Source organism: Juglans microcarpa x Juglans regia, chromosome 2D (genome assembly GCF_004785595.1).
Source record: "Juglans microcarpa x Juglans regia isolate MS1-56 chromosome 2D, Jm3101_v1.0, whole genome shotgun sequence".
Lineage (NCBI taxonomy): Eukaryota > Viridiplantae > Streptophyta > Magnoliopsida > Fagales > Juglandaceae > Juglans > Juglans microcarpa x Juglans regia.
Genome location: NC_054596.1, coordinates 32,834,198 through 32,906,286, shown reverse-complemented (window position 1 = coordinate 32,906,286; position 72,089 = coordinate 32,834,198). Strand labels below are relative to the sequence as shown.

The following is a 72,089-nucleotide window of genomic DNA, read 5'->3' as shown; positions in this document are numbered from 1 at the left end:
TTGGATACCGGAAGTAGTTAAGGCTTTTAAGTTAGTCAAGAAGCGAATGACGAAAGCTCCTGTCATGCGACTTCTCAACTTTTCCAAAGTTTTTGAGGTTGAGTGTGATGTCTCAAGGGTAGGAATAGGTGGAGTCCTTAGCTAGGAATGCCACCCTATTGCTTATTTCAGTGAGAAGTTAAATGTTGTCAAACAATGGTACTCTACTTATGATAAGAAATTGTACGAAATTGTGAAGACTTTGCGCTATTGGCGCCATTATTTGTTGCCCCATGAATTTGTTCTTTATTCGGACCATGCTACCCTGACTCCCAGAAAAAGGTTGAATTCTAGGTATGACTGTTGGATTGAATATTTGCAGGCTTATTCTTTTGTTTTAAAACATAGGAAGGGTGTTGAGGACCAAGCAGTTGATGCTTCAAGCCACCACATCTCCCTTTTGTTTATCATGAATGTCAAGATCATAGGTTTTGAAAGACTTAAGGAAGAGTGTGAGTCTTGTCCTGATTAAAGAAATATTTTTCTTGCTTTGCAAGGTGGGCAGTCTGATACCACTGATGGTTTTTGTCTTGAGGCTGGTTATCTTTTTAGATCCAATAAGTTGTGCATCCCTCAGACTTCAGTTCGGGACTTTATAGTTTGGGAAATTCATGCCGGAGGCTTGACTGGATATTTTGGACATGATAAGACCATAGAAGAGATTGAATGTCAATTCTATTAGCCTAGCTTGAAAAAGATGTGGCTAAAATAGTTACCATCTGTAACACCTATCAGTTGGCCAAACAAAGCTGACAAAACACTGGTCTTTACACACCCCTTCCCGTCCCTAGTTGTCCTTGGCCAGACATCAATATGGATTTTGTGTTAGGACTTCCACGCACTCCAAAGAAGCATGACTCTATTTTTGTGTAGTGGATCGTTTCTCGAAAATGACTCACTTTATCCCCTGTAGCAAGACTTCAGATGCGTCTAAGGTCGTTAGGTTGTACTTTAATGAGATTGTCAAGTAGTATGGTCTTCCTAAGACTATTGTTTCAAATAGGGATGTTCGTTTTACTAGTCATTTTTTGAGAACCTTATGGCATATGGTTGGCATTAAATTGGAATTCTCCACCGCTTAGCACCCTCAGATGGATGGTCAAACTAAAGTTGTTAACCGCAGTCTTGACAATTTATTAAGATGTCTAGTCCAGGAAAATCTTTGAAATTGAGATTTGATCCTTCCTACAGCTTAAATTGCATATAACAGTTTTGTGAATCGGTCTTTAGGTATGAGTCCCTTTGAAGTTGCCCATGGTTATAAGTCTAGGAAGCCTTTAGACTTTATTCCTAAGTCCCCACATGCTAGTGTGTCTGTGTCAGCTGAGGCATTTGTACAACATCTTCATGACTTGCATATTGAGATCAATAAACAACTTGTAGCCAGTAATGCATCATATAAAATCTGAGCTGATTTGTATAAACGACATGTTGAATTTAATATTGAGGATTATGTTATGATCCGAATTAGACCGGAACGACGTCCACCTGGATCTGCTTCCAAATTGCAGGCTCGTAGTGTTGGTCCTTTTAAAATTTTAAAGCGCATTGGTCTAAATGCATATATCATTGATCTTCCATCACATTTTTGTTGCCACTCTACTTTCAATATTGAGGACATAGTTGCTTACAAATGCCATTTCAATCCCTCCAATGATCCTCTTCTACCTCCATCTGTGGACCTTGACCCTGAACCGTTTGTCACTCCTACTCCAATACCATCTATCATAGAACTCAAAGATAAAATCGATGCTATTTTAGATGAACAAATTGTGTTGACAAATGATGGAGAGGTTTAGCGTTTCCTTGTTCGTTGGGTAGATCGACCTGATTCCGACTGTACATGGATTCTCAGAGAGACACTCCAGCAGCTTGATCTAGATTTATTTGAGCTTTATCGAAGTTAGCAGGATCTTCCTTTGCCCAAGTTACCGTCCACCCGTTCCGAGGGAGTTGGTGGGGGCACCAGATTCAAACCTCCACTCACACGTGTTTATAGGCGTCGGAAGAAGCTTGCTCAACCACTTAGCTTATGGTTGGGTGATTGATTGCAACCCTATTGTGATTTGTCAACTCGACAGAGTCGAGTTTTTCCCACCTCGGGAGAGTTGATGAGGACATATCCTATTATTGTTATTTTGGTTATTTTACTTATGTTTTACTTATTTTTTTTGGGTTTGTGTTAATGGGTTTGGGCTTTAGCCCATAGACTTTATAGGGTTTATTTAGGGTTTGTATTATTTTACTATTTAAATGCTTATAATGAAACATTGGAGGGGAGTTTTTGGAGATTAAACGATTGAGCACTTGTTACAGCCGTCATTCTTCCAACCAATTTTTTCTTTGTCTTCTTCTTCTCTTATATTTTCTAGCTTACTGTCTTCTCTGTTTTACTATTATTCTGTTTCTTTCTTGTTCCACTATTATCCTATAGCCCTCCCATGCCTCTCTCACTTCTTCGTCTTCCACTACATCGCATTCCCAAACGAAGATCTCGACCCCCACACTCATCCAGATGGCAACTCGATCCCCCGACGAAGCTCGACCCAGACTGTGGCACGAACGGAGCTTGATTCCCAGAGAAAACTGTGAGATCTCCACCCCTAAACCAAACTAATTTTCACTATTTTCTACTTTACCAGTATTTTTTTGGCTTTTTATTTTGTAATACAGTTTATTTGTTGTGAGATCTCGACCCAAAGCCACCGTCTTTTTTTTTTTTGGGTGTGAGATCTCAACCCCTAAACCGAAGATTAGTTTGAGTTTTTAAGAATAAATCTATTAAATCTGCTTCTGCAATCAGTTGTGGGTCTTTCTCATCTCTCTCATCAACCCCTGTTCTCTAGTCTTTCAAATTTATGCGTGCAAGCTATAATTTTTGGTTTAGGGGTATGCTTCAACAAGTTAGGCTCCTGTAATTTCTCAAGATATGAGCACAAATTAAATGCATTTAGGGAAAAATGTGAAACATAATGAACTCTTACAACAGGTATAGGATTCTGATATAGCTTGGAGAAATATTGAATATTCGTTAATCATGTATTATATTGTAAAGAAAAAAAAAATATTTACTGCAACATGTGGATCATGTGGATATGTTCTACAAAAAGTAGAAGACAACAAGAATTATGGAAGTTTCTTTTAGAATTATTCAACACAAAGAAGATGCATGACATTTAATCAAACACATATAGGAGTAATATATTAGAATCTTGGGTTGAGTACTAGGAATGGTAAAAATTACCTGAGCAACACCAAGGTCACATTTCTTAGCCATGAAAAACCGTTAGTAGCCGACTAGGGTGGTGCGATGGTGGTGCAAAATCTGTGTGGCTGACGGTGGTGCGAAATACATGTGAGTGAGATGGTGCTCAATCCGTGTGGGTTAGGTGGTCTAAAAAACCAAGCTAGGCAACAGATGATCGGCATCAAACTAAGATGGTGGCGGTGGAAGAGAGGGGCGACAAGGAAGAGGAAGAGATGAAAACACGAAGTGCTCTTGGGCAAAATCAGTGAGGGTTGTTTTTGCTTAGAAGTGTTTCTGTGTAGTGGAGTCTATTTCTCTTATGGTGTATTTCCTTACATGGCAAGCAATGAATGGAGGGCTGCTCTTCTCAGTTTATTACCCTAACTGTTGCAAAGCAGCTTTGTTTTCAAAATAAGGCATGCATACATGAGAAGCCCCTTAGAAACTAGACAAGTCGTGCCAGTGATCTATGAGAAGCCCCGTAGCAAAGAACGGTACTAGCACAAATAATTCTCCCATCCTAGAGATGTCAAACTATTCATCAATATTCCTCCTTGATTTGCAACACAGAAACATCAAAACATTAAAAAAAAAAAAATGCACATATCAGACACTATTTTATGGCTATAGTATATGCATTGAAGAGACCAAGAATAGATACCGCATCAATTAATTAGACCGAAGTATATAAAGCACATGACAGCTAATTTCCCATAATAGATGATCAATCCTCATTAGGGCTGTAATCAAGCCGAGCCGAGCCGATCTTTAGCTTGTCGAGCTCAGCTCGACTCAAAATAATCAAGCTCGAGATTTTTTTTATTCTTTGTTTGAGCTCGACTCGATAAGCTAGACTCTTAACTCGAACTTGAGCTCATCCTACAAACGAGTTTGAGTCGAGCCGAGCAGCTCGAACTGTTTATTTTTTTATTTTTTGAATGAGATTTAATAATTAATAAATTAAATAAATAAAAAAATCTAATATTAAATTTATACAACTAACAAGTAGAACTTCTATTGAATTATAAAATTTAAACAAATTTATAAATAATTAATATTTAACTAGTTGATATTTATCCAAAATAACAATATATTATATGTCTACATATATTATTAATGCATACACTTCATATGATAATATATATCCATTTCATATATGGTTCCCACATACTAGTATATGAAATCATTAAATTTTATCGACTAATTATTATACAAATTATAAAATATACTTATAAAGTTTATTCACTATATAGACATAAGTAATTAGATTACATATTATATATTTAATTATAAAAGTGGTATGCTTATATTATTAGTTACTACATATATATATATATATATATGTGTGTGTGTATATAAATAGATGTATGTATATATTTATCAATATATGAATGAGTTTTAATCAAGTCGAGCTAACAAGTCAACTCAAGCATAAACGAGCGATCATTAACGAGCCTTAACCGAGTCGAGTCGAGTTTTGTCGGGTATGTGTCATTTAAAATTTGAGCAGGTATCTGCTTTCACGAACGAGCTTTTTTTTTCACGAATCAAATTCGATTCGAATTTAACCGAGCAAGTACCAAGCGGACTATCGAACAGATTGGTTTATTTATAGCCCTAATCCTCATATTAGGACTACCAAAAGCAAGGAAGCATTATTATCCCTTGTAGCAATAGCTAGCTTAAACATCCTAGACCCAAATTTCTGTAAATCCAAAACATTTGCTATACACGATTATACCTTTAAAATCCATAACATTTAACCAAAACACACTTTTTGCAGTAATGTAAGTATTGTTACCTAAAGTGGTGCAATAACAACCTGATAACCCATTAATTACATTGTCCATAATAAATTGCCTTCACATTTTCACTGGCATTGACAAACAAAGAATTAAACTTATTCAGAAATTAAAAGCATTTGAATTGGCCAAAATACCAATTTAATGATGTCAAGCATCGAAGGATACCTATAAATAAAGAAGGACACGAATATCTATCTTGTTCTTCTTTCCAAAAACTTCAAAAACAACTCCGATGTCATCAAATTAATATTGTCGCATTGCTCTTCCCACAAAGTGTGTTCTTTGGCGCCATTCGAATCGTATATCCATGTAAGGATGGGCGCGAGAGTTCGGACTAAACCTCTGCATGGCTCTGAACTGGAATGGGAAGGAATGGAAGATGCGCACAGATGCTATTCGGCTTTGCTACTACATAAGAACGTTACCAGGGGCCAGATTTTGTAGTATTTATATAAATAAAAAATCACTTTTCAACCTATTATCTAATGCGATATCATGAGATCATAAAAAGACGATGAGGTAAAAAAATATGATAATTAGATTTTTTTTTCAATAAAAAAAATGACACCTTTTGTAGTTGTGAGGGTCGGTGAAACACTGGAAGTGAATATTTGAAAGGAAATTATTATTGAGAAATGATTTCTAGTTATTCCAAATAAACAATTTATGTGAAACTTTTGTTAAAAAAGTGAACCATACTTTAAAAAAATATAAAAAAATATATTTTTTATTAGTAGGATTTACTCTTTTATAAAAAGTTTAAACAAAACTTGTCTATTAAAATTTAAAAGATACAAACTGTATAAAATTCAACTCCATTTAACTCAATTCGTATAAGCTTGCTCTTTTGAATTCAAATAAATTCAAATTTATTATTCTTTTAATTATAGTATTATCTTCTGTAAACTAAGCAATATTGGGGTCTACTATCTCATTATACAATTAATAAATATAGATCAGTAGTGTAAATCCACGCCATCCACTTTCAACATTGTTATTTTTAAAGAAACATTAAATTATGTTATTAGAAAAATTTATTAAATAAAAAATAATATATCCAGTTAAATTACTACTTTTTATTCAAAATTAACTGTCTTTTAGTTCTCTTAATGGGTGCATTTTATGTTTTCTAAACTTAGGCATTTTCCAAATAGAAAAGAAAAAACAAAAAACAAACAAACTCGTTTTTAGTTTCATAATCATCATATCTATAAATGTTATTGAATTTCAAAAAAAGTTAAAAGGACCCTATTCACCATGATTCTTGATTACCAGTACTGTTGTTTTGGCCCAAAATATAAATCGGTGTCATTCTCTTCACTCAAGTAAATTATTTGGTGAGGTTCTCCATTATTAGAATACAAATAAATGAGAATAAGAAGATAGAAAATTAAGTTGATCAAGCAAAATTGTTGAAATCAAATGCTAATACTTTTAGGTTGAGTATTTTTCATTTAGCAAATTTAATGGTTTAGATGCAAAGAGATATTTGGTCTACAAAAAAGTTTCCGAAAATAAACTTATAAACTAATGTAATTTAATGTGATATATTGTAATACTTATTTTATTATAAAGTAGATGTGACGTCTCTCAACAAATTTATAGGTATATTAGCATGAGTATTATTCATTTAGCAAATTTAGCTATTTCTATGCATTAAATAGTTTACAAGAAGTTTAAAAGAAGGGAAAAATTTTAGATACAAAGGGATTATGTAAAAGTAAATTTACAAATTAATATGGCTTGATATAATACATTAGATTATAAAGTTACTTTTATTGTAAAATAAATCTGACTGATCTCATGAAACCACATCAATTTGTAAGTTTATTTTAAATAATCTCTTTGTGTATGCAGCAGTTATCTTAAAAGAAATAAAAAGAAAAAAAACAAATATTGTTTGAAGGGCGAACTTCATTCAATAATGCATTAACAACTAGAGAACAGATTCATGAGGGAAAGAAAATTCAAGGCCGGAATGGGGTGCCGGCGGGAAAATGAGATGGCATCAGTGGTGGCAGCAATGAAGAGGACTTATTACGTTTTGGTACGAACTTTCGAGCCCAAACATGCTTACCATTAATGGTAAACTTTACCTTTCCGATGCCGCCGAGTATCATTTCCATGGTTGAAGCCTTGTGAAAAACAATACGAGCAAACAAGGCTTGCTCATGTGGCTGCACTTCTTGCATGTGCAATGACTCTATACAATCTCCATATGATCTTGTTATGAACTCTCTCACTTCCCATTCTTGTACGGGATAGCCTTTGGAGAATGTAACAAACATGGTCCTGTCATCTGCTGGGATCTCAGGATTTCCTGGGGTTTGCTGCTGAATCAGATCGCCTCCAGCAGCTCCCAAAAGATGGAGTCCTGAGTGAACAGCTAAGGATTGCTGAATCGAAGATGACATTGCCATCTGGCTTTCTGCTAAGCTTTGAGCAGCATTTCTTTCAATGGCTTTCTGCATTATGTCTGAGAATGCTCTGACGCATACATCGTTCACAATTTTCGCGACTCCTGCAATGCCATTTAGCCGATTATCGAGGAAAAATGGCAGAGATATCTCTTTCTCCACCAGCACTTGAAGGAGAGGAATATCATAGTTCTCGGATGAGGAAGATGTTAGGTTCCTGTGAATGCAGTTGAGGCATATTATAGCCTCGTCTGCAAGTTCATTGATCAAAATGTAAGGCAAGGATGTCATCTTCTTCACAACATTATCAAATCCCAGTTTCTCCAACCAAAGCCACAAGGCCATAACTTGAATAGACTCCACTGGATCTCGCCAGAGGTTGATCACAAGAATAGTGTAGAGCTCTCGGTCAATGGAATGGAATATGTGGAACTCCTCTTGAGAGACAAAAGAAGATGATGAAGAAGCCATCCTATTCTGGACTCCAGCAATAGGCAGTAAGATCCTGCTAAATCAATGAAATCTTCAATATTGTTCATCATGTTGTTGTTATCACGACCATCAAAATCATACATGAAATTTCAAGTTAGAACAAAATAGGAACCAAAGAAGAAAAGAAGTTTTTGGTCCCATGGAGTACCAAAAGACTTAAGAGAAAGGGGGAGTTTCACTGCATAGCAACATGCTAGAGAAGTCAACTTGGCCAGGATTAATGCGTTCTGAAAAAGTTTATATTGAACTTTGTGGCTGCAAAAAAATTAGTTTGAGCATCCAAGGAGCACAAGAACAATGAAGCCTGATGCAAAAAATTTCACTAATTTTTTAAGCAATATAACATATAATACTCATCTCTATGGAGACTGTTCCATCTGATGACTCATAGAAACGTCTTTTAGTGCAATAAACTGATTTAAGAAGCATAGAGAAACCTGAAGGCAATCCTTCTCAAGTAGGGACTTGTTTCCAATATGCAGCTGATCTTTCGCAACCGAGTAGTGTAGCCAGGGGTCAAGAGGCTCCTCAAATTCACACAAATACGACTTGTCAATCCCAGAAAATTTATAGGGACCATCTGACCAGAGGTGCAAATTAAAATCAGGAAGTTCCATAATGTCGTCGTTATCAATGTGCTCTCTGGACAATAATGACTTTGTTGGCATCAACATCATTTTTTAAGTAAGAACTTGTTTATGACAAGGCACAATTAATGTTACCAATCTTTGTATGGAAATTTCAGTTAGACTGATTAATACACTTTCCTTGTTTGGAAATCAAATTTTCATAACAGTCCGAGGGACAAAGGCCGCATGGCACTGTCTATTTCACCAAAGGATTTTTTGACTCTGCATTGAATAAGTTGATACATTGGCGGTTCATTAGGCGGATCAACATATATTTATATATATATATATATATATAAACAGTTGGGGATTCAGCCATTTGCATGCAAAATCAGTGACAAGTTTCAAACTACAGTCACTAAAAGAAGGCATAAACTGGCTTATCTGTTTGGAAGAAGGCTTACATCAACCACCACTTTGTTTACTACATCAGTTTGATTTAAAAAGGAAAGGAATTATCTAACAATATTCACAATTATTATCTTCTGTTTTTTTCCCGAACCAGATGGATAGTTTCTTAAATCTATGTTAGATAATTTACTTTTGCATCTTGTTTAGCTTAGAAAACTCGGAACCAATCCAAGACCACTTCTGGAAATTTAGTAGAAAGAAACAGATTGCCTATGAAAAATAGAAAGATCAAATATATGAATGGATGTACAAATAGGCTATTGATGATGGTCATTTGGGGCAACTTTCTTCTCGAGAGTCATGTGTTAAAGGAAGCTTGTGACACCCTAATGGAAGGCTTAAGTCACATGGGTTATACTTCAAAATGACTAGTCAATTATACAATTGGAGTCCCATTGCAACATTATAAAGAGCAATAACCTCTTCTTCCAAAGCAATACGAGATCATATTCATCACCTACTCTTATCACCTATCAAAATGAAGTATCACGAGGCCATTCGGACCAGTTAATTTGGTTCAAACCGATTTTCATAATTTGAAAGCCAGTACCATTTGGACCAATTACGAACCAGACCAGGCCCATCGATTACAAACCAGAATAGACCTGCTGGTTACAAACCAGATCGAACTCTTCGGTTCGGTCGATTTAACCGATTTTCCCTTCTTCTTTTTTTTTTTTTTTTTTTGTTTTTTACATCACTAATTTTTGGTAAAAAAAGTTTAATAAACACAAATTCGTCCAATAAGAGGTTTTCTATCAAGTTGGTGGAGTTTTCTTAGTGAATTGAGATTACCGGAAGTTGTCTAGGCAAATTGATTGTTAATTTGTTGCACCGCTTATGTTGTCAGGACAGAGTTTTCGTTCAATCCGTCTTTTAATTTTGAGTTATTATATTCTGAAGGCACTATGTAGAATACATCATCTATATTGATTAGTGATAAGATATAATTTGTAAGATTCAAACTTTAGAATTTATCTTCTAAATTAAATAATATCATATAATTTTTGTTTAATTTTAAGAAATATTTTTCTCCATCCTCTTATCGTTTTTTTTTTAACAATTTGTGATTCAATTATTCTGAATAAACTAATTATGGACTCGCGCAATCGGCTGCAATGATTAAATGATAATATTTAAGAGTAAAATGGGTCCACAGTTAAATTAAATGAATATTTAATAATTTGTTGTGCCAAAACTTGAAGTTTGGAGCAATCATTGCAAAACAGGTTTTAGTTCACAAGCTAAATTATCCTATTTGATTTATGCTGCTTAAAATACGAGTAATGTTAGAGAGAAGTTATTATAGCAGTACATACTTTATATTTATTATATGATTACTTCTAGTTAATTGTTTTTAATATTCATTTAGAGAGATGTGTAGTCTAGATGATACCATATCATGTATACAAAATAATATTCTCAATAGTAACTTTTATCTATATTTATTTTTAAAATATATATATATTATAATAAGAAATCTCGGAGACCATGTAAATGCAATACCATTTACTCGATTAAACCCTCGATCCATGTAACGCGTCACCATCACATGAATAAGTAAATCCTCGGCTATTTCACTAACGGGATATAGTTCGAACTTTAGACTGAAAAAGAGCATTACCATTAAGACCAAAGATCTTATCCTTTGAGCAAACCATTAGCTGTTAAAAACTCTTGCCATTTTAGAGCATTCACCATCTCATTTCCTAAAAAATTTCTTAAATTTTAACTCATATACACAATTCTATAAATTTTATCCTAAATTTTACTAATCTTTTAAAAAGCTCATACATCTCATTCCTTATAGATTTTCTATTCTATTAAAATACTATCTCTATTCTTTCTTTATTTTTTTTCTCTCCCTTCCATTTACAATCTTAACTACTACCTCTTTTGTCTTTTTTCTAGATAAATCAATATTAGCTTCTACATAAATTTAATTACTAAACACGAAGTTGATTTTTTATCCCGTTACGAGAATAGTGACAAAATTATTATGATTTTAAAAATAATTAATATTCACATTTTCAAAGGGTATTTTATTTGTAACCGATAAATAAATGACAAGAATTGTAATGGTATAAATAATAATAACGGTATTGTAATCGTAACAAATAAATATCAATATACAAGTACTATTATTGTTCATTCACACTAGCCCCAAAACACAAATTGCATATGACGTGAATGAAACAATGTTATAATTACATACACTGAAAATGCTCATACACCAAACTCAAGAGTTTACTACATGTCAACATAAGATTGCTCAAAATTTTTCAAAATAAATTGCCAAAACAAATAACAACGACATCGAAATCACAATAATCAAACTCGTTTTCTCCTGTTTTCTCTTACGCCTCTCTAAATCAATTTCTACTCGATGTCTAACAATTTGGATGTCCATTGAGGCTTGTATCTTATGAAATTCAATTTTTAATAGGTGAATTGTCTTTCAGCCATATGCTTGTATTTTAAGATCATACCAACAGAAAAACCCGCAAGCCTGCCCACCTTGCACAGTTGACAAGTATTAAAATTTGTAAATGAGATGGTACCACAATAATTCGTAAAAATTAGACTATCAATAATTTGCAAAATTAATTTATAGTTTACGCAACCGAGAAATCAGCACCCCTCATTATCCTCAGTATGAGTAGTTCATCGAAACGCTTTAATACCACAATAACATACTAAGTATTCATATTGACGATAGTTTACTGAGCGTGAGATATTGCTAGTGCTACTACTTGACCCAATCATTGGATAGTGTTATGTTTTGTTTTGCTTCAAGTTTGTAAACAAATAATGAGCATTTACATTCTCGACACTCAACTTTCTGTTGTGAAGCTCCTAAATATACCCAAACCATTAACTCAACTGTGTGATCATCACAGTCGAGGGATACACAACCAAAATTATACCAAACAAGAAAAATAAGAGAAAGTGATTTTGTTAGCCGGTTCCTGAGTGATTTTGCTAGCAGGTTCAAGAACCGAATGGTAACATATAGGAAATTTGGCACCCTTGAATGGCTACAACAATCGGTTTCCACTACTTGTTGGTCGCTCGGGTTACCATGCTATGGAGGTATATACTAAATTTTCTATGTCCCCACGATGCTTTGTCATCATCACAGCTGAAGGGGTTAATCCAACAAAGAAAACTGAGTCACATTAGTTCTCTATCACAACACAACACTAATAAATTTAATCTACAAAATCTAACAAAGAACCAAAGCAAATCCAAACAGCATGCAAAATCTAGCAAAAATCATCATGCTAAATAAGAGCATTCACATCATGTGCCTCACATCGAATGCATGTTCCATGGGGCTCAGAATGGTTTTTTCTATTTACAACATGCATAAGCCAGGAGCCCAATCTTGAATGGCTGCAAAACCTTAAATCTTGATTGCCTTTTGTGAAAACTATCACAAAATGCAAGATGGTCATCTGGGTTAAGATTACCCTAGCATATTGATCAGGTCCCATTAATATTTGTGAATTAACCCCCTCCCAAATACATTACAACCGTCATCGCAGCCTTACATAGAAGTGCAGCCCCCCTCCCTCTACCTCCCGAGAAATAATTATTGATCAGTATCAAACGTTCTAAAGGACCCAACAAAGGTGGAATTTAGAATGAAAAGAGAAAGGTGAGAAAGGACATGGAAATCAACATAAAACATGCTCTTTGGGGAATTAAATTATAAAACATGCTCACTAGACTGGCTACCAGCTTTCTTATCAGTGAAATATCATATTTACTGCAAAACCAATTTTGACAATAGCATTACACATGCAAAAAAAGCACTTCAATAGCACAAACAGTGCAAAAACGGAACTCTTGGTTGCAATTTTAGTGCAAAAATAGCAAATCAATTCCAATTCATGTGCAAAAACAGCACTCTTGAATACAAATTTTAGTGAAAAAACAGCACACCAACAGTGCAAAAAGGAACCGTGGAATAGCACTAGACATGCAAAAATAATTTTGGCAATAGCGCTACACATGCAAAAACAACACCCTCAAAACCAATTTCAGTGCAAATAAAGCACTGAAAACCCAACCAAATCAGTGTACAAAATATCCCAATCTCAGAAAAAGCTAGGGTTTTGAGTTAGCAATAAAAAATAAGAAAGAACAAAGAAAGCTAAGAACTGATGTTTATCATTTTTTAATTAAAATTCAAACCCACTATTTAATTTACTGATGGGAGTATTTGTAAAACGCAACGAGTTTTCGAGAAAGCAAGAACATATTAGTGCAACAAAAAGACAAAATCACAGCAAAAGCAAATCCTAATCTCTGAGTACATGCTTGTAAATTGAAAGAAAAATCCAAAAAAATCACAAGCAAGAATAGATCAGTGCACCAAATAGACAAAATCACAGCAATAGCAAATTAAAATCCAACAGCACATGCTTGTAAAACGCTAGGGTTTTTTTCGAGCAAGCAATTCACAGATCAGTGTACAAAATAGTCCCAAATTAGTGCATAGCAAATCTCAATCTCTGAGCACATGTATGTAAATTGCAAGAAAAATCTGAAAACAACACAAGTAAGAACAATTCAGTGCACCATATCACCAAAATCACAACAATAACAAGTCTCAATCCAACAGCAGAGGCTTGTAAAAAGCTACGGTTTTTTTTTTTTTTTCGAGCAAGCATTTTAGTCCACCAAATAGTCCCAAATTAGTGCATAGCAAATCCCAATCCAACAACAGAGGCTTGTAAAAAGTTAGAATTTTTTTTTTTTGAGCTAGCAATTCAGTGCACCAAATAGCCCCAAATCAGTGCATAGCAAATCCTAATCTCTGAACAAGGGAATCCAGCCACGGAGGAAATCGAGAAGGGATGAGGACTTACATTGATTTCCAATGGAGAGCCTGCCATTGATGGTGGCTACGATGCGAGGAAGGAGCGAAAACGACAAGGGCACCCAACATCGAAGAGAAGGAGATGCAGGACCAACTATGGGAAAAATACGAAATCAGATTTGGGGATGTACCATAGATCCCCAAATATAAGGAACCACTATAGCATCTGAATAGTTAATCTCCATTTTAGGAATTCGATTAGAGGAGAGTTTGAGATGAAAACCCTAAACTTTCCCCCAAAGTATAGGGGAAAACATGCTTTGCGACACCAAATATGAATGCTCTTAAGCAATGGCGTAAGTGACCTTGCACTTGAGCTGGGCTTATGGAAGTTGTGGATTTAGTCACAATGATGCATATGTACCATAGAAAGATACAAAATGTTGGAGATATAAAAAAAAAAAAAAAAAATTGCATGTCTTTAATATATTATATTAGCATGAGATTATAAATTTGAGAGTTTTGAGTTCATATGAGTGTAAAGAAGTTTTGAGTTCATATGAGTTTAATAATTTGAGAGTTAGGTGTTTGGATGTTAGACTCAACTTAAAATTAGAATGAATTGAATTGATCTCAGCTGAATCTGTCAACCAAACAGAGCCTAAGTCATTTTCAACACACAGTGGAGTGACGGCCCCTATAATATAAAACGAAATAGTCTAAATTTATGCGTACCCAGGTTGATGGGGAATTCGCCTTCACCGCATTGTTTCTCTTTTTTCCATTTTTTTGCACACGTTAATATTCATCTCAAATGAAGTGTTTGTCCCTAAAAAAATCTATTTATTTATTTTTTTATCATCTTCTCATCATCTTATGATGTGGCATTGGATGATAGTTTCATAAATAAAATATAATAAGTAGTTTTTAATCATCTAATATCACATCATAGGATGATGAGAAGATAGTGGTAATTGAGATTATGAATAGCATTACTTTTTTCCATCACTATTAGGCAGAAAAAAGGGTCAATGGATTTGAAGTAATTCATGTTAAAGAAAAAAATATTTTAATCACAAAAGGATTACACAAAATTAAACATACGAATTGATGTGGCTTGATGTAATAGGTCAGATTGTAAAGTTATTTTTATTGTAAAATAGATCTAACGGATCACATGAAATCACATCAATTTGTAGGTTTATTTCTGTGAACACTATTTATGTATGTAGCACTTCTCTAAACAAACACAAAAATAAATTGAATTTCTAATTAATTAATGGATTAAGGCATGGTTTAGTTTGGTTGATCATCTCATCTTATTTAATTATTACAACTTTTTCAAATTTCTATACAAAATATCATAAACAAATCAACATTTTTAAATTTTAAAACAAAAATAATATTTTATTTAATTTTTAATTTTTATTTCATCTCATTTCATCTAAACTAAGCCAAATAAAAAAAAATTGGAAAAGTCAAGACAGCCCACGTGGCATTTTTTCGATAGATGTCCAAATAAGCCCATCCACATCATTCCATTACGTTGTATTTGACTGTATCCCCCGAAAGCACCTTCCTTCCGATGGCCATTTGCTCCCTTTTACAAATTCAAACTAAAGAACCCTATAAAGGATACGAAACGATGGAATTATTCTTCAAAACACCGATTCGCATTTGACTCTGTTTCGTGAACCACAACCTTTAATATATTTTGCACGACTCCAATAGTTTAACCAAATCAAACCAAATTCTTTTGAACCATTTCACATGACCAACAAACAAATGAAACTCGATGGCAAATATGTAATATGTTGTATAGTTATGTAATTAATATGGTACTTCCATTAATTATTTATTAAATTCATCATTCTATATTTCAAAAAGTAAGAGCTAACGTTAATATTAATGCCAGGTTTTGTATCCAACAGTTTAGAAAAAAACTATTCTTTATTCATTTTATTATCTTTTCATGATGTGACATTAAATAATAAATTTATAATTAAAATATAATAAATAATTTTCAATCATCTAATGTCACATCATGGGATGATAAAAAAATGATGAGAATTAAGATGATGAATATACAATTTATATAAGAAAGTAATATAAGGAAGGAAAAACTAAAAAAAAAAAAAAATGTACGTATACATCCGTCTTTCTTTAATAATAAATAAATGAGATAAGAGAATAAAATAAAAATATAATATACAATTAACTAAATAAATAAGTATGTAAATATTAAAAAGAAAGGAGGGGAAAAACAGGGAGGAACATGTTCAAAACACAGCTCTTAATAAGCTGTGTTTACACATAACACATACATATTACACACCCTAAAGCATTCACATTCCTATAATTTTTCCTAAATTTTATCACAATTTCTATAATTTTTTTCTAAATTTTACTCATATTTAAAAAACCTTCTACATCTCATTCCCTATCTTTTTTCTATTTTATTAAAATAATATTTTTCTATTATTTCCTTATTATTATTTCTATTACTTTGTTTCTACATCTTTAATTATTCTCTATAAAATATATATAAAAACTGATTTAGGAGATGATTAGTGACTCCTCAAATATAAGGAATTACTGTTCACATCCTAAACCTATACCTTAAAATAAGAAACCGGACGGAGTGCTTATTTTGTCAAAAAGTTAAGTTGATTCCCTAAAACTTAGGGATTTGGGGAGTATAGAGATCCGGATGGGAATGTTCTAACCTTCAAATAAGACGAGTCGATGACTGCTTGTCTAGATTGGTGACAGCTAAAAAGCATGAAGCAGCTTTGACAGGTGAAGCAAAGATTTAAGTTCTACTATGATACAATAAAGTATTCTGGTCATTATATAAAGGCTAAAGCCGAAAAAAGTGAGAAAACAAATTACTGTTACAATCATATTCTCAAAATGCCCAGATCATGGTACACCTAAGGTCCTAAAGCTATTATTACAATGGGCAAAAGTGTGAGATTAAACCAAGAAACTGCCTGCAAAGAACAAGCACAGAAAACAAGCTTCCAACCTCAGATCCGACCTGGGATGAAACAAAAGCTAAAATGTCAATGTAATTCATCGTCCTTGCCACTACAAATTGCCAAGTCAGTTATGTTAGGAGTGGCTTCAGCTACACACTGTAGATCAGACAGAGAGAATGACCGCCATGGAGAATTTCGTCGTGGAGATGGTGGCGATGAGCTACTGCAGGGTGATTTTTTACCATGCGGATGCAGAGGTGGAAGACAGAATGATGGTGATGCAGAGAACGTGTTGGAGTCCTCACTTTTAACATTGCTTCCAGAGCCGGTCATAGTCACCCCCATAGGAAATGTGCTTCGGCTGGAGTGAGTTACTCTCTTTGATATCCCACTACCATTGTTTTTCAAAGGGTGATTGTTATTCTTGTCCAAGAAATTACTACGAGCTAACAAATTCTTGCGTTTCCTGGTGTAGGGATTTTCTGCCTTTTCAAGGTCTTTAATAGAAATAGCAGATGAGACATCTGCTAGGCTCGTGAAGGACTTTGACTTGCCACTATAAAAGTTAGATATACCTCTCCTGGCATGAGAGAATGAACATTGCAAGAAGAATAAGAAGCCGGATGATAACAGTGAAAACAATGGATAACCCAATAAAACTATTGTCCAACTATTACATTTGTAAGAAGACAGGTGACGCACACTCTATATATACACTCTTGAAGATGCATTATTCCAGTCAAAATGATCCCCTAGGGACCAACTCAGTGATACAGGAAGTTTTCTTCAAGGAAGAAAAAAACTGGGGAAACTTGCAGTACAAAATTGCATATTGAAGTGAGAAACCTGCTTAGACGATCAGGCTCCCCTAAAGAAAGCAGCAATATATTTCTAAGCACTTATAACATATGAACTCTCTCTCTCTGTTTTACCTTTACTCATGCAACTAGCATTTTCATAACTAGAATAAATGATACTAGATGGACAAGAATGTTGAAAACTTGTTCTCTTTTATTTTGAATGGAAAGCCCAGTGATCTTCGAATTGCAATTGATCAACAGTAAAGTAATTGGCATTTAGATATTTACAGAAGTAGAAACCTGGAATATTAGGCAACAATAAATTGTGAAATTCCAGAAAGTTGTATGAAAGCTTGCAGAAAATGTAGTAAGACCCGTAAATTCATGTTATATGAACACTTTACCAACCCAAAAATCCCAAAAGTCACAACTTCCCCCGACAAGTTTTGCTATATACTCTGATTGGTATTGAGGATCATAAAGACTAGGATTAGGAAACAACCAATAAGCAAGAAGAAACAAATATTAACACCACTCAAGCTGAGCCGAAGACATTGACACCACCGCCTAACTCACCCACCAGTAATATGAAATCCAACCAAATAAAAGTAAATTCACAAACGGAGGTTCTTCGTCTTCTTTTTTCCCCCTCTTCGTCTCTAGAGGAGAAATCCACTAACCAGAAATGAAAATAGTACTACTTAATGATTCTCAAAAGTAAACCCTAATAACGATAAGTTTAGTTCTCTAAGTTCTACGTGCTGAAATAAACATATAAATTAATTTCACTCATCTCGCAAGCCTCAACTCAATGGTTAATCAAATAGAGCCCATAAACAAAACCACACAAAGTTATCCCAAAACACAAAAACTACCAGTTTAAATTGAAATTAAACCACCACCCACTAAAGTAAAAGCCAAAGAGTAGCCAAAAAACACATACTTGACCGGCAAAACTTCCTCCAAAGCATCCATGGTATCCAACGGTCCTTTATATGAGCTCTGAACCTCACTCTCTCCCTCCGACTCATCACCACCGTTCGACGACGATTCAGTGTTCCTCCCGATCGACGACGAGCTACAGGAGTCCATGTCACCACCTCTGTCCTTCACCGGGAACGCCGTCGAGTCGTAGATCTGAATATACGGCGCGTGGATGTATTCGGACCGTTCGATCGTCATCGACATAGTTTCAAATAGAAGGACAGGAGTGTCTGTGTCTGTGTGAGGAATTGAAAAGAGAACGCAGAAAAAGCAGTGGGTGGGACAGAGATGATAGTCGCGGCGGGTATCAAAAGTAAAAGAGCGGCACATGGGCTGGCGAAATTTTCGCCATTGATGAAAAGAGAGGGAGACAGAGAAGCTTTTGATTACGGATTTGGTAAGAACAAACTTAAGGCAAAGAAACGGAATAATCGAGGAAAGAGACCAACCTTATCCTGAATGAAGTGTCAATACTGTTGACTGTTGTTAACAATTTCTTTTTTCTTTAAATCCATTTTAATTATTTGACATTTTTTCCTTTCTATTTTTAATTATTTCCAGTTTATCCGGTTGAATAAAATAATAATTTTTTAGGTCTATTATGATTGAGGTTCTCAATTTTAATCGAAAATTCTATTTATAAGTTAGTATCTATAATAAACTTAATAAAGTGTTTATATATTGTAATTTGATTTAAAAGATAGATTTTAAAATTTGATTTTTATAAATTAAATTTTATCATTTAAATTATTTAGATGGTGTGCTTTGCATATCGATTTGAGAATATAAAAAGGATGAGTTTTTCTATTCTCAAGTCAGTGTATAGAACACATCATCCACTCACTTAAATAGTAAGATTTAATTTGTATGATTCAAATTTTAAATTAATCTTTCAAATCAAGTTATGTCATGTAAGAACCTTACTATGTATGTTCTACATACCAGCTTGAAAATAAAATTTTTCTAAAAAGAATAATGCTACAAACTACAATCTTATCATACTTTTACTTTTATTCTACTCCGTAAAATATGATTTTTTCCATGACTCTTCAATCATTCTTGTTTTTCAAAAATAAATAACTAAATAAATGTTAATGGGCAATGACAAATTATTAAAATAAGATAAAAGTAAGATGATAATATAATTTATAGAAATTTTCTTTTAAAAAGACTTTTCTATAGACAATTTTAAAAGATCTTAAGCCGCAAGTGGATAGCATTAAACTGGCCAGTTTGGTTTTAACATTTTCACAATTTAATTGGAAAATTTATGCTATGTTTTTTTTTTTTTTTTTAAATAAAGAGGGTGACACGTGTAGCACTCTCATATCATTAAAAATAAATGCTTACACAAACAATTTTAAAATGTCATGAAATATTATGATAAGTTAGGAATACTATTTCGTCCGTACTCCGGAATTACATAATAATTTCTCAATTTTATTTATAACCACTCTAATAGCCGAGAAAAACCTTATGCATGAAAAGAAATGTCTAGACATTGCCTTAAGAAATTACAAAGAGTTCTTATATTTTCAAGCTGTGAGTAGACACATTATCCATATTATTATTTTTGTTTTATATCAAAAAAAGGAGGATATATTATTACTCAGCAAGGATTACATCATTTCTTTTACACAATAGAGTGAATACAATCCTAATTTCGTCAATGTCATAAAATTCTCATAAAAGTTAAGAGTATTTTTGGTCAGGTGATGAGAAGCAAAATTGGCCTCACGGTTTGTAGAGGTGTAAAAAAATACTGGAAAATAGGTCCCGGCTCAAACCGGTGGAACCAGTCCGATTTTGGACCGGTTTGGTCCGAAATCGGTTTCCGTAATGACAAAACTAGTCGGAACCAGTCTGGTTTCAGGTTCTAGGCTTTTTAGGCCTGGACCGAACTGGTTCTATATAATATATATTTTAAATTATTTTTTTAATATTATATATAATAATAAAAATATTTTAATTTTTATATATAATAATGTAAATTATAATAAAATAATTTTATAATTTTATTATAATTTATAAAATAAAAGTTTAATTTTAAATATGAAAAGAATGTCTTAAGATTCATTTATATTAAAAAGAGATAAAGAATTAACTTTCTTATCACTGTGAAGGCTAGAATCAATATTACACATGATGATGCAAGTGCTGATTAGATATATCGGTTTAGTAGAGTCAAGATGCGGCAATATATATATGACATCTTGAAGATATAATAATTCGTATTAGGACATTTACTTCATGCAAATGTGGGGGCAAAGAGCAGCCTTTTACCTCTTAAGATAGGATACATTTCCAAGCATTGTATTGGGCTCTCATCCATAGACAGTAATGTTCTCCAAAAGCACCTACTTTCATATATAGTGATGAATTTGATCTGTAATAATATTGTAGTTAGGTATCCTTTTGATGCAGTTTCAAATTCCATGCATTTGTCTTCAGCTATGGTCTCTCTCTCTCACACATATATTTGTTCCAAGTTCTAGATTGCTAGCTACTTTCAATGCTTCTTCTCTCATAAATCTCATGCATTCACACATATTCTCTCATCATTTCCACACCATATATGCAAATTTTTCTTTTAGTAAAGCAGAGTTTTGTATCGTAATAGATTTTGGAATAAAAGTATAAAATAAATTTTTTTAAAGCAATTTTTTTTTATAAACAGATTTTTTTTTATACATTTGCATGTTATTAAAATTGGAAAACCGGACCGGAACCGGTAAAACCGGATGTACCGGTTTATGGGATAACTAGTACGTAATCGATTTTTGAAAATCTAAAATCGGTACATACTGATTCGGTCCTAAATTTTGTTTAAACTCGAATCGGATCGGATCGGACCAAACCGGTTACACGCCTAACGATTTGTATGCATTACAAACCATCTTGTGAAAGACTTCAACCAAGTTTTGGTGTCTGCAAGTATTAAACCGGGTTGACTCTGATCATGAGCTTCCTTAGTAAGCTCTTTGACCACTTGGAGAGCATCTCCTTCAAGGATAATTTGCTCAAGCCCAATTTGGATGCAAAATCTAACAACCATCATAGCTACATAAGTTTCAACTTCGAGAAAATTAGCATGAAAAACCCGATTGACTCTAAAAGTACCAATGATTTGTCCTTCAGAGTGAGAGCTGACCCTGAGTCATGCAAAGTTGCAAACCCCAGTTGTAGCTTTGTCAGATTTCTTAACTCCCTTTGTCATAGAACATGATGCCTTGGGTGCGGCAATAGAGGATCTGCTGATGTAGAAGAATAGACCTATTGCCTATTTCAGTTAAGTTCTCAAGGGAAGAGTTTTGGCCTGGTCTACCTATGAAAAGGAACATTATGTCTTAGTGGTTGTCATTCAGAAGTGGAGACCCTGCCTAATTGGCCAACTCTTCATAGTTAGGATTGACCATCAAAGCCTCAAATACATGTTGGAGCATAAGGTAGGGGCCTTATACAACAAAAGTGGATTTTTAAGTTGCTTGGCTATGACCTAGTGGTTGAGTTTAAAAAGGGGCAGGACAACCAAGTTGTTGATGCCCTATCTAGGAGGGATGAAGGTGCTAAGCAAGAATTGGAGGCCTGTATTTCGGCTTTGTCTATTCCGACCACAAAATAGTGAGAAGAAGTTAAGACATGATATACTAAGGACTCTTTACATGGTGGGCTTAATTTCTCAGTTCAAGGAAGGCACCTTACCCTAGAAATTCTCAGTTAGGGGTGGATTGCTATACTATAAATAGAGGTTAGTGATTGCTAACAACGGTGATTCAATGCAAAAACTCCTATCAACCTAAAGGGTGGGCTAAGCGGGTACCCTTAATAGAGTGATTGTACAACAACTCTCAACATTCGTCAACCCGCATAACCCCCTTCAAAGCCCTCTATGGCTATGAAACCCCATGACCACTTCCCTATGTTCCCGAGACTACCAAAGTTGAGGAGTGTAGGAGAACCTTCTATGAAAGGACCAAAAATTATAGTTACTGCGACACAACCTACAAAATGTGCATGAGAGGATGAAAATATATTCATATTTGTGGCGAACGGAGCAAAATTTTGAGATCGGGCAGCTAGCCATTGCTCACTCAGCCCTAACACTAGTGAACTCAGACGACATCATCAAACTCAAGCCATAAGAGGTGCTATCACGTCGAGTTAAAAAATCCAAGAATAATCCCTTAGTGGAGCTCTTGATCCATTGGCAGGGACAACAAGTCGAGGATGCAGCTTGGGATATGACCAATTGAATGAGGCTTACCCCCCAGCTTGTGGGCAAGGTTTTCTAACATATGGGGTTTTATCAAACGCTCTCAGTAGATTGTGGGTTGGCAATCATTAGCCTTAGTTTAGAATCATGTACGAAGCCTATGTTGGTTTGTCTATTTGCCAATAGGAATCCATGTTACATTTATACCCTTCTTCTATTATTGTCATTTTGGCTTTTGATTGGTTGAACATGGAGAATGTCACTTGTTGTATTCTTTGTCATTATATGTGGGAACTGATTTACGTGTATGTCATCTTTTGGAAAATTAATAAAAATTTTGTTATTCTCTCTCTCTCTCTCTCTTTGAGTGTGGTAAACGGCAACACGTTTAACTTGCACAAAGACTACCAACCGGCCGGCCAGCCAACAAAGACAGACCATGCTGACTTCTCTTCCTCTGCAAGCCTGCATGTTTCTACACTAGAAACCAACGCCGATAGAAGTCCAGTTGAAAACTTGAAACTAACTATCATAAACCACTGTATACTCCTCCTCCATATAACTCTCAATTGGTAACTTGCTCTCTCTCTCTCTCTCTCCCTCCCTCCCTTTCTCTCTGTGTGTTTCAAACACTTCATGCATGTTTGGACACTGCGAATTCTCAAAACTTCTCATAATTTTATTCCCAAACATCACTCAAACACAAAAAAAATTTCAATTTCAAATTTTCAATTGTTTCATCTAATCATTATTCAAACACAAAATTTAATACAACTTTTACAAACTTCAAAACAGAACAAAAAAAAATCAATACAATTTTTACAAACTTCAAAATAATAATAATATTAGAAAATAATATTGAAATGGTTTTTTAACTTTATAATATTTTTATTCAACCATTTAAACCCAATAAAATATCTTCACTCAAACTATTTACTGTTGTTCACAAAATTTTAAGATACTTCAAGTGTCCAAATATGCCCTAAGTTGGGAGTTGACAGTAAGTTTTTAACAGATGAAATGTGTAAGGGCGTTACATGTTTGATGCTTAGACTAAGAATAAAAAGATGTTGCAAGGGTTATGGAAATAAAACTGTTTGCAGTTTAGACATGGGGCCATAAGTCGATAATTTTCAAGTGCCAAGGGTTGTTTATTATCAATCTATGTGGTATTCCGATTTTGCGGTTAAGTACGATTGATGATTATTTTGGGTTAAGTGTCAAGGGTAAGGTATCTATTTGAGGACATGCTTTATGAGAGATATGTCATGAGCTTATGTGATTAAAGGTTACGAAAAGAAAAACTATTTTCGAGGTTTAATTATTATGTTATGATTAGTTGTTAGGGCGATAAAATCACGAGGGGCTAATTCTTCGAATGTAATAATATTTTAGCTATTACAAGCATATAAGTTTTTGAGGAGATAAAGGTTATGTAAACACTTAGATAAGATGAGATGATCTCATGTCATCTCGAGACTTTATTTCCATTTCATGAGTCCCAACCCAAGCCCACTAATAGCTCAAACAATTATCTGGCTTCCCTACCTTTTCCTTTGCAGGTACCGACTGTGGACCTTATTGCCATGCCTAGCGCCTCACATGATCTCATTGTGTCCTCATCTTCTTTAACATTGCCCATTACACCAACTTCAACAGCAAAACAACCCTCTGCCTGACCAGTACCTGAATCTACTCCTCCTACCTCCATCACTGTCCCACCTGCTCATCCGATGAGGACCCGATTACAAAAAAAAGTTTGCTACCCAAGCAACATACCGAAAAGATAGTACCATGGAATGTGATGCTCTTTTGTGCAATATGACATGGTCTCTGGTTCCAACTACTCCCACATGAACATTGTTGGCAATAAGTGGGTGTATCACCTCAAGTACAATGCTAACGACACTATCCTAAGGCGCGACTTGTGGCCAAGGGATTTCATTAGCAGCCTGGTCTAGATTACAAAGAGACCTACAACCCAGTGGTCAAGCCCCAGACAATCAGACTCATCCTCTCCATTCTTGTAAACTGCTCGTGGCCTATTCAACAATTCGATGTTTAAAATGCTTTCTTGTACGATGAACTCAGTGACTCTGCCTTTATGGCTTAACCGCAAGGCTTTTTACATCCTCAATATACTCACCATGTGTGCCGACTTCACAAGGCCATTTATGGCCTTAAGCAAGCACCGGTCACGATTTTCCAAACTAAGTGCCTGACTCTCTGAACTCGGTTTCTCTGCATCTAAAGCCGACAACTCCTTGTTCATTTATCGGCAATCCTCTCTAGAGATTTTTTTTATCATCTACGTTGATGATATTTTGGTTACCTGTTCCTTCATGGTTGTCATCTCTTCTCTGGTTCATCATCTTCAACAAGGCCTCCCCATGAAGGACTTGGGCTGGCTTCATTACTTTTTGGGCACTGAGGTCCACTCTCACAATGGTGGGTTGTTTATTTCCCAACAGAAGTATATTTTAGATCTATTTCAGAAAACAATTATGTCCAATGCCAAAACAGTCTCCATACCCATGTCTTTGGCCCATTCCTTAAAATTGTATGACAGTGACCCTTTCCATGATCCTACCCTCTATCGCTGGAGCCCTCTAATAGGCCCTTTTGACCCAACTTGATATATCATTTGCATTTAATAAAGTATATCAATATATTCATCATCCACTATTAATCATTGGACTACTGTCAAGCGAATTCTTCACTATCTCAAGGCTTCTTCTGCTTTTGGCTTGCTCATTTGTCCCAATGGAAGCCCTTCCTTGCAGGCCTTTTTTGATGCAGACTGCGCTGGATGCTTAGATGATCGTCGACCAACTAGTGGCTATTTAATATTCTATGGCACTAATCTTATCTCCTAGAGCTCTCGAAACAACAAATTGTTGCTCGCTCCAGCACCGAAGTTGAATATAGAGCCTTAGCCAATTCTACAGTTGAACTCATTTAAATCCAGGGTCTTCTCAAAGAACTTGGTATTTTTCTCCATCAACCTCCTAGTTTGTGGTGTGACAATATTGGGGCCACTTATCTTTCAGTCAATCTGTTTTTTCAAGCCCGCACAAAACTTGTAGCCATTGACTTCCGTTTTGTGTGGGAAGAGTAGCTCATGGGCACTTAAAAGTTCAGTTTATCTCTGGGAAAGATCAACCTGCAGACGTTCTCACTAAACCGTTAGTTGCTCCTAAGTTTTCTCTTCTTTGAAACAAGCTCATTGTCTATCCCATCCCGATGAGCTTGAAGGGTCGTGATAGAGTTTCCATAATCACAGATTCAACCAATCCCAAAAATCATGCTAAGGCTGACACTCCCGGAGATGAAGCATTGAAGATCAAGTCCTTATGACTGCTAGCACATCGTCCATAATTTGATTTCCTCTTTCTTTGTACAAATCTGTAAATTTAGCCACTGTTGTGCACATATTTCTATACTCAATTTACATGTACTTTGCAGGAAAATATCAATAAAATAATACCATTTCATAGGGTAACAAGATCAGAGGAATGAAACATTGAGCTAGCTATGAATGGAGAAAGCAGAGATTGAGGTAAAGGCAAACGGTGGTGTGTTTCTGTGCAATTACACGGTGCTTCGTTTAAAAACATATAATACCAAGAGAAAAGAGGATGGTTGAAGGTACAATGACATATTGTGGAGGAAAAGGCCATGTTAACAGTGCAGCAGAGGAGAACACATTGGCTTCGTTTTGTCAGTTCTAGTCCTCCACAATGTATAAGCTGGTGATTTGAAATTCTCTTCAAGGCGGGCCTCACAGGGATGGTGTTCTGGTAGTGCAACAAGGTGTTGGTCATGAGTTTGGAGTGTATGGTGTCTTAGTTGTTGAGCTGAGATTTATAGCAGTTTAGGTGGGCTGAACTTTAACAATCTGATCTAGTTTCCTTGAGTTATTTCATGGTGAGAGAGGAAGAGAAAAGAACTAAAACCTATTTTGCGGTTTTGCTTAGGGCTGAGCAAAAATTCAAAAATCCAACTCAGAATCCAACTCTGCTCTGGTTTCGACAAATAGGAGTTGGAGTCGTTTTTTTTTTTCTTTTTGTTTTTTTTTCTAGTTGGACACCTCCAACTCCAATCCAATCCGATCCGACTCTGACTTTATGCTCCGACTCTGATTTTGCCCTCCGACTTCGACTCTTACTCCGATATTATACTTATGTTATATAGTTATATAACTAAAGCTTATATAATTAACTTCAATAATATACTAGTATGAGCTAATTATTATAAAATAATTTACTTATAATATAATATAAATAGACTAATGATATTTTAGTATATGTAAACATTATAGTATTACTACCATACAGACACTAAAAATAAGTCTAGTGTCGAAATAAGTTATAAATAAATTAGACACTAAAAATAATATGAAATACTATAGTATGATAACATATAATTAGACACTATAGTATAAGTTTAGTATAACAATAAGTTAGATATTAGTATAGAAGTAAATTAGTAGTGAATGATTTAGTTTTAATTTCTAATTTTTTAGAAAAGTTGAAATTTGAAAGCCCACAATTTTTTTTTTAAATAGATTAAATATGAAGCTAAAAAGAAAAAAGTCCAAAGCTGAAAGCCCATATCCAACTCCGGCCTGACAAGTCGGAGTTGAATCAAAGCCTACACAAGTCGGAGTCGGAGTCGGATTTAGGGGAATTTGACTCCGACTAAGCAGGTGCTCACTCCTAATTTTGCTTCCCAGCCACGTAGCAGTGTCAGTTGGAGTGGCTTTTGGTGGTGCAATTGTTGTGAGCCTTGGGCCTTGGCTAACCTCTGCTATGTCGATCAATTGAAGAAGGAAACGACAGAAAATCGTGCGCAAAGAAATTTAAATCTAGGATACTTAAGTAATGAATTTATAAAAATATCCCTAGTTTAAAATAAGATTCAAGATTGAGTACAAAGAATACCACTGATAATAGCTTATGCCTAGTTTGTGAAATAGAAGTTGACTCATATGTGCATGCTTTGTGGAGCGGTCCTGCGGCCTCAAATGTTTGCAGATAAACTGGGAGTCCAATGTAGAAGTGGTCTAGTAATGAAACTGTTTTCACGAAGCTATGGATGAAACTAAGGGGTTGTTTGGAATGAGAGAGCTCCTCTCAACTTATCTCAACTCATCTCATCTCATCTCATCTAATCATTATAACTTTCTCAAACTCCTATACAAAATACAATAAATAATTCAACTTTTTCAAATCTCAAAACAAAAATAATATTCTTACAATATGCTATCAAGAAGAGTGCAGAGAACCTTAAGCAACTGGAAAAAAACCAACAGGTTTATACTGTAAGGCCAACAAGATGCTGTTGTAGATAATTAATCAAAGATTACAGGGCTTGGAGTGATAATTAGAGACACTACATGAGAGATTTTGGCTACTCTATGTTCAAACATAAAGCATAAAATGAAGCCTGTTATAGCAGAGGCACTGGCCTTAAGAAGAGTTATGGACTTTTGCATTGAGCGGGCCTGTCAAGGGTGATACTGGAAGGAGATTCTCATACAGTTGTGAAGGATACAAATTGCAGGGGAGATATTAATTCTATAGATTATGGAAATGTGATTGTTGATATTCGAAGCATGTTTATTGAAAGACCAAGCTAGAGTGTTTGCTTTACATATTAGGAGGCCAATACTAAGTAACATAAATTGGAAAAGTTAGTTATTTTATGTTTAGGAGAGACAGTATGGATAGAGGAAGGTCCTATATAGATTTTAAACTCAGTATTGAGTGAGAAAATCTGTAATGACAGAGTTGATTTGCATATGACGAATAAAACTCTATCCTGATTCAAAAAAGAAAAAAAGAAAAAAAAGAGTAAATAGAGTTGTGTGTATTATTTTCTTTTAATTTGTTGTTAGCATAATCCATTTATCTTTAACTTTTTAGAAACAACAAAACACTAATGTTTCAACTTTTAACAAGAGAAATGATATTTAGTTAGTTTTAAGGTCCGTGAATTTCGTGTATCTTCTTTTAAAAAAAAAAAAAGATATAATATTTATATAAAAAATTATTTTTTAATAGTAGATTTTATTTTTTTTTAGAAAATTTTTATTTATTATCTCCATACTATACATCTTTTTTATTTTTGTTCTCTTATTAAATATGTGATGTATGAATAAATAGTAAAATAATTTAATTTGTTGAGGGGGAATGAAACCAATAAAAATAAATAAATATAATGTGTAGATGATAAGTATCAAAACTGTTTTTTAAATGAAAGTGCGTAGCTTGCCCACCCTAAAATTATATATAGCACTACTCTTAAATCAATTGGTTATTTTATTCTCAATCCAGTAACGTGTAGAGTATACCATCCATATTGCTTAAATAAATTTATAAGATTAAAAATTAAAAATTTTCTCTTTTAAATTAAATTATGTATAAATATTTTATTAGCACCGCTAATAGAACTTTTCTCAATGAAATGGATTTACTTAAACTAGCAATGATACGCATCAACCACACCCTCCATACATTCAACGTGATATTTTTTTTTTTTTTTTTTTTTTTTTTTTTTTTTTTTTTTCCGGCTACATCAACCTTATGTAAATAATTTCTCAAACTAAAAACCCGCCACCGCTTAAACCCTTTAAGCAGCAGTGCGGAAAGCATTTACTGACCTCGCAGCCACTCTGCTTTAGTCGCCGAGCAATGGCCGTCGCCAAGAGAGTCGAAACTTACGAGGACTTCGTGAAAGTCCACGGCCTGCTACTCACGGCGTCTGGACTCCCTCAATCACTGCACTACCAGCTTTTCCGGAAACTCTCGTCGGAAACCTTCGACGGCGGCGCCCATTTCAGAATCGAAACCTGCGATGGTCGTCAGAGGCGTCTCTTCCTCACCTCCGACTTCATGCCCAAGGACTCCCACGTCTTCCTCGTCGACCACGCCTGGACTTTCCGCCTCTCCGACGCCTACAAACAGGTCCTGGGTTTCAGCATAACCTCATAGTCTCCATTCACTTAGATATCATTTTCTTCTATTTTATATTTTGTGTCTTTTTCTTTTTCAGTTGCGGGAAGTTCAGGGATTGGCAGAGAGGATGGCCGCTTTGATGTGCTTGGAAGATATCGATTCGAATTCCGATCCCGAAGAGACCAATGAATCTGTAGACGGAGTTTCGCATCAAACCGGTACCGAACTGAGAGTTGCAGAACTGGTTGAAAGTGAAATCAATACTGCCAAAGAGAACGGACAAGACGGCGCCGTTTTGTGGTTGGAGCTTGAGGAGCTTGACATTGACGATGACTTGCTGTTGTCCCTCGACTTATCTAGTAGATTCCCGGTGTGAAAGATATGCTTTCTTGAGTTTTTTGCATTTAGAATATTTTTGTGGATGTTTTTGGCGTCTCTATATGTTTTTCTCTGTTGGATATGCTAATTAGGGTTTACTTTCGCTGAGTCTGTGCGGAAACAAACTTGAGAATATGGAAATAGTTTCCCGGGAAGTTACTAAATTTGGAAACTTAAGAGCGCTGTGGCTTAACAATAATCCTGTCGTCGACAATTGGTAATGTTGGTTGATACTTTGGAAATTGTTGGTTTAAAAGTAGGTTGTTTATTAAGAGATGATACTGAACATTTTTTTCCAAAAAACAAAATCCAGCAAGGAGCAATTAGCTGATATTGTTCTTCAAAGGTTGCCGAATTTAGAAATCTACAACTCACAATTCACCGCCAACTTTGGGGAGTGGGCGTTGGGCTTCTGTGGAGGAGTGTATGTAAAGGATAATCCAGGCAGAGTCCATCTGGGTGACCGGCCATTGGAGAGAGTGGCCTCTCTCGACCTCTCGAATAGGTGTATCCACAGCTTGATCAATAAGGTTTGAACATTATCTATTTGCAATTCAGATATGCAAAGAAAAAAGGACAAAGTTTGATTTCTTTTTGGATTTTGTACGTGCAGTTTGCAGTAATAAGTTAGTCCAAATAGTGTACTCATTGCCGATACTTCTCTAATTTTGTTCAGACTTTTTCCCCTGTTGAGTTGCCATCTCTATCATACTTGAATCTGCGGGGGAATCCGTTGGAATTGAATTCAGGTGGTGACTTATTGGAAGTCCTGAAGGGATTTCCCTGCTTACAGTCTCTGGAGGTATTTTTGTTTGATATAGCTACAATGCTCCACAGAGACACTGTTGTTGAAGACTTTGAAGAGTTTGAGTCTTTCTAGATGTTAAATCATTGTACAGGTTAATTATAAAAATAAAAATAAAAATCATTGTACAGGTTGATATTCCTGGGCCCCTTGGAGTAACTGCCATCCAAATTCTTGAATCCCTTCCTGAACTTTCTGAACTGAATGGTGTCAATGCCTCAAAGATATTAGAAACTGGAAAGCATGTGATTGACTCTATGCTTCGGCCACGTCTTCCTGAATGGACTGCTGAGGAGACTCTTGCTGATCGTATTATAAATGCGATGTGGCTATATTTGATGACATATAGACTTGCAGATGAGGAAAAGATTGATGAAACCTCTGTATGGTATGCATTTATTTAAGAACCCAAATGTTATGCATTAAAAAATTGATAAAAAAAATCTTCTGTATTCAGTGATACTTTGAAGTCGTGATGGTTGTTTGGAATTCTTTGTAGGTATGTGATGGATGAACTGGGCTCAGCACTGAGGCATAGTGATGAGCCAAATTTCATGGTGGCTCCCTTTCTCTTCATGCCAGAGGGGAATCTGGCATCAGCTGTGAGGTTTTCCTTTTATCTTTCTTGAGTTTGCTTTGCTGCTTTGATGCAGATACCATTTTTGTCATTTAGTATGTTGACTTAGTACTTGGCGTTTGATGGATTTTCATTCTTTATTATTTACTGAAGTATGTAAAACTACTTGGTGCGTGTTCTACATCTCAATTCGTCCGTATTGTTAATTTCAACACCCATATGAACCTTGTGGTTTTGGTTTATAAAAATGCACGTGGGACTGGGACTTGATATGCATTTTGTTTTTATGCTTGTTTGCCTTTGTAAAGCAAATGGCATTAGCAAAATTGTTGACAAACAATTCCTATTTTCCTTTTTTTCAGCTTTTCTATTTTGTGGCCAACCCAGAATGTTCAAAAAGGAGATGAGTGTACCCGTGATTTCCTTTTCGGTATTGGGGAAGACAAACAACGATCTGCTAGACTCTCTGCTTGGTTCCATACTCCACAGAATTACTTTATCCATGTATTGTCTTCTATTTCTATATTAGATGGTGACTCTCACTGTCATTAACCATTTAAACTTTGACTTTTTCATCAGTTAAAGATAAATTAATTCCTTCAGGAGTACAAGAAACACCATCAGAAATTGCAATTGAGAAGCTTGATCTCTCCATCCATTCAGTCTTCTACAACTATTAGTATACATCGTACTGATGAATCTGCTTTATGTGTTTACACTGATATTCCTCAAGTGGAAGAGTTATTAACGCGTCCAGAATTTGTTATCAGTATGTGCTGCGTTTCACTGCTTTCAAACTCCTTTATGATGGACTTTTAATTAGTATATTTATTTTCTTTTGTGATTGTATTTTAATATTTCTATAAATTGGTTGGATGTTTATGCATCTGCAAGATATCAGTAAGGATATGTGATATTACAGGCTCCATTTAGTTATCTGTATTACGGTCTCTAAGCAAAACTTAGATTTTCTTAGTGGTGGTGGTTTTGTTTGACTATAATTACTTCATATTTGTCATTTAGGTTGTCTTTTTTTTTTTTTTTTTTTACTATGCTTTCTTCTCTCCTGTAAGTTCTCTTCTATGATTTCTTTTGCTTACAGCATCTGAACCAAAGGATGCCGATATTATATGGACTAGTATGCAGGTAGATGAAGATGTGAAGAAGGCTGCTGGAATAATGGATCAGCAATTCATAAACCAATTTCCTTTTGAGGCTTGTCTTGTCATGAAACATCATTTGGCAGAGACTATTCAGAAGGTCAGGAAAGCAAGCTTGCTTTCATCTACATGCTACTGTCAGCACTCTTGAATGAACTGACCTTATTCTGTCATTAAATTTGAATAATTTTCTTTCCAACAGGCACATGGATCTCCTGAATGGTTGCAGCCCACTTATAATCTCGAAACCCATCTAGCTCAACTTATTGGTGATTATTATGTACGCAGTAGAGATGGGCTTGACAATCTATGGATCTTAAAACCTTGGAACATGGCACGAACTATTGATACAACTGTCACTGATAATTTATCTGCTATCATCCGTCTGATGGAGACTGGGCCTAAAATTTGCCAAAAGTATATTGAGCACCCTGCTTTGTTCAATGGGAAGAAGTTTGATATCCGTTACATAGTTCTGGTTCGGAGTATGAATCCTTTAGAACTATTCCTTTCCGACGTTTTCTGGGTATGCATATTATTTCTTTGGTCTAATAGTTTGCTATCTGCCTATATGTTATGCATCAAAAAATATGCCTATATGATATGGACCCGTTGCATTGTTATCTAAAGATGAATGAAGAACACTGTTTGTGGCCTATTTTGGATGGTATCTGCTTTAGGACAACCCATGTTTTTAAGGTGGTTCTTTCACTTTCATTTTCAGGTTAGATTGGCAAACAACCCATATTCCTTGGACAAGCACAGTTTTTTCGAATATGAGACTCACTTTACTGTCATGGTATGTTTCTATGCACCATGTTTTAACCATACCCTCTATTAAATTTCTGTTACATGTGGTTATGGACACCTCCCATGGGATTTAAACCTGAAGGCCGAGTGAAAGGGAATCTAATGAAATTTGTCCATTTTATTTAGAAACAAGTTTCTGAGATTACAATGAAAGCTCTACTTTAGTCAATGATCACTTTTATGGCTTCCAGAACTATCGTGGGAGATTCAGTCATAAAAACACGCGAGAGTTTGTGACAGAATTTGAACAGGAACATAAAGGTATGGGGGCTTGCTCATCTATAATTATTGTTCGTCTTCCGAGGAGCCCACACTTTCTCATAACAACTCCTAGTGTAATTCCTATGTTTATTGTAGTTAAATGGTTGGAGATCCACCTAAGAATAAGAAAGATGATACGGTCGGTCTTCGAGGCAGCTACTGCAGTACATCCAGAGATGCATAGTCCTAGATCGAGGGCTATCTATGGTGTGGATGTAATGCTTGATAGCTCTTTCCAGCCAAAGTTACTGGAGGTTTGTACTTGGAATTCTGAATGCCAACTTCCAGTTATTTATTTATTTATTTATTTTAATTTGTTTGGATCCAAAAAAATGATATGTTGTTTGTTATGAAGGTGACTTACTGTCCCGACTGTACAAGAGCGTGCAAGTATGATACCGAATCTATAGTTGGAGGGGAGTCATTAAAGGTCAAGATTTCTTCAATGATGTGTTTGGTTGTCTCTTTCTGAATGAAACTGCCCATGTCAACCCATTGTAATTCTGAGGTTTTGAGAATTAAAACATCATCAACTATAGTGTTTTGCAGAAAAGGTCTGGTAATGTTAAGCTGACATTTTCCCTATAATTGAGTGTTATGGCTTGTGAATCGAGCCATGCAAAGACAAAAGTTTTCAATCGTGGGAGAGACGTTACATTTCGGGGTGAGGCCACTCAACCATTCTTTGGTTGACTTAAAGGTCATGTTGGGTTGTATTTGAGCAGATAGGGCGACTTGAGGCTCTGTCCGAGTTTGGGCTCCAGTTCGGCTCGAGTTGTGGACAATCCAAGCCACCTGAATTCAAAACTATAGTTGTTACTGAGCAGTCGAGTAGCATGTTCAGGATTACACCCCCTACCTACCTGATCATGTATTGGATAGCCATTTTGATCAGATTTTTCCCAAAACTTTTACTTGAATTTTGAATAGATAGACATAAAATATGTCATACAATACTTATGTAACATATAATAATGCTATTCGTAATATCTATATAAATAACAATAAATATCGTAATATTTATGTTATGTATAATTTCCATTTCCACTCGAGACTCCAAACCCGGACTCGAAATCTGGAGTTTATAGATATCTGAAGCCTGGTTTGGTAGATGAGATCTCTCTAATCATTATTCAAATTTTTACATAAAATATAATAAATAATTCAATTTTTTCAAATCTAAAAAATAATAATAATAATAATAATAAATTATATTCTAATAATATTTTATTTAACTTTCATATCATATAATTTCATTTGTGTACATTTTCAAATTCGGCTCGATTATATCTCCATACAAACCATTACCATAAAAATCTAAAAAACCGGACACAAACATTTTACAACTCCACAATAAAATATTAATTTTTGAAAAAATCCAAATACACCATATTTTATTATGTGATTGGGCAATAGTTATATACTAGTTGTGTCCCTACCATTTCTAAAAATTTAAGTGGTGTTGGTATTAGAACCGATCTTAAATGCTTTAAATTTTCATTGATAAAACAGGAACAAATGCTAGTTTGGTTATAAGAAAATTTTATACTCTATAAATATGGATGCACCTTCATGTTATTAAAATTCGTTACATAATATCCATTTTTAATAGCTTAACCACCAGAATTATTTGAATTTAAAAATACACTCACAAGTACCTAGGTGTTTTTCTTATTTATATAGAATTAAAAAATAAAAACTAACCACCAAAAGGGCCACCCAAGGTGGCATCTAATCACCCCCGGCCAAGGTGTGTCTAGCCACCCATGCACTGAGTAGCCAAAGACCATTAGGGGTAAACGGTTTGGTTTAAGACATTTTTTAGAACTAAATTGGTGTACATCGGTTTTGCAAATTTAAAAATCAATATTCAACCGATTCAACACCAAAATCGGAACTTCAAGTTTTCCTAGTTTCGGTGCAATCCTATTTTTCTAGTTTTACGGATAAACAAATCATACTCTAATAAAACTTTAGCAAGTGATTGACCCATATCCCTCATTTTATGTTATATTAATTTTATGTTATAAAATTAAAATTTATATGTTATATCAAAATTCAAATACTATATTAAAAATTATAAAATTAATTTATGTTATATCATAATCAAATGTTATATCAATTTTATGTTATAAGATTAATAGACATAAATAATAAGATTTTAAAATTTTATTTTATATTAATTAGTAATTTAGCATATAATACATAATATAATATAAAAGAAATTATATATAATATAAGAAATCATATAAAAATTATTTTGATATAATCTTAAAAAATTAAAAATAACATATATATGTACCGGTTTGGTTTGGTTTGGTTCGAACCAGTGTTCTAAAATCCAAAATCGGAACCGGACTGGTTTTCAACCTGTTTTGCTAAGTAGGGACGGGTATCGGTTCGGTCTGTTTCTCTCTCTCTTTCTTTCTTCTTCTATTTATTATTATTATTATTATTACTGCCCGACAGACCACCCTTGTAGGGTTGCATCTCACCCACAAAATGAGGTGCATATTCTTGTTCTTTTTAATTTTAATTTTTGTTTATTTAGTTTCAGTGGATCCAATCTAGTTTAGGTGCATATTTCTATTCTTCAATAGAAAATTGATGTGTGTGTTTTTTTTATTTAAGAGTATAAAGAACCTAATTTATTCGAAGTATAAACTATAAATATCACATAGTCATACTCGAAAGCAATCTAATTATTACTTGCGATTATAACTCGCTTAATCAATTAGATTGCAACTTTGACCCAACTTTTCAATAAATTATTATTGAAGAATTATATAGAAATTGTAAAAATAGTTGGATTATCATTTTCGAATTTCTTAACACCATATGGGCCCTGGGCCCTGTGAATCAAAGGACGTCGACAGCTGTAGTGAAAATGGGCTTCTTCTTCTATACGGGTTGAAACTTGAAAACTCATTTTCATAGCCCAACACCAAGATCCACCCCCGATGCTATCTGCCTTATTGGTCGCAAGCTCGCTCGGGAGGGCGGTGACGAAATTGAAAGCCCGCTGAAAACCCTAGCGTCTTGACCATTATCACAGCCACTCCCTCTCTCCTCTCCTACAATTTCGTTCTGGTAAATATTGTTCATCGTTTGCGATAATGGGTCAAAATCTGTCTCACTCCCTTAATCTGAAACCATTGAGTTTCAGTTCCATAATTCTCCATTTCTGCGTAAAGGGCTCTCTTAGTTTTATGCATCGCTCTGATCTAACTCACTTTCTGTAGTGGAAAGTGATAACATTTATGTATTGGATGGTATAAAAGGTGTCTTCAGGCTTTGGTTGCTATGCTATCTTTTCTGGGATATTCACCATCTCCATGAAGAGTACGGAATCAAAGCAAAAACCCAATACAAAGTCTGGGCGACCCAGTTTTAATTCTGGCCATAACCACAAAAGAATCGTGATCGAAAATATCTGTGAACCTAGAGCTGAGCCTAGCGATGGCGTGGCGTTGCAGATGACCCTCTTATTCTTCACAACCCGTACCCCTTGGGTTCGAGCCTCCAAGGTTGCCATTGCCCATTTCCACAGTCTCGCCCAAGGAGTATCTTGGTCCAGGCCCTTCAGTGATAAAGAGGTAATCTCAAACCGAAGTTCCGACGCTTGGTTGGTCAAGGTTGTGTGTACGCTATTTATTCGTTCGCATCTGTCAGATACTTGTTTGGGTTATTTGAGTAAGAACTTGACCCCATTGATTGCGTTTGAGGTTGTTAGAAGGTTAAATAATCCGAAGTTGGGCTTGAAGTTCTTCGAGTTCAGTAGGGAGAGTTTGAGTGTCAGTCATACGCTCAGGACTTACAATTTGCTTATGAGGTCTCTCTGTCAAATGGGTGCTTACGATTCGGCAAAAGTAGTATTTGATTGCATGAGGAGTGATGGGCATTTGCCTGATAGTTCAATTGTGGCATTTTTGGCATCGTCGTATACACAAGTGGGCAAGTTTGATCTTGCTAGGAAATTGCTCGCTGAAGCTCAGCGTGATAAAGTTGGATTGAGTATTTTCGTATATAATAAGTTGTTGGATGAGTTGGTTAGGCGGAATATGGTAGATGAGGCCATTTGCTTATTTAGAGAGCATATGGAATCACATTCTCATCCTGATACTTTCACTTTCAATATTCTTATTCGAGGTTTATGCAGAATGGGAGAAGTTAATCAGGCGTTTGTGTTTTTGAACGATATGGGGAGGTTTGGTTGTTCTCCTGATGCTGTTACTTATAATACTCTTATAAATGGGTTATGTCGAGTGAATGAGGTAAATAGAGGGCATGAATTGTTGAAGGAGGTACGGACAAGAGGTGAGCCTAAACCAGATGTTGTAACTTATACATCATTGATATCGGGTTATTGCAAGTTGGGTAAGACGGATGATGCCTCTGTTCTTTTTGATGAGATGATTAATTCTGGAATTAAACCAAATGCCATCACTTTTAATGTTCTCATTGATGGTTTTGGTAAGGCTGGCAACATGCTTTCCGCACTGTCCATGTATGAGAAGATGCTCTTTCTTGGTTATTTTCCAGATGTTGTTACCTTCACTTCCCTAATTGATGGATATTGTCGAACCGGACAGGTTAATCAGGGTTTGAAGCTTTGGCATGAAATGAGTGCAAGAAATGTGGGTCCAAATGTGTATACTTATTCTGTTCTTATAAATGGTTTGAGCAAGGAGAATAGAATGCATGAGGCTCGTGATATTTTGAGGCAATTGAAGTGGCGTGATATTGTCCCAAAACCTTTTGTGTACAACCCTGTAATTGATCTATTTTGCAAGGCTGGCAATGTTGATGAGGCAAATGAGATTGTGGCAGAGATGGAGGAGAAGAAATGCAAGCCAGATAAAGTGACATTTACGATTCTCATCATTGGGCATTGTATGAAAGGCAGAATGTTTGAAGCCATCAGCATTTTTAACAAGATGTTATCGATTGGTTGTGCCCCGGATACAATTACTGTGAACTCTCTAATATCTTGCCTTTTGAAGGCTGGGATGCCTAATGAAGCTTTTCACATTAAGCAAACTGTATCCCAGGACCTGGACTTGTTTACGCCATCTTTGAAAAGAACTATTCCTGTAGGAACAAATATGGATATTCCAATGGCTGTTTAGTTGAAGGGCTACTATGGAAGTGGACTTGATTTTGTACGCCTAATGGCTGGACAATGCCATTCAGCCATTTTTTTTCATTTAGCCCAAATCAGGACCACACCCAGCCTGTGGCTCAAAAGTTTGACAAGTTGTAAGTTCTTCGTTCATGTCTATCCCCTCGGTGGAATTAAAAGGAGTGGGCTCAAGATTGGCACTGATTGTCTTGAACTTGTATGTTTTTATGCTTCCTTTTGCAATCTGCTCCTCTCTCTCTCTCTCTGCTGAATTTGAAATTCGTTAGTCTGTGGCCCTGGTTAAAAAGGGGTGGAAGGTTGATCTTGTTGGGTTTGAATCTTCTAAAGATTGGTAGAGGAAGAACAACAAACTTTTTTGGGATGTTTCCCTCGATCTTCCCTCAATGATATGTCAGGGAATTGCAATGATACTTTCTTGTTGTGATCCCAAAGGATCATGTTTGGTCATCTCTAGTATAGAGAACCGCACTAGTTTAAAGAAACATAATTTTGTTGGTTAACTTGGGTTTAGGTAATCAAAGGCCAAGGGTTGAGTGACAATATATGTACACTTCAAATTATGTTGTCAGTTGCACACATTGCTTGGGCATCCCGTATCCCACTGTCGCTCATGTGTCGAACTGCATAATGGAAGATTATATTATAGTCATGACCTGGAAGATTATATTATGGTCTGGAACAAAGTGGGATGTCGGTTGTCACCAAGGCATCAGACAACATGATGAAATTTGTAGATAGTCTAGCTTAAAATCTTATCCAAAGGATTGATGTTAAATTGCCTTCTTTCTTTTAATTTTCTGAATTTTAATGCCCATCTCGATTATCTGGACTTGCAGGCCGGGGATATATTGGATGCTTACCAGATGTATGGAATTCTGAATGACATTGAACGGTTAATGTCTCATCTCACTCGCAATTCTCAACATTTTACATATCTTGAGGAGAGGTTGAATTTAGGGTTTTATTGTAGAATAAATTTCTGCCAGCAGTCACTCTAAGCTCAACAAGTTGGTTGCCGGATGTCAGAAGTGGCTAAGATCCCTGGGTGTTCCATGTTAAACGAGATTCCCACATGCATGGAGCTAGATCCACCAAACAATTAAGCAGTTCAATTTTGTTCGGTAGGGATTTTATATAGCACATAGTTTTAGCTGGTAGGGTTTTTGTAGTAATCATTCAGGATGACTTGCTACCATCGAATAGGTTGAGAGAACAATGCAGATATGTAGTTAAGTGTAAAAGAAGCACAAATTGCACTGCTGAAGTGGGAAAATTTTTGCTGGAGCCTGTTAATTTTAGATCTTCCTCATGATGTAGCTGATTGCATCACAGCATCTGAGATCAGTACGATGGATCAGTACTATTATGTTTTGTCAAAAAATAGATATACTAGAGTAAAATGTTGTTGACAATATTGTGTTTCTCATTGCATCAGGCTTTGTTATTCTGCAGTTGTTTTTAGGTTCTTTGTGTGAACGGAGTAAAGACCAAGTTAGAAGTGACTAGCGACCTCCATATTTGAAAATACAGATCTCAACAAGTTTCACCCTTTTGCTTTCTTGTCTACGTGATGCCATTAATTTGAAACTTCCAATAGTAACGCTACATGCAGTCGTGGAGTGCTCAAGCGCCGTGCAATCATTTTGAAAGAGTATATTAAAAAATTATTATTTTTTCTCTTGTATATATTTATTTTTTTTAAAGTGATTATGCAGCGCTTACGTATTAACGACTGTAATTATTATTTCTCTTTTTTAAAACCATTGACCAACATATGATTTTTCTCCATCTCTTATTTCCTTTAGCATCTTTTGGTTGATGAACACAATATCATTTTTATTTTCTTTTTCTTTTTCTTTTTTTAACATCTTCAATTATGGTTTTTGCGTTTTTATTAGTATCATTGTAGATAAAACGATATACATTATTTACAAAAGGATATTATAATATAAATTGCCCCCAAAAAATAAATTCATGTAACTGCCAACACAAATCATTTTCCTTGGCGTTGGCACAAACCCGAACTTGTCTCTTTTGACACCAAGCAAAGAGAACTTTTGTGTATACACAGAAGCCCAACGATGATAAGATTGCTCGTCAATTTTTGAATATTTATACAGTTTTATGCAATGAAAATCTCAAAATAGAGTCCACGTCACCATTTATAAAAAATAAAAATAAATATACACAAGTGAATATGTTTGTATGTTACAGTCGCCAGCACTGTTGATCTTGGATCTTATTTTGTACAACAACCTTACACTACGATTAAATCACACGATGACCCTCCACCTTAAATGCAGACAGCTTTTTTAATTATGGTAGATTAAAACAAGATAAGACTGCATAATCCATCGAAAGAGCCTAGTGCCGTATCTCCCGAAACCAGATTATGCGACGATGGGGTATGATGCACATGTTGAAATACCTGCAATTTTTATGATCATTATTAGCATAATTAAAGCTGCAATATAAACATAACCAAGTTTCATTGCAGTATTCAATGGTGAATCTAGAATTTCGATCAAACATATAGGCCAATTTCAAAAAAACCCTGTCCTTTGAGCAACAAAGCACCAGTCAATCGACTCTTAAAGCACAGGAAAGCCATGTGAGCTTAACCTTTACTATAACTCATAGCCTAAAGACCAATAATGACCTCTAATAATCTGATCAAATTCCATAACCTATGTGGTTCTGAACTTTGGCAATGTATTGAATTTACGACCGGGGTCAGTTGGAAAGCTTACCGCACATGTTCTTCCCCAACTCCATCTTAAAGTAGCCACTGTCACCCCAGTTTTCTCCCCACGAGTTCTTGACGAGCCAGTAAGAGATGTCATCTTCAACTCCATATCCCACCGCTAGAACAGCATGGTTCACATCCTGGCAGATAGATTTACAGTTTGTTAAAAAGAATGATATGATTCGTGGATTTTCCTCAAGGAATGATAACATAGCAGGAGATATGTGTGTGTAAGTGTATGAACATAATACTAAAAAAAAAAAAATACAAATTCTAAATTCATATATTGGATAGAGAATGGATAGATACAGATGCTCCTAAGCCAATAAAACAACAAAAGCATGACGTAAAATTTCCAAAATCTTTATAAACCATATTACAAATAATTCTAGAATAACATCCAAAGAACTTATGATGATGCTCTATAGTCTTGAAAACGTGAAAACAAATTAAAGCCTTGAAATTTAACAACATAATCCATCAACTAAACATGGTTTCATGGCCCAAATTCCATCAAAATATTCTATATCCTAATCATAAAAACTCACCATTGGAGTGGTGCCACACGTATCACTTGTGTAAACTCCTTCCTTGTAGAATCGGAAGCTATTTACCACCTGAAATGCCACACTCACTGGCCTAACAATTGCAACCGCATGCTTTAGCTCATCTTCAGCACCCTGTAAGCGTTCACCAGATTTTAGAAGTTTCTCAAAAGTCAAAACCATATAGAAGTGATATTTGGTTAACACAAATGTTTCATCTCTTTAAACATCAAGTGCACAAGACACATAGAAACAGAAAACCTAAAGATTATATTAAAAAAAGTAAGGAAATTTGCCCAGAATACTTACCAGGGTGATGTTAACAGAGTCGAGGACTTGAACGCCAACATTTTCCGCTGAAAATTTGCATGCACCATCTTTTCCTGCGTAAGGATATGCCTCCTCGGTGTCTAGGCCGCCATTGTATTTGATGTACTCAAAGGCTTGGGATGGCAACCCACCGCTGCAGCCAAAGTTATTGAAAGCTCCGGCGCAATCCACAAGCTGCTGCTCAGAGAGAGAGATTCCCTTTCCAAATGCCTGGGCGTATGCTGCCTCAAGAGCTCCGGTGGTGCTGCAACAGACAAATATTGATGGTTAGGAGGGCATAGACTGGTAGATTATATGTGCCTTATTTTGGACATAAGGTGTTTTCATGAGTGGTGGATGCGACAAGGCGACAAGGTGAGTTAAACTTTTGACTGAAATGTTACTACTTTCCTCACTATTTATCTCCCTATCATTTTTCTGTTCTAAACTCAAGCCACACCTGAATGTCCAGCAAGATCCGCAGTGGCCTTGGTCTTTAACTGGGCTGACTATGCCTTCTTCCCTCCAGTCTTTCTGCATACAAATACACATGATGATGATGACAATAATACTAAATGATGTGTTACCATTTGCATCGATTTCATACCATTGTATGATTTGTTGTAAAAATTTCAAATACATACCGTTTCGGGAAGAACAACATCAGTAAGCTTGTGGTTGCCCTTCAAAGTGGCAGAACAGTTTTGAGCAGCTCCCAACCTGTGCCTTTGGAACTCTTCCCAAGTCCAATCAGCAAAGTCTGTTCAATAAATTAACACCATAAGCTGGTTGTCACTAACAAAAATCAGTGGTTGGTTAATGTAAACCTCATCTCACTGAATGCTTACAACATTTTACATGATCCACAACTCAAATACGAACTAAATACAAAAATAAAAGGGTTAAAGTTGACTGTTATTGGATGAGCCAACACAAATTGACTTGGTTCGACATGATAAAATAAGCAAATGTACTCTGTGTTTGTCTCTTTAGACATTTTTATTGGAGTATAAAATATTTTAATTAGAAAGGCAATGAGAAGTTATGCTTATTAATTATAGTTATGGATATTAATTTTTTCCTGAATGTAGCTGTGAATATGCATTATATAATTTGTACTTATAAGATAAGAGATTGTGTTAATCGAGTCAGATCAAATATTTGGGTTAAATTTATATTAAATGGGTTCAAACAGCTTGTCTTTGGGTCAACCCAAAAAGATTTGTATATTAAATGGATTATGTCGTGCCACTCGTATTTAAACAGGCCATGTCAAGATTGAAGGTTTTGATCCATTCAATTAGAAAAGTCCTATTCAAGTTGATTCAGAATGATATATTTATGACTTTTTTGATAGGTAATCATAAGAATTTTATTAATAGAAATAGGCAAAACCCAAGTACACAGGTAGTATACGTGAGAGAATGATATATTTATGACTTGGAATAACTTGATCCATGGACATGAATTGTCAATCATAATTCTCACTAGGATGTTAAGAGTATTTATTTGACCTGTAAGATTTTTAATTATTATTCACAATTTAGTTTTGGCTACTCACCAACCAGAAAATCTTTTCAAATTTTCTCGATTTATCACTTAAGATTATTTTCACAGAAGTTACGCTTAGTAGAAAATCAAATCAATAAAACTCGGTACACTTTACCATGGCTGTGCAACTAGAGAAAAAAAAAAACATATAGCACAAATGGGTAAGCAGATGAAACCAATCACTGAATGACATTCTATTGTAGTATGCCAAGATCACAAGCTCCAATTGGTTCAGGATAATTTTCTCATAGACAGAGCTTGGGAAATGAGCCTATATTAGCATGGTCAGCTATCTAGCATTCCCTGACTTTGTCTTTAGGGGTCCCCAATCACACACCTGAATTCAATTAATCCAACGGCTAACGAAGGCCTAAAAATTAATTTTCCATAAAAGAAAAGGAGGAAGAAGAAGTTAGGTGCTAGGGTTCGTACATATAACTGGTTTCCAATTCAAAGCTTAAAAATTTTGAGTTAAAGCAATCGATTTCACCAGATGTTTATCTCCTTAAATAAGAAATAATACTTGACAAAAAAAAAAAAAAACATTCAACGCTCACGATTAACGGCAAGTTTGTAAGATAAGCCCTTCCGGTTGGTGGATCTGATGAGTTTCAGATTTTCAGAGAAAATCTCGAAGCGGAGCTTCATCTCCTCCCCGGTCTCGTACCTCTTCCCATACCTGCAAACACAGTACAGTTCAAAGGGGGGTGTCCTTAGCTCACTCTAAACATATATCAAAATAGAAAACAAATTCATATTTTCCGATCACTGATGATCGGATGACAGTATACGGCTGGGTTCACACCGGTGAGCGAAGCGGGCAAAGGAGAAGGCGTGTTTGGTGTGGCCGATGACTTGGATGACCTGAGCCTCTAAGTCGCGAAGGCCATCGGATGCCAATCGGATGGGATTGGAGTCGTCGAAGGTTGATCCTGCGGCGGCGCAGAAGAGCAGTAGGAGGATCGACGAGACCAAGCTCACGCAGGCCATTCTCTCTCTCTCTCTCTCTCTCTCTCTCTCTCTCCGAAGATTGTGGGGTGGGCGACAAACTGTGAGCAGGGATTGGATTCTTATTGGACTCGGGGATTCCGTTGGGTATGTATCTATGAATGAATGGTAGGTATGGGACTCTGGGTGACGTATACGCTGACGTGGATTTCCATAACGTCGCTGTAGCCTGTATTATATTATCACATTTGTCATGACCCTCACTATTCAAATATTTCATTTTTTTTAATTTCTTTGATTTTTATAAGGTTTTTAGAAAAAAAAAAAGAAAAATATCTAATTCTTAGCTAGGCTCTCTCTAAAATAGGCTAGGAGGAAGAACTTAGGAAATTAATTATTAAATATTTTTAAAATATAAACATGCGATATTCATCTTTTCATATAATTTTATATTATTAAATATTTTATTTGGGTAACTAATTATAAGGATTTCATGATGCGTGATAACTTATAAGTAAAGAGTGCCTCAATTACGGAATAATAATATAAAATTTCCAATTTTTTTTTTTTTTTATAACTTAGCTTTAATCAGAATTTTTTGCAGTTGGAGTTTGGAGCAAGACAAATGCCCACAAATCGCATTCCGACTCTAACTATAGATTACGTTTTGGTAGTGAAGTAATTTTAAATAATCTGTAAATAATAGTAAAAAAATAATAAAAAAGTAATTATAAAATATTACATAGTAGTGAATAATTATAAAAAATAATAAAAAGTAATAATAAAATATTGAATAATAGTGAAATGATCTCAAAATACTTTACTACTCAAACACAGCGTAAATTAGCTTGAGTTACAAAATAGAGAAATTTTATTTGCAGTCTTTAAGTGTGGACTGCATGTGGAGGCTCTTTATTAAATGAGAAAAAACATCATTTTAAGAGGGATAGTTTTGTAATTTTAAAAAATTTTAAAGCTAAAATTGCCTAAGTTTGCATTACAATCTTTATTTGGAAACTATACTTAGCATTGATATACAAAATATAGAGAAATTCTATTTGCAGTCCCTATTTAAGGATTCCATGTGCAAGTCATTCATTAAATGAAAAAAAAATATTACTTTGATAAGGATATTATTGTAATTTTAAAAAAATTTAAAGATTAAATTAATTAGACTTACAATACAGTCCTCATTTGAGTACTATACTTAGCATTGCTCCAAAATATATGGCAAGTAGCTGAATTGGTCAGGAGCCTAGGCCATACTCTTGGTTTTAAAGATAAAGTCTCACGTTTGTTTCCAATGAATTTTGCAAAATATTAACATTCAAACGTTTTCCATATCCCCAACCCTACAATATCAACTTTGAATCATTGACTCTTCTCACTCTCCCATTCTCTTTTCTCTCTTATTCTTTTTCCATGTCTTATTCCCACTTATCTCTCTCTGTGGCGTGCTCATATCTCTCTTGTAGGATTGTAATCGATTCTCCCTACCGAATTTGACTAACAAATTAATGATATTACGATCAAGAATATCAACCAAAGTTTTAAATTTCGTACCGTACTGGCCGGTATGATCGAAAGTTTTCGTTTCGGCCGTCCGGCCGGTACAGGTACTATACCTGTTTCGTACCGATCAAAATACCAGCCATACCGGCCGGTACCGGTCATACCGGCCTCAATTTCGGCCTGTACCGACCTATATTTCGGTCGGTACCGGCCGATATTTCGGCCTGTATTTTTTTTTTTTTTTTTCATTTTTTCAAACTACAAACTTATTTTTTAACCTTCAATTCAGACTAAACTATTTATAATTTATATATATATGTATTTGTATATAATTTATTTATATATAGACTATTATTTTAGAATATAATTTTTATATATATTTATATATATAATTTATTTATAGATCGACTATCCCAAAACGTTATCCCAAAATGGTACTAGTACCGAAATATTTCGTTCCAGTGCCTTGACCGGTACGCTATCCAGTACGGTATTCAAAACATTGATATCAACCATAAACGTCTTATTAAAATGAAAAATGATAAAGTTACTAATAAATAACAATTTATATACGTAATAAAATAATATTATTTTAAATTTAATTTTGATTTTAACTTTTGCTTTTGATTTGATATGTTTAAATATAATAAAAAAATATTATTATATTTAAAGTTATTTATAAATTCTGAATGGATTGTTAGCCTATCACTGTCCTATTAAAATATGAAATACCATAGAGCAACTACTATACTAGTACACAAAATGCACACCGGTTGCTATTTTTATTTTTTTTTATTTTACTTTTTTAAAAATGCACGTCCCTGAGCTTCGCAAACCAGAGAGAGACACAAAAGTATCAGAGCAGTCATTGCATCTTCCTTCCGAACCCAAAATAATGAAAACGCAAACATATTGAGTGAGAGAGAGTGTGTGTGTCTGTAGGCAAAGAACTAGACCCAAGTTGAAGAAGCTTCATCAAGGAGATTCAAGCATAGCTTGCTTTCCAAGTAAACAGCTCGAATAGTTCTCTCTTTTTACGTTGGTGGTTCCGCCATTAATAAATGCTTTCACGCCCTTTCCCATGAGAAACCGGTTGGTCCTCTCACAGAAAAGCATTTCGCATTCAACTATCTCTCACAATCCTATAAAGCCCCACACATTCACTAGCTCAGTAGCCACTTCTTCCATGGCTAACTTAAGGGGTTTGAGGGTTTTCATTGTGCTTACTTTGTGTTTGTTGCAGTGTAATAACTCTCGAGTGTTTGCGATTTTGGACCCGTTTGATTTTCTGGCTCTACAATCGATCAGGAAAGCTTTGGACGACTTGCCTGGTTCAAACTTCTTCATTGCATGGGACTTCATGTCCGATCCGTGTAATTTCGTCAGGGTTACTGTGATTCCGATAAGGTTATTGCGCTCAACCTGGGTGACCCAAGGGTGGGCTTGCCAGGACTGACCGATTGGATTGACTCGGCGATTGGGAAATTGTCTGCGCTGGCTGCAGATCTCTTCAGCAGAAATAAGCGATATTCAAACTGCACAATCAGAGGATGGGTCGACGGCAACCACAAGGATGGGGGGATGCGCCTTTTGGGGGGGGGGGGGGGGGCGGCGCGAGAGGAACAAAAGATGGGCGACTGGGAGGAAGGAGATGAAGAAAAGAGTTTCAAATGGAAAATTTGTTGTGAACTGAGAGAGGGAAAAAATGTCATGCCGACATGTTAGGTGTGCGATGGATGCTCTCAAACAATGACTACTACTAAAATTTTTTCTTAAAATACAAGAGCCATTAAGAGAGGCCGGTGGGTTTGGCCCACCCGCTACCCTTGTCCCATCCCAGCCTGCACAGTGCACACGATGGGCGTACAGATGGATGTCCACATGCATTTGGGTGCCCAAAGACGGGGGTTCTAAGCTGGATAATGCTAGATTAGGACATACGACATTAAAAACAAGTGAGACCAACGTTAAAAAATTAATTTTTTTAAGTGTATCTCACTTTTTTAAAGTATTTATATGGAATTTGCGCGTTCTAGAACTGTATAAATAACTACAAAAACGTTGTGCACCATACTCCATTATTAGTATTAGCATCATTATTATTATTATTGTTATAAAAATCATCGGACTAACATTTGTATCTAATTTATTCAGCTTTAATCATACAAGATAAAAGGAAAACTTAGGAGCGTAAGTTGAAAGTGCTTTAGATTACGAAGCCGCTTTGCAGCAGTCCATTCGAAAATAAGCCTTTAACAGCCTCTAATAATACTCTACCACATCAGCAATTACACACAAATCAAAATAAGCTCATTACACTACATAATAAACATATCTTCCCGTTGCCCAAGAGCACCATCTTCACGTCAGAATTTCACTGCCCAAGAACACATATCCCATCCGCACCACTTTTATTGTTTTTTTATTCTTTATTTTTCTACTTTTCGTCAAAATCTAGGGGTGTAAAAAAGAACAGTAAATCGGTAAACCGGATTTGACCTGTGGGTTTGATCCGGTTCGGATCGATATCGAGTTTGGTTTGGTATAATTTGGTACTGATTTTATTTTTTTTAAAACTAGTCAAAATCGGTTCGATTCTGATTTTTTTTTTCTAAAACCGAACCGATTTATATGTATATTATAATTTTTTATATTGTATATAATTTTTATATATAATATATAATTATATATAAAATAATTTTATATTATATGATAAATTACTAATTAATATAATATTAAATTTTAAAATCTTATATCATTATAGTCTATTTTTTTAATAGTTATATTAATATTATATCACTATATATTATAATATACTATAATATATCACTATAGTATTACATATTATAATATACTATTATATATATTACATATTATAATATACTATTATATATATTATATAATATAGTATATAGTATATTAAAACTGGACCGAAACCAAATCGAAAGTATCAATTTCGGGAATAACCGATGCGGAATCGATTCTTAAAAATATAAAACTGGTACATACTGGTTCGGTCTCAAATTTTATCTAAAATCATACTAAACTGGACCTATTACACTGGACCTATTACACTCCTATCGAAATCCATAGATAAACTCTCTTTCTTCACCAATTTCCTGCTAAGATGGTTCCTCTCCATTCCCTTCTTAGAATCCAAGCTCTCTCTCTCGATAACTACAAGAAAAAATACCCCAACTTTGATAGAATCGTGCATGAAGCAGTGATTACCACGCTGCACTACAGCAAATCCTAATCCCCTCTCTCGAAACCCAGATAAAGCCCCCTCCTAGACCCTTCCAATGGAAATAAAAAGATCAGATCAAATAAAAATAGAAAAAATATCAACTGACCTAGAGTCTAAAGAAGAGGAGGCAACCACCACAACCATTAGAGAGGTATCTATCAAAGGTGGGTGGCATTGTTCTCAATGTCTCACCGTCACCCCCTTACCAGACCTATCTAATCTTAGTAGCAAGGGAATCCATCGCAGGTCGCATTCCTTGTGTGATGAAGAAGAGAGGGGGTAAAGAGGGTCACGTTCCTTGTGCGACGACAGAGAGAGGAGGCGAAGAGAGTGGCGGAGAGGGGGAGATGAAATTTCGTAAAACTAGGTTTTGAGCGAGAGAATAAGAGGGGATGAGGCCTAAGGGATCCATCTGCGTGTGTGCAATAGGGGCACATAATAGGTATGCTGAGAAGGTTACGTGTAAATCACCTATTGGAGAGCTATTTTTTGAAGATAAATAGATGAACCGTTTTGAAGATTAACTCTTTACATTATTATCTCCGTCATTTCTCTAACCACAATAGCACAAACACCCCATATTGTGTAGATCCAAATCCTCGCTCCCTCCTTTTCTCTTAAGTTTGTTGTTTTTTTTTTTTTTTTTTTTTTTTTTTTTTTTTTTTTTTTTTTTTTTAAATGGAAAACAATCGACCTATTACCTTTCAAACATTTTCGAGCGAAACCAGATCTCATGTGGGCAATCAAATGCTCCCCCAGAGTAGAGTGTGGGCTTCATGTGCCTCTTGTCTCCTAGCACGCCCTCTACTAGTGCATGTGCGACCAACGTGTCAGTCATTTTTTTATGCTTCTTAAATACTGACAAAATACATTGTCCATCCAACCATCCATATTTGTTTATCTTACTTTGTTTTCAAAAACCGTAAATGGCATGCTCTTTTATTTGTGACAAAGAAAGTACATTTCTCAAATAAACTTTTAAAACAACCCACATAAATGCAACCTCCCGAAATTTGGTGTAAAAAATTTTTTTCATCAATCACTATTTACCACTCCACATTTCACATATTATAAAAAATACCTCACACCTTATGAAAAATACTATCACACTTTATGAAAAAAAAAATTCACATCATGTGTGAGGTGTGTGATATGAACAGTTACTGATTTGTAGCAAAACTCTATTTCAAAACTATAAAGACTTCAAAATGGTCCATAACCTTTCTTGCCCTATCATGACTTGGGATACCCATTTCAATCATAGAAGTGATACGTTCACAAAAAAATTCACAAAATTAAACTTACAAAATAATATTATTTTCATATGATATATTAGATTTACTCTATAATAAAAATAGATCTATAATTTAACAAATCACATCAAACTTACAAAATAATAGTTTTCCAATTATATCCTCTTGATCTCAGCCTACCTTTGTTTGTACTCTCACGACTTGTTGCCGTCCATAATTCTCAAAGATCCAATTCTGTCACTAAAAAGATTCTATTACTTTTTTTTTTTTTAATCTCCTTTTACATCAAAGGCACTAGACCCATTAACCGTGAGCGAGTCTCGAATAATAATATAAATTCCAAAGAATAAAAAGGTTCAAATAATTATAAAAAACAGGCCGCCAATAGAAAAAACATTAAAAAAACATATGAACAGATAAAATAAATAATTTCCAGCCACATTAAACATTATTAATTCGACAACGACAAAGGATATATGAAAGGTAGGACAGCAAGATCATGAAGATGCCGCCGGCTTATGATCAGACAAACCAAAGGGGTTATGATATTTTCAAGTCATATTCTCACCTTGGGGTCTTGTGACTGAACTAAAATCTACCAAGATATTTTTATAACTAGGTTAACCCAGATGAATACTCAGATCGCATTATAAACCTATATGCTGATCCGAGTCTTGTGAACGCGGTCCGCATCTGGGTTTGCACCCTTACTTTTCAGAGATGACTCTCAACCTATATAATATGCCTTTTTATCATGATCTAATATGGAATCTGACTTTAACAACCAAGATTGCTGTCTTTGTATGGAAACTATGGCGTAGTGGATTGCCACTTGATGATAGAATACAACAATGCATAATCCATCTGGCTACCATATATACATGTGGCTGTTGTAAAATCACTCAGAATCTATCGCTCATGTGTTCATGAATTGAAATTTAGCATCGCGAGTGTGACAGTTCTATTTTTCCTGTTTTGGCTTCTCCCACAAGATTGTCTGACGAGCATGGATGGCAAGACAAATTAGCCAAATCCTTGTGTTGTTTCTTTAAAGGATCTGACCAATTGCATGCACATGATCATTGTCCAATTGGTTCCGGTCCATCATTCTTTGGAAAACTTGATTGCCTATAAATAATGCAAAAGGATTGAAGGGTTATAATATACTTCGATGAGGGCAAGCTATCATCCAAAACGGCCTATCGTACTCTTACAGCAAGTTCTAATGTCCAAATCCTCTATATACTCCACATGATCATCCCTACTCTTATAGTTAATTAGAAAATCTCATTTGATTAAAAGAGAAATATTTCTTATCACATGTTGGTGTATGGTGCGGGAATGATAAGTAGTATTTCTCTTGATTAAATGGTCTTAATATAGATGGTGCGTCTCAGGGCGAGTTAGCTGGAGTACGAGAGTTTTCATAAATGGAGAGAAAACTTTTGCAACACATGGAGCCAGCTTGGGCAATACAAAATGTTTGGCATCTCTTTCACATCCCTCAAATTAAGCATATGTTAGGCATTCTGGCTATAGACAAATCAGGTCTACAGTGTTTCCGACATTAGCTTCTGAATAATCAATGCTTTTGTTTATGCGACTAATAATATAGTTTTTACATAAAATTGTGACCCAAGCAGTGATGTATAGCAAGGTAGTGACGTGTTTGGCATTCTCAAGAGAAAATGAAGAAGAAATGGACCGAAGGAAATAGTTTTAAAGAGTTGCGTGGCGCCTTAGATCTTTTGACGTTTGGAGCTTTTGGAGTGCATTGAACAGGAGAGCTGAAAGATGGCCGTCCGTCGAAAAAACCAAAATATTCTATAGCCGTTTGTCGTGTCCACCTTAAATTCTAAAACCTATCTAAATTAACAAATATGATTGCGAAATTGAGGACCATTTGACAAAGATTGAGCACTTCAAAGGATGATACGTATATTTGACAATTGACCCGACGATTTCAAGCCTCTTAATTCTTAGCTGTTGCTATAAATGACCATACTTTCTAAACAAATAGCCAACTCAAAGTTTAATGAAGAATATGATAAAAAAATATATAATAATGTTAATACTATTTTAAACAAATCATAGTATTGAAACTTCAATTATTGTTGAATTCAATTAATAGACGGTGTCGTTCTTTAAAAAGATAGATAAATAGTATTAATCCATTTTCTCTGATAAAAGTTTTATTATTCAATGGAAAATACTTGATAAACAAATTAGAAAGAGATTTCTTATACTTGATAAACAAATTAGAAAGAGATTTCTTACAAAGTGATCATGACTTAATATGATTTGTTAGATTGTAAATAAATAGGATTGTTCATATAGGCTGGATTTTTTTCCTACCTAGTCTGAAACCCGATTATCCGAGTTCCGACTAGCTTCTGGTTATAGGTTTTGGGCCGAAAATTGGATCGGTCTACCCGGGCTCAGTATGGTTATAAACCCGGGTACCGAGTTTAAAATTGGCACCTGGTTTCCATTAAAAAAATGCAAAACACAGTAAACACCCCCCAAAGATCGATCTGACTCTCTCTCTCATCTAAACCCCAGCTCCCGCCGCCCATTCTCTCTTGTGTCAATACCCTCTCTCCTGCCGCTCAGCTTTCTTCTTCTTTTTTGCCTCATTTTCTCTCTCTCTCTCTCTCTCACACACACGCGCGCGCGTCTAAACCCTACCCTAGCTCACGTCAAAACCCTCCTCCTTCTCTCCATCTTATCATTATCTTCCTCCTCCTTCTCTCCATCTTCTCATTCTCTTCCTCCTTCTTCTCACATCTTTCTAGCTTTCTTCTCGCAAGCCTATGGCCAGGTTTCTATGTTCCACAGCCATGGTTTGGTCGTTCGTCGCTTTGTGAGATCCTTGATGGTTAGCCTTCAAGAACCACCATGGCCACATCAAGACGTGGCTTTGGGTTCTTTTTACTTTTTTTGTTCTGTATCTACTCTTAGATTTGATCCCATAATTCACATTTTATTTTCTATTTATTTGTAGATCTTAGAATCCTTAATGTGATTTGATATCTGAGTGTACGACATTTGCTATCTCTTTTCTTCAAGGCGTCAGTTATAGTAACTAGCGATTAGATCTTAAATAATGTGCAAACTATTTTCTGAGTTTTTGAATATGAGGTCAAGAAGGCTTTCAGACAATTTGCTTTACAGGTACAATGTTAATTTATTGAATAATAGGAACTCATTTGTGTTTGATATGATTCATCTTGTTTTGGGTATTGTTTATTCGATTTGAATTTAGGAGTTCCATTTTAGTCTAGTGATTGAAAAACTGAATTTTCCTTTTTCTTTTAAAAAAATACATTTATTTTTGGAATTTATTGCAGATTATTATTTATATCCTTGCTCAATTCTATTGAAAATGAGGAAAAGACCCATGATGCATTTATAATGCCATCTCGTGCTTCATACTATGGATTATATCTAGTTTGAAAAATATCAAATTCATCTTTTGCAGGGAAAAGTGAGACCTTTGATATCTTTTTCATGCATATGAAATGAATGGAGGCAAAAGTAATGTCTAAGATCAGTATACAAAAAAGAGAAAAGAAAAAGAAACACTTCATTCTTTCGATCTGTATGTGGATTGCTTGTATGAAAAATTATTGTTAAATTATCATTTTGGAGAGCTTGCTTGTATGAGAAATTCCTGTAACTCTGTTGTGTCAATAATAGTTATATGTGATAACAGTTGACTTACTATTGGTTATATAGCTTGGGTTCAAGTCCTCCCAATTGCTTGAACATTGTATTTGCCTTGTGCAACTTCCAAACTAACAATTAGTTGTTATTCATGAGGAAAAAATGGGTGAAAAGATTAACTTAATCTTTAGTTGATACTCTTGATGATTTGAATTAGGAAAGCCCTGATCTACTCCAGCTTTCTAGGATTTATGTGGCTAAACTCTAGGAATGTGATTTATTGGCATGGGCAATGATACCCTTACATCTCATTTACTATTACTTTACTATCCAGTTATTTTTTCCTTTTACTATTTGAATATAAATTAAAAATCTCAGAACATGACTTTTTTGCATAATATAGAAAAAAATAAATTCAATCAACCAACGTAATCATGTAAATTAATTCAAACTAATTTCAATTTTATAAAAATGGACACAAAGAGCAAAATAAGGTCAACTTTTATAAAATTAAATTTATTTTTAATTAAATTGCATGATTATGTTAGTTTATTGAATTGATTTTCTTTTAGATTATGCAAGAAGGTCATATTCTGATATTTTTAATCCAGAATCAAAGAATAAAATGAAAAAGAAAAATAACTAGGTAGTAAAGCAGCAGTAAAGGAAATAAAAATGTATCATTACCCTATTGGCATATATACTAATCGACTCTAAGCACTATAGTGTGAATGCTCCTTTGAGATGAGAATACCTTTGAAGATGTTGAAGGATAATGAAATGTCATTGGATGATGAGATCGCTTTTGTTGCTTGGGTATGATGCCATGCTTTCTTAAATAATTTAATCTACAGCAGGTGGTTAATTTTGAGTTAGTTTTTGTTATATCCCCATCAAGTTCTAATTATGCACTATAAGTATGTTGATTGTGTTGTGTCTCAAACAAAAGTGGTTCTCAATCTTCTGAGGTGATTGATGCTACATAGTTGGGCATGAGTCTTGGTTCAATGGCGTCATATTAGTTACAACTGCTATGTAATTTCGTTATGGTGCTTGATGCGAAATAACTGGCCCTCTGTTTTGTTTGCAATGGCAGGTGGGGTGGTGTTCAAAATTGGCAACCTATCTACTCAATATGTTTGGGCTTTTGTTGGTTTATTAGTGACGGAAATGATCACTTCAAGCATCACTTTGGAAGACCATGCTACTATTTTGTAACAAATATCTTTGCAATTTTGTGTTTTGTTATGTAATGTATAACTATCAAATAATGTAACATATAGTGGATTGCATTGTGTGTTGCATTTTAAATGATGAATATTGGATTTTTTTCTTTTTTTGTTTTATATTTATGTGGCGTGTAACTCTACAGTGGTATCATTAATGCGGCGTGGTTCCTTGACTTCGCATCCAGTCCCTACGAGTCGTAGATGGTCTGATGTCGAATGGATTGATGGTCTTCCGTATTTCCCACTGCGCTCTGCGCACGTCTCTGGGTTCTGAAAGTGACCGTTGACTGTCGTGTCGATCTGTCCTATCAACTGTTCGGTACTCCTTCCTGACAGACGTTCCATCCACTAAGCAGATTGGGGGCCCTTGGGCCTAGACCCAATGGGATTTAGGCAGTGGGGAAAATCCCCTTATAGTTACCCTGCCAATTGCTCTCGTCCGAGGGAAATTTTTTCTTCTTCGCATAACCATTCACTTTGCTAGATCTCTTGGCCCTCTTTGTTGTGTGTCGAGTGACTGTCTGCATTACATCCATGTGGCAACGAGGCCTCAGTTACGTTTTTGCATTGAGTGGTACCCCTTCGATTTATGCGTCATGACTTCATGATATGTAGCCATTAATTCCGCACATCGTATAAGCAGATATATTCTGTAGCGGTTGCGACAATCAAGAGATTCTGGTAATTTGTGGGACACATGGTGGTATGTAGAGTTATGGTGCCTCGGGAGGTCAAATGCCAACCCCGCTTATATAAGGACCCTTTTCCATGTTGGGAAACCTATTATACTCACTATGCATTTTTTCCTTCATTCTGTGACTCTTGCTCTGCAGCTTGGGTTCTTAGTTCCTTTGTCTTTCTTCGCTTTTCTTCCAAAATTCCTTTACATCTTCTTCTGTCTTTCATGGCTCCGAAAAAATATTCACTCCCTGCTAGACGAGTGGGGTTCTTTGGCGATGTCTAGGCCTTTGTCGACCGCAGCGGTCCCACCCTGGACGACTACACAGGGTTTTCTTGGCAATTGGTGGTGACCTCCACCGAACTGGAGGAGTTGAGGGTGACTTATAGGATCCCCTCGAAGGTGGAGCTCATGGTGCCTTCCTCTACCGATGGAGCGGTGGACTCCGAGGGCTATGGCACCAAGGTGGCGGTGTACCTTGCTAGGTTCTCTTGCAGCCTCAGGTTACCATTTTGCCGACTTGTGCTAGAAGTGCTGGGCTTTTTTAAGTTGGTGTCTAGTCAACTTCCTCCCCTCACGTGGAGGATTCTAGTCTCGTGTTGTGTTATATGGCGCCGTGCTTTGGAAAAGGCTGAGTCCAATTTCTCAAATCTTACGGCCCATGAGTTTTTCATTACTCATAACATTGTGCAGAAGGGCCGGCACATCTATAGTTTCTAGCCGGTCCAGTAACTGGTCCGGGTGGAGGCGCAACATACTGTTGTGAAAGGATATATCTGCAAATTCATCTTTTTGTCTAGTGATGGGTGGGAGTTCTCGGTCGGGCAGACCTTTAAATGCTTGTTTTATGTATATGCCAACTGGGGCATCGTAGACGGCGACTCGAGCAGTCTCCTGGAGCCCGAACCGACAAGACGAGTCATCAACGAATACTTGTTAAGGCTTTATAGGACATGCATCATCGTTCTCTCCAAGGAAGCCGGTGACTTCTGCAACAAAGTCCTCTAACTAGGGGTGTAACCGGTCCGGTTTGGTCCAGTTTTGAACAAAATTTGGGAACGAGCTGGTATGCACTGGTTTTGCATTTTCAAAAATTGATTCCGTACCAATTACCCCTTACATTGGTACTTCTGGTTTTACCGGTTTCGATCCGATTCGATCTGGTTTTCAAATTTTAATATACTATATTATATATTATATAATATATAATAGTATATCATAGTATATAATACTATAGTGATAATATATTGTAGTATATTATAATATATATTATAATTATATTATAGACTATAGTGATATATTATATTATAGACTATTGTGATATATTATAATATATAATATAGTGATATATTATAGTAGATTATAATATATAGTGATAGGTAATGCTATTGGCCCCGCTCTAACGTCCCGTTGTAATATCTCGCTCGACGTGGTTGATAATTTATTCATTTTAAAACACACAAAGCAACGATACTTCATTCATTTTGGCATTTCTCCCATGCACATGCCTCTGCATGTTTTCTCTCTCGCCCATCACCCATCAACCCCGTGAGCCCATCGATCATCTTCGACCACATCTCCCCTCCTTAACATCTCCTACCTCATCTTTGACCACAACGTTTTTTTTTTTCCCTCCACAGCCCCATTGACTTCGTCCTCCCTAGACCCATCGAATTCGCCCTCCTAGACCCACCATTTTGCCGTCCCCAGCCTCACCAATTCGTGGTCCCTCTTGGCCATCTCTCTGACGGAATCTCCAAGGTAATTTTTTTTATTTTTGTTCATCCCAGTTTCCTTCCCCTGCACTAGGGAGGCCGAAATGTTGTAATTTATTTTTTGTTTGTTTTGTCTGGATTTTTTTTTTTTCTTCTTAGCTATGTTGCAATTGAATTGTTATGATCCTTGCTTATTATACTATGGAAGGAAATGAAAATGAAATGATGAAGACATTTGTGAGAAAATGGATTGTAGTTGATATGTTTGTGAAAATGCTTATGAGAATTGAAATTCCTGTGAAATGGAATGGTCTCTTGGTTGTCATGCTGCATTAAATATTCAATAGATGTCATAATGCTTATTTCGTTATATATTCATCTCTATCTCTCGTATTAAAACTATTTTTATAGAACTATATTTTAATATCCTTGTTTCACATGTTTTATATTTGTAGACAATTTGAACGTTGCAATGGATGCCGACATAGAATTTTCAAATAATGAGTATGATGAAGTAGGGAATTTGATATGAACCCGCAGGAAGCCCCAACTTCCAAAAATACCCCTGAGTGAATAGTGTTGCGGCTACTGTACGGCGCTACAATAACTTGGCTACAGTACTTTTGAAACTCTAGTTCGCTACAGTACTTCTTAAAATCTTAGTTCAACAAAATCATAAATTTTCCAATATGCACTTGAATAGACCCCCCTTAAGTCCTTCTCATAATTAAACCGAATGATGGGAACCAAAGTGGGCCCAAACTTAAAGATCCTTTACATGTTCCAGATGGGCTAATTACAAGATCAAGAGCTAAGAAGATCAAAGAAGCAATGCAATGAATGGTGCAATCCACTTGGGACGAGTCTTGTAAGAGCCAAATATTTAAGATGGACTTGAAAGATGAATATTCAGTTTTGACTCATTTGATAAGTTATAGAAGAGGGCAACGACAAAACTTAAAGGCTTTAGGCTCTTGAAAAGTTTCAACTTGTTTAATTCATTTACGAATTGAATGGAACATGCAAATGATCTTTAAGTCTGGGCCCACTTTAATTCCCATTAGAATTGATAAGAAGATTGGAGGTGATGATACTATTGAAGAACCTACGGCTGGAATGCAATTTTCATCTATAGAAGAAGTGCATGCTTGCTATATGAAGTATGGTAAGAAGAAGAGGTTTAGGGTATCTAAAAGGAATATTAGACAGGATGACTATGGGATGATAAGATGGTTTTGTTTGGCATGCGTGTGAGGAGGCACATCAAAGATTACGGTTGTCAATGTTATGAAACTAAGACAAACAGTAAAGATAGGGTGTAAAGCTAGGATTAATGCGGTATTCAATGTTGAAGGTGGATATACTATATTTAAAGTGATATTGGATCACACACACGTCTGTAGTATGGGGAAGGCAAGGCATTTCAGATGTTTTAAAAAGGTTGATTCTCGTATCACTAAGAGGCTTGAAATAAATGACAAGGTAGGAATAAGGTTGTCTAAAAATTTCAAGTCTGTGGTTGTTGAGGCAGGGGGTATTGAGAATGTAACATTCGAGGAGAATGAGTGTCGAAACTACATTGACAAAGCACAACGACTTTGCCTCGGGGTTGGAGGGGGTGTATCTCTATGTAACTATTTTGAAGATATGTAAAAAAGAAATCTGAAGTTTTATTATAAGATTGATGTTGACAATGAGATGCGGTTAAAGAATGTGTTTTGGGCAGACGCCCAGAGTAAATATGTGTATGAATTATTCTAGGATGTGATTACATTTGATACAACATATCTTACTATTGCGTATAAAATGTCTTTTGCACCGTTTGTGAGTGTGAACCATCATGAGTAGTCAATTCTACTCGGGTGCAGATTGATATCTAGTGTGGACGCAAATACATTTGAGTGGTTATTTGAGTCATGGTTGTAGTGTATGAATAACCAACCGCCAAATGCAATCTTCACAGACCAAGACAAGGCCATGAAAATTGCAATCTCGAGAGTGTTTCTAACTTCTAGGAATCGCTTCTACTTGTGGTATATAATGAAAAAGTTTCTTTAGAAATTTGGCTGACATTGTCGATATGGGAAAATCAAGAGTACTATACATAGGTGCGTGTATGACTCTTTCAGTCAGCATGAATTTGATGAACAGTTGTGTCGTATGCTCGATACATTTGATTTGCATGAGAATGTATGGTTAGTATCACTGTATAGTGATCGACACAGACATTCCTTACATCAGTCGCTATCCTCTTGAGAAGCAATTTCAAAGTGCATATACTCTTGCTAAATTCAAAGAATTACAAGAGGAATTGCGGGATTTCTACATTTGACTACTATAGAGATGGGGTGTGAGGATGGTAGTATATGTTCGTTGTTGTGGATGAGGTTCAGGTTGGTAATGACTTATTAAAACATGTAACCTTTAATGTAAAAGTTGATCAAGATCATCTTGATGTGAAATGCAGATGTAAGTTATTTGGTATTTTGTGCAGACACATTCTCCGTGTCTTAACTCAAATGGGCCAACATACAATACCATCAAAATACATCTTAGATCGGTGGAGGAAAGATGTTAAGCGAAAATACACATTCGTGAAAAGTAGTTATGACACTACTAGCATCGACGATGCACGAAGGTACGATAAGATCCAAAATTGCTTCCATGAATTGTGTTCCGATGCTTCAAAGGCTGAGAGCAGCTATGTTAAATTGATTAGTCAGACAAATAGAACAATTGAAGACACAGTACCCTGGTATCTTTGATCATGATACTAGCAACACAATTGATACAACTCCTTTGACGGAGGCTTCGACTCCTAGAGTTCTTAGTCCGTTGGTAGTTTAGAGTAAGGGAAGACTACCGTCTAAGAGAAAAGTGCCCTACTGAAAAGAGTATTAAGAAATTCAGTACGAAAAGGCGATTGCACAACAACAAAGTTGAGGCTCCTTTTTGTTAATGTTGTATACTAAATTTACGATTCACTTTGCTTGAATGTTTTGTTGTTTTTTATTTAATTTATTTTTAAATTATACTTTTAACACTAGGATCAACAAAGTCAAATTTGAACACATGTGCTGGAATTTTTTTCAACTCCTTCGACTGCTCATCACTCACAAGTAATGTAAAACTAAAATATTTTGATAATCTTTTTCGTGAATTGCATTGCCACTTACAACATTTTTTTATGCCCCTATAGGACAACACTGCAGAGGCTTTCCATAAGGACTTAAGTGCATTTTGATTGGTAGGCGTCATGAGATAAATTTGTAATCTTGGAATTTTATTGAACCTATTTTTGTATTGACGTGTTTAGATCATTAATTGTAATCTTGGGATTGTATTGAACTTGTTTTTGTAATTTTCATTTTTATAACTCTATGGTTGATGCAATATCATAATTGTAATCATGCTATTAATTGGATTTAGATTTGGATTTGGATTACCCAGTACTACACAACCACATAAGATTACACGAAATTACATTAACTTCAAAGATTACATATTTTCCAAAAAATATGCGTAAATAAAGTACCCATGACATTGAAATTAATAAAACTACAATGACTCTCTCAACCTTTCTCTCGCGCCTCTCAATCTCTATTTCTAGTCGATGTCGAGTTGTTTAGACATCCATTGCTATTTGTATCTTTTGAATTTCAGTTTTTAAACGGTTGATTCTCTTCTCACCATATGGTGGTATTTTTGGGTCATACCAACAAAAATATCCGCAAGAATATCTAGCCTGCAAAATCAACAAACACATTAGCAAACAGGGATTACCACACTTCCTAGCAAACAAGATTGAAATAACATACCTCAAAGTTTTGGCAACTGAAAAATCGATACCCGTCATGATCCTCTATATGCGCAGTTCATCTACATGCTTGAATACCACAAAAATATATTGGGTATTCATTTTGTCAAGAGTTTTTTGAACGTGAGATATTGCTAGTGCTACTACGTACTTCTGACATTGTAGAATATCTAGCCTCGTGTAAAAAGAGGTATTGTTCTATTGTTCTATAAGGCCCCTTCAAAAGTAGCAGAGGCATCAACTATAATACAGGTAGAATATGTTTACTACATAAAATACACCTTCCTAAATGCCCTAAAAAATAAACATGCATGTGTGGCGCTGATAATGTTTTATTGCTCTATAAGGAACTTCTTGATATGATCTAATCAAGACAACTTTTGTCCTTCAAAAAATGAAAATGAAATATTCATTTATACAAAATAATTATATCAAAGCCTATAAAATCAAGATAGAAATTACAAAGTTATCTTAATTGTTGCAATAATGCTTTCCTTAGAACTTACAGGCAACAACCTAGCTAGAAATATAGCACCTATGACCTTATCACAATAACATGGCAAAATAGATACATTTTAACACCATAGTTAGCAGGAAAGATGATGCATATAGCCGACTGCAATTTAGTTGGAATCAAAATTTAGTTCATTTGAGATTTCTTTACACCAGGTCATCACATAGACTAACGTAATCACTTAGCACTATGAATAAAAAACAGAAACAATGCATGAGCCATATCAATGTTGAAAATAGTGACCATTGCAATCAAGAAGATGGTATATATCAATGTTTGTGGGTAGTGACCATTGCAATTCATAGATGGTACCGAGAGACCATGACAACCGAGAGTCCATTCCATTTCATAGGAATTTCAGTTTTCACAAGCATTTTCATAAAAAAATCAACTGCAATCCCTTTTTCACAAATGTCTCCATCATTCAATTTACATTCCCTTCCTTAGTACAATAAGCAAGGATCATAATAATACATTTGCAACATAGCTCAGAAGAAAAACAAATTCCAAACAAAACAAACAAAAAAAAAATTCTTACATTTCGGCCTCCCTAGTGCTGGGGAAGGAAACTGAGATGAACAAAAATAAAAAAAAAAAATTAACTTGGAGATTTTGTCGGAGAGATGGCCGAGAGGGACCACGAACTGGTGGGGCTGGGGATGGCGAAATGGTGGGTTTGGGAGGGCGAAGTCAATGGGGTTGGGGATGAAAAAAAAACGTTGTGGTCGGAGATGAGGTTGGAGATGGAGGGGAGGGGAGATGAGGTCAGAGATGATCAATGGGATATGCGCGAGAGAAAGGCCGAAATGAATAAAGTATTGTTGCTTTGTGTGTTTTAAAATGAATAAAGTATCAACCACATCGAGAGGGATATCACAATGGGACGTTAGAGCAAGGTCAGTAGCATTTTCCTATACTGATATAGTATTAATTATTAATACAATAGACTATGGTGAATAAGATTTTAAAATTTAATATTATATTAATTAATAATTTATCATATATTACAAAACTAATTTATATATAATTATATATTATATATAAAAACTATTTACAATATAAAAAATTATACTATATATATATGAACGGGTCCGGTTCGGTTTTAGAAAAAGAAAAACTAGAACCATATCGATTTTGACCAGTTTTAAGAAAAATAAAACCAGTACCGGACCAAACCCACCGGTTCAGTCCGGTCCTGTCCTGTCCGATTCGGGTTGCCGATTTACCGACTTTTGTTTACACCCCTATCGCTAACACTTGCCCTTTTATGGTGTTTCGTGGTGTGTAGTCAATGTCGAACTCTCTTATCTCCACTAACCAATTCATAAGCCAGCCTGAGGTGTCTAGTCGTTACCAAACCTTCTTTAAAGGGGTCTCCGTGAGGACCCGTACTAGGTGAGCCTAAAAGTACGGGCCCAGCTTGCGTGCAATTACTACTAGCGCAAAGGCTAACTGCTCTATGCGGGGGAGACTGTTAAGTACAAAGTCAACATTTCTCTACACCGGGGTTGGTTGAGGAGCAGTGGACCCGTGAGGTATCTTTTGAGAGCTTCGAACACCTGGTTGCACTCGTCGTCTCATGCTTTCGCTTTCCGTAAGACTTTGAAGAAATGCAAGCATTTGTCGGTTTATCTCAAGAACTTGTTAAGGATGAATATTCGCCCAGCTAGCCTTTGTACTTCATTTATACTTCGAGGCGGGGCCATATTGAGGATGGCCTCCACTTTTTCGAGGTTTGCTTCGATACCCCATTCAGACACCTTGAACCTTAAGAACTTCCTTGACCCAACACCAAAAGCGCACTTTGCTGGATTTAGCTTAAGCTCGAAGGGCATCGCCGTATAACAATACAAGCCTCGGTTAGTGATGAATGAAGTTTTCTCTTTGTCCTTTGGGTTCATACGGAGTTGATTATACCCAAAGTAGGCATCCATGAAACTGAGCATGCGATGAGCCGCCGTTGAGTCGACAATGAGGTCGATGAGAAGAAGTGGGAAGCTATTTTTTGGGCAGGTTTTTTTGAGGTTAGTGAAGTCAACGCACATTCTCCATTTGTCGTTCAGCTTCTTTACGAGCATTACATTAGATAGCCATTATGGGTAGTGAGCTTCTCAAATGAATCCCACGCTTAGTAGCTAGTCCATCTCCTCCGCTATGGTGGCGTTTTTCTCTGTACTGAAGCTTCAGCACTTCTGACTCACTCCTTTAGCTTTTGGGTCTACACTTAGGTTGTGTTGTATAATCTCGGGCGATATTCCAGGCATATCCCCTTGACTCCGTGTGAACACATCTTGACAACAACGAAAAGTTATTGCATGGCGCTTTGGGCTTCAGGCATCATCTCGCTACTAATTGTCACCTTGGCTTCTGGCCGATCTAGGTGAAGAGTAACAAGCTCAGGCAGTTCGACTGGCTCCGCCTTCTAGAGTTCTTGCTCGTCTCGGACCTCGCCTATGACCTCTGCATGATCTAGAGCTGGCGGTAAGGCGCTGGCGTCCTTTGTTGGATGTATCGTTTCGCCAACGCATGTATGGTTTCCTTTCATTGCGTCCTTCTCACTCCCTTGTACTTGGTCCTCTATTTGGTTTACTTCCATGCCTTTGGTAGTCTTGGTAAGCTTTTGAGTGGCCTAGAGCGGGTTATCTCAGGCGCATGAAGTACATGCGAGATCTATGATGATCCCACAAATGATGTCACTGTTATCGTCGTGTTTCGTATGCATTTAGGAAAGGCTCCGACAATTCAGGGTTTTAGAAATGGACCTACAAAAAATGAAGTGAAGTGCAACTTGGAGAAGGCGGGCTTGGGGCCGGGTAATCATCGATGCTAAAGTTAGTAAATATTTTTGAAAGTTTGTAAATAAGTAAATGAGTCAAGGGATAAGAGAACTTTCTTCATACTTGGAGCTAGCTATTTATATCGTGAAAGAGGGGGGTAGATTGTCTTTGTCTCCACAAAATCCGTGTCTTCCTTTCCCTTTTTACTGTCAGACCTTCTTTAATGTGGTGTGTAACTCAGCAATAGTATCATTAATGCGGCGTGATTCCCTGACTTCGTGTTCGGTCCTTATGAGTGTAGATAGTCTGATGTCGAATGGATCGATGCCCTTCTATATTTACCATTATGCTCTGCGCACGTTTCTGGGTTTTGAAAGCGACTGTAGACTATCAGGTAGATCTGTCCTGTCAACTGTTCGACACTCATTCCTGACAAATGTTCCATCCACTAAGCAGATTGGGGGCCTTTGGATCGGATATTGGGCCTAGACCCAATGAGCTTTAGGCAGGGGAAAAAATTCCGTTCGTTACATCATTATTCAAACATGCTCCAAATTTAGTAAAACCTTCCGTTCTCATTTATTATTAATCACTTAATGTACAGTGGGCCCAAAAAAAGACGTGAGATAGAAATAGATAAGATAAATGCTATCTATCCTCCTTATTATCATTTTATCATTTCTTAATATCATATCAAATAATTAAATAAATTATTTGTTATTTTTTTCTTATTTATCCATCATTTAACGGCGCATTAAAATATATTATAAGAATTATTTTAAGAGAATAATAAATGATATTTTCAAGAGAGAAATCATAAAAAAATAAAAAAAGTAGCACAAATTGCAGCACCGGACCACTTGAATATTAGATATGGTTTATTTATATCACACAAATAATTATGCAAAATTAATTTACAAATTAATGTAATATGTTAGATCTTATTTACAATAAAAAAAAAAATTAGAATTTGACGTATAACAGTTAGTCTATAAGAATTTTTTTTTTTTTTTTTTTACAATTTTATTTAGGCATATATATTTTGTTAGCAATGCATTGTACCGATAGTGTAAATTACATATTTTTTAAAATATTTTTAAACTCCTTTAAATATTTTTAAAAAAAATTCATAAACTTATTAAAAAATATTTTCTTAACTATTAAATAAAAAAAATACACAATATCGATCAGATCACTTTTTTCGGTGGCACAAACATTTTCCATATTGTTTAAACATGGTGACGAAGTCTGTAAAGATCGCTGATATTTCAATCCATAAAATAAATGTAGTGTACGTATTGGGGGGGTGTGTTGTGCAGCTTGGACCAGTTCTGTATGCATCTAAAGAAAGAACCCATCATTGTAACAAAGGAGCGCCCCCGGCCAGGTTTAGCTGAGCCCACATCACCTGGCCCCTTTCTGTTCAACTCTTTCAATTTCAGCCTCTTCCATCTATAATCCATCTAGTGCCGCCCACCAAACAAAACTTGAAAACATGACCCAGAAAACACATTTTCCCATATATATTGACGTAGAAACTGTAGATTTTATATTACCTATCAAAGAATTAGAAATGAAAAATTTTATTCATTATCTCTACACACTACACACACTATAATTTTTTTTTTTTCTTTTTTTAACCAAATATGTGGTATATGCATGATAAATAGAATAATTCAATAAGTTTAAGAAGAATAAAATAAAATAAAAAATTTAAAAAAAATTAAGAAAAAAAAAATATGGTGTGTGGTGTGTAGAGATGATGAATAACAAAACTCATTAGAAATACTTTCGGGTTTGATTTTTCTAGAAAACAGAAGACTTGTTAAACTAATTTTGAATTATTCCATTTATAATAATCATGATCATCGTGTGCAACACGTACGCTAGCTGCTTATTGTCTGAAAAGGTCACAATTAAATATTTTTGTGAATTCGATCTCACCCTAACCTTATAAGGTGAAAATGGTACTAATTGTTAATATTTATGAAAATATTTACGGGTGTTTAGATACATTTAAAAGATGATAAGATAACATAAACACATTTGAAAGTAACATATATTTCAAAATTCAAACTTCTAAAAGTTTGATTATTAACTTGGAACATTGAAAAATACTTCAAAATTCAAACTAAGTTTATTGTTGCAGATGACGTACGTTTATCTTGAGATCGAGATGCTTGGCTGAGAGATATCCGGAACAGTTGTAGAGTTTCGAGTACTGCATATATGGTCTCTTACGAGGATGTCTCAACATTAATGTACGTAGGAACCATTATATTATATTCATATAAAAGATCAAGGTCAAAATGTCAAAATACGTACCTTTTAACGCAAGCGGGATATGGTAAACGGTTCATTAATATCATCGGCAATAACATTCAGCTTATCTGGAAGCTAGCTAGTACGTAAAGATCGAAGATGGTTTGACCGCGAAGATCATTTTAAATAAATGATATATATGAAGTTTCTGCATGCATGCATGCATGGTTTGAGATCTAGTCGCACTTGGACCTACAGATCATTTACGTGCCCCGGCCAGTCATGCATGCATAATTAATGCTTTGCAAAACATTAATGCCAAAACTAATTCATGAGTTGAAGTCGCCAGGCAGCTTGACCTTGTTTTTTTTTTTTTGGTTGTGATCTTGACTGGGCCAAAAGGGTTGTCGATGGAGCTGCATGGGCATGACGATTGCAGCTTTATCTGACTCACTAGTTAACTTAATTCATGCTTGGATTTTTTTTTTTTTTAGGTATGCTCTCCTAAAAAAAAAAAAACCAAGTTGATGTCGATGTGATGAAACAGTGCGTATGCCATGATGTCATTTTCCCTAATTAATTTTGGAAGTTGTTCTTTCATGTAATTCACAGGAACACATGAAATAATTAAGATGATATTATGAGATATAAGAATATCTCATAATATTCTTATAATTACTTTATAAGAATATATTATTTGGTAAAAAGATCTTAGTCTCCCCTTATTTTTTATTCTATTGAGAATCCATTGCTACCTACTTTCAATTTTATATCTTAATATTTTTATTGTTGCAAATTAAAGGAACAATATAATATAATGGCTAGTGTCTGCAATTGTCAGTAAAAGAATAATAATAATAATTAACTTATAAAAGATTATACTTCGTGATTAAGAAAGTATTTTTTAATTTTTTTTTTACTTTATGATTAAGAAAGTATTTTTTAATAATATTTTAAATTTATTTTATTTTTTTAAAATATTTAAAAATATTCAAAAAAATTTCTATAAAAGATAACTGAAAAAATATATACTAGAGCCAGCAGTAGCTCCAATGGGAACTCTAACAGTACTCATATATATATTCTAATCAAGATGAAATTATATTAAAAAAATATAAAATGACGTTTCAATAATTGCCTTGAGAGAGATTACGACTGATTAAGATCTTCTACAATTTCCTGTGTTAAAAAATTTCTAAAATACAAAGAGATAGACATTAACCTCATTTGTTTTCACAGTTGATCTCGATTCATTTTTTTTATCTTATCTAATTATTATAATTTTTTATATTTTCATACAAAATAAAATAAATAATTCAACTTTTTCAAATCTTAAAATAAAAATAATATTAAAAAAAATATATTCTAATAATATTTTATTCAACTTTTTAACTTTAATATTAACTCATCTACGAAAACAAACGAGGACTTACAATTTGTAGATCATCCACATTAACATTAAATACTATTTGTTGGTGATAAGAATCTCGATATTAAAATTAAATAAAAGGGTTCACATATTTTGTCTCTTTAAATTATGACTAAAAAAAAAAAAAAAAAAAAAAAAAGAAAACCGTTATCCAAAGTAACCAAATCAAGTGATGTGCAGTAATGATATATATATAATGAGTAATGTTATACACCACATTCTTATTTTGATCATATTAATAGGTATGTGATATATTCATCATTATTAAATGATAAAGAAACATACAATAAATGATTATTTAATGATAATAAATAAGATACATCATACTTAATAGGATAAAAATGATATGGTAGTACGCTGTATAGAATTTTTCATATATAATTATTGATGCATGCATGTCGTGTTCATTACCTAATTAATTAATGTGCTTCCAATGGTAATTCATGATTATCTAATTTCTGCAGTCAAACCTATCTCCAAGACTGAATATTAATATATATATATATATAAATTCCTATTTCACATGAATGATAAAAAAGAAGTAGGATGTTCTAGTGAATGAACACGCAATCCGATTAATGTCTTACATCTCGGCCTCCTCCTCGGCCTCCTCCTTCCTTTTGTCTTTGAGATTATGTCAGACTTTTCCGCTTCTACATTAATTAATTTGGCAGATGAGAGTCGGAATTTGCAAATATTCAAAATATTTATTTTAGCATTCGCTTCTAGAAAGCAAGGTGCACTGGTAAAAACCCTTCAAGAACAAGAAACTTTTAGAAAGATCAAAGAATGTCAATGCAACATAATAAATTCTCTTGAATTTCGATCCTTGTTTGGTTAGATCCCAATAAATAAATAATAATAACGTGGGTTAGTTGAAGTAGGCTTGGTTTGTTGATCCAAATTGCTTGACCTTTCCAAGCTAATATGCTCTCTATATTATATATATGGAGAAAGAGGTAATTAATAGGCTTGCAGAAGTCACCAAAACTACTCTAAAACTCAGTTTTTTCAAGGAATTTGTCTTTCTTTATTAAAAACTTAGGACAAAACAATTTATATAATAAGACTGCGGGAATTACGTTGCCATAGGTTATATGTATAGTTCTCAATTATCATTGTCGTGTGGTCATAAAATATATATATATCTAGGTATAGCGACAATGGGACTGTGAAATATTGATTGCGGTCCAAAGTAAAGTTGCAGCCAGTCTCAGATGTTGTAGTTTTCTTGAGCTGCAAGCGAAAAATACGGCTTCCAACCTCATGGCCGAGAGATTAAGGTGATTTGGATGAGTTGAGTTGAGATTAATTGAATTTTATTATGAATAATAGTGAATTAAGATGATTGGGTGAGTTTTATGAACTCTACTTAAGATGAGTTTATATGTAGTTGGATGTTAAGATGTGTTTAAATATATTTATGAGAAGTTTAAAAAATGTTGTAGATCCTACGTATAAAGTGATATTGAGTTGAAAAATGTTATAGATCTTAAGTGTAAAGAAGTTTTGAGTTGAGATGAATTTAATAATTTAATAGTTAAGTGTTTAGATATTAGACTCAGGTTAAAATTAGACTGAATTAAATTGATCTCAGTTTAGTCGGCCAAGTTCCAAACAGGGCCTAAGGCAAATGAAATTAAATAAAGAGCTTTTATAAAAGGGTTTCATTATTCACCAAAACAGTACTGGCAACATTCATTCACTTTATCATTCTCACAAATTATACATTATACTTATTTTTTTTATTCTTCCTAAACTAATTGAATTTATCTACTCATAATCCACACACCATACATTTGGTAAGAGAAAAAAATAAAAAAATAAAAAATTATATGTAGGGTGTAATATGTGGAATGATAAGTAGAATTTTTCTTTATAAAAATAAATTTATAAATTAATATAAATTTATGTGATACGTCAAATTGTAAAACTATTTTTATTGTAAAATTATAAAATTACGTCAAATCCTAAGTTTATAACTTCTGTCAAATCTACTAATTCATCTACTAATTGTTGTGAGTACATCACTTCTCAAGATAAATTCATGACCTACCAATTGTTATGTTTTTTCCAGATCCTAATGATAAATCTTTTCAAAATACAATCTTTGTGGCATACGTCAAACTTCTAATCGGTCACTTGGTCTAATATCCTAATTTAATTCTGTGACGAAAAATGTTCATCAGGGCATTGATCACTTGTCACGTCAAAATCAATTTCTTAATAACACGTGTAAAAAATACATAGCTAACGTGTTAAAAAATAAAAATTTCTCAATAAGCACACCATGTCATTAAAAACTTAAAAAATAAATTAGCAGACCGATTTAAATTATGGTAGATAGCATGCATGCAAAACGATTCCTTTTCAAATAATATATCTTAGAAACCCGTTTGAGATTGAGTAACACGGGCTAATACCCCTCCATTGTTGTAATTTTTTTAGTTTATGGTGAATTTATCTTTTTTAGCTGTTTTCGTCACAAAAATATTTCATAAAAGTAAATTTATATGAAACATGCATGTTTTGACGTGGTATAATAGATTGCAAAGCTATTTTTATTGTAAAGTATATCTAAATATCAAGGTCGTGTTTCATACACTTGCTCTAAGTTCTTGCAATCTGGGCCGGGATGTTTCTACTTGCAATCACAAAGACAAAAATGGGCTTGGAAGGGGTCCGGGGAGCCATCGATGCTAAAGTCAATACTTCATCCAGCAGAATTGTAAGAGAATAATAGTCCAAAGAGATTCATTTGTACTTGGAGGGAAACATTCCTGGACCTTGTGTCAGGGGTTTGTGTCACGCCCACAGTTGCCCCGATCATGCCCTTTAATGTGACATGGCTCCTCGGGGTGGTGATCGGCGCGATTACTTCTTGTTCCCATTGTCAGAGAATGGAGGGTTGCCTGTGCTTTCTCTTCACTTGCTAACGTAGATCCTTTAAT

General features: G+C 35.1%; 5 protein-coding genes and 2 long non-coding RNA genes across 8 annotated transcripts in view; 3 read left to right on the top strand and 4 right to left on the bottom strand.

The window, feature by feature from the left end:
• The window catches only part of LOC121250000, a 23,994-nt gene extending 384 nt beyond the window's left edge, over positions 1–23,610 (bottom strand). The window contains exons 1-2 of the long non-coding RNA XR_005937680.1: positions 23,478–23,610; positions 10,873–10,875 (exon numbers count right to left, since the gene is read on the bottom strand). This is a non-coding gene — a long non-coding RNA (uncharacterized LOC121250000). The remainder of the gene's footprint in view (positions 1–10,872; positions 10,876–23,477) is intronic.
• On the bottom strand, positions 7,058–7,979 carry LOC121249997. Its single transcript, XM_041148900.1, has one exon. The coding sequence runs from the start codon at positions 7,977–7,979 to the stop codon at positions 7,059–7,061; it is 921 nt and encodes a 306-aa protein (XP_041004834.1). The 3' UTR covers position 7,058.
• LOC121249998 lies at positions 16,669–19,075 on the bottom strand. Its single transcript, XM_041148901.1, has 2 exons — positions 18,593–19,075; positions 16,669–17,429 (listed from the first exon to the last, which is right to left on the bottom strand). Exons 1-2 carry the CDS (start codon positions 18,961–18,963, stop codon positions 16,934–16,936), a joined length of 867 nt encoding a protein of 288 aa, XP_041004835.1. The 5' UTR covers positions 18,964–19,075; the 3' UTR covers positions 16,669–16,933.
• Positions 23,611–29,291: 5,681 nt separating the features above from the next.
• LOC121249996 lies at positions 29,292–34,815 on the top strand. The gene is given in 17 exon segments (XM_041148899.1): positions 29,292–29,322; positions 29,469–29,814; positions 29,903–30,175; positions 30,276–30,400; positions 30,497–30,713; positions 30,860–30,985; positions 31,120–31,376; positions 31,488–31,595; positions 31,928–32,069; positions 32,169–32,334; positions 32,668–32,825; positions 32,928–33,251; positions 33,450–33,524; positions 33,727–33,796; positions 33,893–34,050; positions 34,152–34,209; positions 34,212–34,815. Coding segments are annotated over 17 exon segments (2,697 nt in total). The 5' UTR covers positions 29,292–29,314; the 3' UTR covers positions 34,298–34,815.
• Positions 34,816–36,757: 1,942 nt separating this feature from the next.
• Positions 36,758–39,831, top strand: LOC121249995 (pentatricopeptide repeat-containing protein At2g06000). 2 transcript variants are annotated; one of them, XM_041148898.1, is made up of 2 exons: positions 36,758–39,055; positions 39,776–39,831. In XM_041148898.1, exon 1 carries the CDS (start codon positions 37,132–37,134, stop codon positions 38,923–38,925), a length of 1,794 nt encoding a protein of 597 aa, XP_041004832.1. In that variant the 5' UTR covers positions 36,758–37,131; the 3' UTR covers positions 38,926–39,055; positions 39,776–39,831. The 2 variants fall into 2 exon arrangements, with proteins under 2 accessions (XP_041004832.1, XP_041004831.1); XM_041148897.1 differs by having other exon boundaries at positions 36,758–39,135.
• A 1,244-nt stretch (positions 39,832–41,075) lies between these two features.
• Positions 41,076–45,200, bottom strand: LOC121249994 (thiol protease aleurain-like). Its single transcript, XM_041148896.1, has 8 exons — positions 44,896–45,200; positions 44,648–44,769; positions 43,184–43,299; positions 43,000–43,073; positions 42,540–42,804; positions 42,234–42,365; positions 41,690–41,825; positions 41,076–41,367 (listed from the first exon to the last, which is right to left on the bottom strand). Exons 1-8 carry the CDS (start codon positions 45,078–45,080, stop codon positions 41,330–41,332), a joined length of 1,068 nt encoding a protein of 355 aa, XP_041004830.1. The 5' UTR covers positions 45,081–45,200; the 3' UTR covers positions 41,076–41,329.
• An 8,225-nt stretch (positions 45,201–53,425) lies between these two features.
• LOC121250519 lies at positions 53,426–56,062 on the top strand. The gene is made up of 2 exons (XR_005937802.1): positions 53,426–54,224; positions 55,813–56,062. It is a non-coding gene; the product is annotated as an uncharacterized LOC121250519 (long non-coding RNA).
• Positions 56,063–72,089: the final 16,027 nt, after the last annotated feature.

Bases quoted from the DNA above. Each gene is read 5' to 3' on its own strand.
- LOC121249995 (XM_041148898.1), top strand. From the start codon at position 37,132: ATGAAGAGTACGGAATCAAAGCAAAAACCCAATACAAAGTCTGGGCGA.
- LOC121249998 (XM_041148901.1), bottom strand. From the start codon at position 18,963: ATGTGCCGCTCTTTTACTTTTGATACCCGCCGCGACTATCATCTCTGT. The intron at 17,430-18,592 runs GTATGTGTTTTT...CTCTCATGCCAG, and splicing joins GAGGAAGTTTTGCCGGTCAA to GAGAGGTATATCTAACTTTT.
- LOC121249997 (XM_041148900.1), bottom strand. From the start codon at position 7,979: ATGGCTTCTTCATCATCTTCTTTTGTCTCTCAAGAGGAGTTCCACATA.
- LOC121249994 (XM_041148896.1), bottom strand. From the start codon at position 45,080: ATGGCCTGCGTGAGCTTGGTCTCGTCGATCCTCCTACTGCTCTTCTGC. The intron at 44,770-44,895 runs GTGTGAACCCAG...CTGTGTTTGCAG, and splicing joins TTTGCCCGCTTCGCTCACCG to GTATGGGAAGAGGTACGAGA. The intron at 43,300-44,647 runs GTGAGCGTTGAA...TTTATTGAACAG, and splicing joins TTACAAACTTGCCGTTAATC to ACTTTGCTGATTGGACTTGG.